The 61,675-nt window shown below is 31.2% G+C and overlaps 1 pseudogene; it reads left to right on the top strand.

Moving 5' to 3' along the window:
- The first annotated feature begins 4,176 nt into the window (after nt 1-4,176).
- On the top strand, nt 4,177-48,729 carry LOC110825737 (neutral/alkaline invertase 3, chloroplastic-like; annotated as a pseudogene).
- Nucleotides 48,730-61,675: the final 12,946 nt, after the last annotated feature.

Here is a 61,675-nt window from a genome sequence, read left to right as displayed (position 1 = left end):
CTAAAAAGTAATATTAATTTCTCGAATATGTGGTACAAGAGGTAGTAATACTCTTTTTCAGGTATTACTTGGATAAAACCGAAATGTATTACATCAAGATCCTGATAATATCAAGTAGGGAAACTCATGGGTCCTAAGGTAGTGCTTCATTACTAGTTACCTAATTTGGGATAAACAATGTTAAGGTTCAAGGGCGATTGAGGATAAGAAAACTTTTGGCTTCTAGAGCTATTTTGAGATACCTATGAGATTACAAGATAGCTTTGCCAAAAGGTTGTGTAGGGTTTTAAAATTGTTCTCGTGTTCTAGATCTATCTTAAGACAACTATGAGGTTTCGAACATGTATTAGGTCTTAATAATGCTCTAAAACTACGGTATTACATCTAAATCTTAAGGTTTTAGTCTTTTCTTTTTTTTCTTAATATTATGTTGCACTAAGGTACAAATTCTTTTTCCTAAAATTTAATTTAGTATAGATTTTGTTTTACTTATTTATATGGTAAATTTTTTACCAAGTATAAATTTTATGCTTCATGAATATTTCTCTAAGTTTACATTTATATTTGAGGATGTTTAAGCTTTCATTTTGCATTTTGTTTCCTTTCTTAGTTGGATCAAAAGTATAATAAGAATAATACATAACTTATCTAGAGATGAGCACGGACTTCTGAAAGATAGATAATTGTTCATGAACATCCTCAATTTTTGCTTCACTTACTTGAGCATGATGGTTTTTATTGTTAATGAATAATGATTTTATCTTAAAAGAAATAATGTTATATTGGATGCTATTGCATTGACTTCCATTATATAAGTTGATTCAGTATTAAAAACATGTACTACTAAATTTATAGTTCAATCAAATAATAAAATAGAACCTAATTTGAATGAATTATTTAATATTATAATAAATAATTGAATTGAATTATGTATATTTATTGTTAAAATATAGTATTTAATGACCAATTATGAGAACTAACATTTAGGGAATAATGAGAGGCGATTGATGGTGACTACAATGAAATGCAACCAACACAAAAATAAAAGCTTTTGTATCTTACAACAAAGTAGATCACATTTTCTTTAGGTTTTAAGACAAAAATGACCTATTTTATTTTTAATTTTTTTTCGGTACACCTTTTTGTTGATGCAAAAGTTAAACAACTTTTTTTTTTCAAGTAAAGAAATAGATAGGGTGGGCACGAAATGGACACATGAGTTCCTATATTTGTTACATATTACCTAGCAACATTTTAACTTTTATGATAGTCTGAATCAACCGCTAAAATTACATCGTCTATTGTCTAATTTCTAGCTGTAATAGGACCATTTTTAAATGTACCAAGTAAAAATTTTATACTTGATGAATATTTTTCTAAAGTTTGGGTTGTTACTGGAGGATGTTTAAGCTTTCATTCCGTATTTTATTTCTTTTCTTCTTAGTTAGATTTAAAAGTTTAATTGAATAGTACATAACATAGCTAGAAATGTTATAAGGACTATTGAAAGATATATATTTACTCATGAGCCTAAGTTTTGGGTTGACTTGGTTGAGCAAAACTGTTTTTACTGTTAATGGATGATGATTTTTTCTTTAAAAAAAGTAAATGTTGAAATGGATGTTATTGTATTGACTTATATTGTATAAACTAATACTGTATTAGAAAGAAATACAACTAATTTTGTAGGTCCTCAAATAACAAAGTAGAACTTAACCTGAATGCATTATTTAATCTCATACAAATGAATAAATAAAATGACATACATTTACTGTTTAAAATACAGTATTTGACGATTGATAAGGAGAATTGATGCTTTAATAAATAATGAGAGGTGATTGATGGCGACTACAATGAGATGTAACTAATACAAAGATAGAAGCTTTGATGTCTTATAGTAGAGGAGATCAAATTTTTTTTACATTTGAGTACACAAAGATGAACCATTTTATTTCCAGCTTCTTATGTATTTCTTTTTACTAATATAAAAGTTAAAGTATTTTTTTTTCGAGTAAAGAAATGGACAGGTTGTGCATGAAATGGACAAGTTGCTTCCTTTATTTGATGTATATTTAGTTAGCGACATTTTGACTTTTCATGACAACCTTTATCAGCTGCTAAAATTGGTTCATTTATTGTCTAATTTTTAGTTGGATTTAAAAGTAACTTTCATTCAACATTTTCTTTCTCTTCTTCTTAATTGGATGTAAATGTGTAATCAGATAGTATATAACATAGCCAGAGATCTAGTAAGGACTTCTGAAAGGTATATAGTTGTTCATACTTTTTCGTTCACTTGTTTAAGAAGAATGGTTTTTATCCATGAATTTTTTAAAAAAGGAAAAAGTAAATGTTGAAATGGATGTTATTGTATTAACTTACATTGTATAAACTAATACTGTACTAGAAAGAAATACAACTAATTTTTTAGGTCCTCAAATAACAAAGTAGAACTTAACCTGAATGAATTATTTAATCTCATACAAATAAATAAATAAAATGACGTATATTTACTATTTAAAATATAGTATTGGATGATCGATCAGGAGAATTGATGCTTTAATAAATAATGAGAGGTGATTGATGGCAACTACAATGAGATGCAACTAATACAGAGATAGAAGCTTTGATGTCTTATAGTATAGGAGATCCAATTTTCTTTATGTTTGAATACATAAAGATAAGCTATTTTATTTCCAGCTTCTTATGTATTTCTTTTTGTTGATAGAAAAGTTAAATAATTTTTTTCCAAATAAAGAAATGGACAAGTTGTGCATGAAATGAACAAGTTGCTTCCTTTATTTGATGCATATTTAGTTAGTGACATTTTGACTTTTAGTGACAACCTCTATCAGCTGCTAAAATTGTGTCATTTATTGTCTAATTTTTAGTTGTATTTAAAAGTAACTTTCATTCAACATTTTCTTTCTCTTCTTCTTAATTGGATGTAAATGTGTAATCATATAGTATATAACATAGCCAGAAAACTAGTAAGGACTTCTGAAAGATATGTAGTTGTTCACGAGTCATAGTTTTTTGTTCACTTATTTAAGAAGAATGGTTTTTATCAATGATTTTTTAAAAAAAGGAAAAAGCAAATGATGTATTGGATGTTATTGTACTGTCTCACATTGTTTGCTGAGAAACAGTGCTAAAAAGAAATACGACTAAATTTGTAGTTTTGTCAAATAACAAAGTATGGTTTAAATTAAAAAAAAAATTAATTTCATACAAATGAGCAAATCAAGTAACATAAATTTACTGTTTAAAATATAGTATTTAACGACTGATAAGGAAAATTGATACTTCAATGAATAATGAGAGGTGATGGGTGATAACTGCAATGACATGCAACTAACAAAGAGAGAGAGGTTTTGATGTCTTGCAATAAAGGAGATTGAATTTTCTTTAGATTTTAGAATATAAAGATAAACTATTTTATTTCTGGTTTCTTTTGTACTTCTTTTTGTCAATATAAAAGTTAATTTTTTTTTCAAATCAAGAAATGGACAGGTTGTGCATAAAATTGCTAAGTGGCTTCCTCTATTTGCCGCAAATTTACGTTGCGACATTTTAACTTTTTATGACAATATAAACTCGTTAGTAAAATTTTATCGTCTATTGTCTAATTTTTAGCAGTAATTAACTGTTCTCAATGGTGCCAATATAATGCCTTCTATTAGTTGAAGTAATTTATTAGGAGAAAAACCATCTTTGTTGTTTATACAATATTAAAATAGATTAAATTAAACTCTTCTTTTTTTAAAAAAATAGTTTTTCTCATAAAACTGTTGGCAAGATTAATCAAAACTCGGAACATAAAACTCAAAAATATACAGGTTCATTAATGCATACAATATTAATAACCTAAGTATTAATCACTAGAAATGACCTAGATTATTAGCAATCTGTTATAAATGCTAAACTCATTATAACTCTCCGCCACTTCGATGAGCAATGCAGATTAAAAAAAAGAAACAATCTCCCTCCTCTCAGCAAAACCATTTTTCTCTTCTCCAATCATTTCGAATAGGATGGAGCTCCTCGACATGATCCACTCGATATAATAAGATGTTTAATGCTTAATATCTTATCTATTTTTCACTTATCTATTTACCGATCATGTATATATATCAATATTGTTGATTGATTTGCATTCAATTTTTGTTAAAGAGTATGGTTGATCACTTTTTTGGAATAGCATCTGAAATGAAAGGAGTACCTGATTGCATTCCTAATTATTTCTCTGATATGCTTTCCACCTTCCTAGCTGAATTTGAAATCACCTTATCAGACATGGCTAAAGCTTTGTATGTGTACATAATATATATCTCGATATAGATTTAAGTAGTTATTAACAACGTTTGATTAGTTAATGGGTTTTAATTATTTAGTCTTCTTCTCTTAATTTGCAGGGACAAAGTATATGATGCAAATTTTCCTAACATTTATGAACTTTGTTTCAAGATCAAAGGAGCCTCCTCAAGGTATATAATTAATATTAATCATCACAACTCAAAACTCTTTAATTTGGAGTATTTATATGTGTTATTATTGATCTTATAATATGTATTTAATAATAAAAATTCTCAAGTACAATTTTTGTTTGTAAAAATTCATACATTTTAATAGTTAAATGATATATCATGAGATGTATAGTCTGATTTGAACTCATACTCTTATAGATAAGGATAAAAGTACATAGGCATCCACTCAATAGATAAATAATTAATAATTTAATTAACCAAACATCTATTAGCCGAATATATATATATATATGATTGGTATATGTGTGTACTTAATTAATTAATTAATTAGTTTAATAGTTGATGCATTTCTTCCTTTACAAGAGATCATAAGTTCGAGTTAGATTATACTTTCGTGTGTGTTATCATTTGAAAGTTACTTGTATTGAATTGCAAGTAGTGTATATTCTATAATTAATCTCGAGTGAAACTACACTTTTGTGTGTATTCTTATTTGAAGATTATTCGTATTGCGTTATGATTGATGTATATAACTTAATCAATAGATTTACACAATTTTTATTTTAAAAAATAATTAGCTTATTTTGGGATACTCATGGGTCCTTGTGTAGTGCTTCAGGACTGCTTACCTAATTTGGGATAAATAATGGTAAGGTTCAAGGGTAGTTGAGGATAAGAAAACTTTTGGCTTCTAGAGTTATTTTGAGATACCTATGAGGTTACAAGATAGCTTCGCCAAAAGGATATGTAGGGTTTTAAAATTGATCTCGTGTCCTAGACCTATCTTAAGACAACTATGAGGTTTCAAGCATGTATTAGGTCTTAATAATGCTTTAAAACTGCGGTGCTACATCTAAATCTTAAGGTTTTAGTTTTTTCTTTTTTTTTTTAATGTTACGTCGCACTAAGAGACAAATTTTTTGTCCTAAATTTAATCTAGTATAGATTTTATTTTACTGAGTTATATGGCAAATTTTATACCAAGTACAAATTTTATACTTTGTGAATATTTCTTTGAGTTTAGGTTTTTACTTGAGGATGTTTAAGCTTTCATTCTGCATTTTCTTTCCTTTCTTCTTAGTTGGATTCAAGAGTATTAGAACAATAATACATTGCTTAGTTAGAGATGAGTAAGGACTTCTGAAAGATAGATAGTTGTTCATGAACCTCCTTAGTTTTTGCTTTAGTTACTTGTGATGCTTTTTATTTTTAATGAATAATAATTTTTCCTTAAAAAAATCATAGTTGATTCAATACTAAAACAAATACTATTAAATTTATAGTTCAATCAAATAATAAAGTAGAACCTTATTTGAATGAATTATTTAATTTTATAATAAATAAGTGAATTGAATTATGTATACTTATTGTTTAAAATATAGTATTTGACGACCACTTATGAGAATTGACACTTTCGTGAATAAATATAGGCAATTGATGTTGACTACAATGAAATGCAACCAACATAAAGATAAAAGCTTTGGTATTTTGCAACAAAGTAAATCACATTTTCTTTAGGTTTTAAGGCAAAGTAGAACTATTTTTTTTAAATTTTTTTTGGTACTTCTTGTTGATACAATAGTTAAACAACTTTTTTTATCAAGTAAAGAAATAGATAGGGTGGGCACGAAATGGACACATGAGTTCCTTTATTTGTCACATATTACCTAGCAACATTTCAACTTTTGTGACAGTCTGAATCAACCACTAAAATTATATCATCTATAGTCTAATTTCTACCTATAATAGGACCCTTATTAAAGGTACCAGATACAAATTTTATGCTTGATGAATATTTTTCTAAAGTTTGGGTTGTTACTTGAGGATGTTTAAGCTTTCATTTCGTATTTTGTTTCTTTTCTTCTTAGTTAGATTTAAAAGTTTAATCGAATAATACATAACTTAGCAAGAAATGTAGTAAGGACTATTAAAAGATATATATTTATTCATAAGCCTAAGTTTTTTATTTTACTTGCTTGAGCAAAATTGTAACGCCCACTTTCTTCGTGGAGAAATGAGTGTTACTCCACACATATAGCTTGATAAATTTACACAGCAATAAACGAAAACCTAAGATTCTATCATCCCTGTATGGAATTACAAGACATGAGGCTTACAAGATTCTTCACATTACATCGTTATCATATAATTAACTGATTTTACAAAATTAAATCTGACTGTTACTAAAGATTTTTCAAAGTCTTTGTTCGACCTTGAACTTACTCTTGATCTAGACTAATCTGCATTAGGCAGTGTGAATTGGGGTGAGCTTCATAGACTCACTAAAGAAAAGGGGTAGTGCCCGTAACAAAGACATGTACACACTCAATCACCAAATTTTCTAAATCAGTTCATTTAGTAAACATTCATAATTTCTTATTCAATATCATAACTTAGGGCATAACAGTTCCACAAATAGCATAATTCGATATTCAGTATCGCAATTTAAGTAGTAAGCAGTTCAGTAGATATCAATTCAGTATTTTAGTATCGTAAACTTCACTCATGACTTCCTATTAGCTTATGTTTTATTAAAAATAGTTTCACTGCGCGATGTCATTTCTGTCGACATCAACAAAGCAGTAAGGATCCCCTCTACCACACGAATACGTTACAGTTCAGTTCACAGTTTGTACTAGACAATATACAATTTATAGTTTTTATCGCTTTTCCACGTCTGGCTGAAGCCATATCCACGGGTGGGGTTCACCACGGTCATATGCCAAAAAGCTACACACACACACCCCTCAGTGATACCGATTAAATAGATTTTTCCATCTTTTAAAAATTCTTATGTTATTTTTTTACTGATCAAATTAGCCACTAGATGACCTACTCAGACATGCACCTACTTATATATCTATATATTATGCATCAACAAGCCTATACAATAAGCACAATATGTACATTTTATATGCACATTTATCGACTCATATAATTATATATATAAACACGCACCAGATACAATATAAATATACTTGTATGTTCACACAAGGCATATATGTATTCCATAAGTAGACACATAAAAATTGTTCACTCATACGTACACTCGTTGCACAACCTATAATTATATATTTATATATATATGTGTCACACATATTTATAACTCGATAACTAGCATGCATAAAATCTGCATATACATACAAGTAACTATTAATACACAATTATACATCATACGCAACATTATGTAGGTTTCCAATCATATACAATTGTGCACTTACAAATATGATGAGTTCATAGAACTTGTAGTGGAAAACGTGAATAGTTCTTAAAGTCTGTAAACAAGACATCTCAATGGAAAATAAGGTTTCAAAAAAACATGGGGGCCTCTGAATGAGACTAACCCAATCCCTTACCTATAGTCGAATTGGATAAAAATGTCGGAATCCTTATTGACTCGAGTCTACGCTCTCCTCAAAATCTTTACTATCACTTGGTTAATTTCCTCCTTCACAAGTACAGAACATGCGTATTAAATGATGAGAAATTTTTAGAAACGAACCCAACAAAACTAGTTTTATATTGGGCACGCGATCTCGCTTGCCGGAGTCACTACGCGTTGCTGCCAGAGTGTCACCCACCGCCTCACATGCGGCCACCAGAACCGGCACGTGCCACCACAACCAATCATGAACTACTACATTTCGGTTAGAGATCACCACAGAACAATTCACGCATCTAACTCCAGCATAGATCTTATGGATCAGGTTGGGAACGCACCACAGATCGTGAAGTCGTAACTGAGTGTCACACAAGTCTCCTTCTCCCACCGCACACTGTTGCACTATTCATTTTTTGGCTTCCTATTTTCAGTGCAGATGGACCAGTCTCTCAGATCCAGCATATAGTTCTGTACAGCGGATGACCTTCTTTGCTGCACATTAGTCTTCTTCTTCGATTTATTTTCTCTCTCGACATACGGCTCTCTTTCTCCTCATGCACAGGATCTCTCCTCTCCATGGCTTGCTCTCTCACTATTTTTATAGTCAAAGAGAGGAGAGCCCCATACAGCTTCCTCCTCTTTCTTCGATGGAGGGAAGAAGCATACACGCCTCTTTTTCCTCTTCTTTTTCGGTGGCCCGAGACATACACGCCTCTGGTTGCCCTAATTTTATTTTTCTTTTTCTCTCACCAAAACAGTGTCATTTTGATGCTCTCAAAACGACGTCATTTCACATGCCTGTATTTTTCCTTCCTTCATGTCAAAATGGCGTCGTTTTTGGGGGTTCCCAAAATAACGTCATTTTGGCTCTTCCTAATTCTAAGAAGTAGGTGGGCTGGGGTTGTTTCTCTTGGGATAAGGTTTTACAAAAATGGCTTTTATTATTTATGGATCATGAAATTTTCTTGAAAAAAAAGTAAATGTTATAATCGTTGTTATTGTATGGACTTACAATACATTAACTAATACTGTACTATAAAGAAATACGTCTAATTTTGTAGGTCAATGAAATAACAAAGTAGAACTTAGCTTGAATGAATTATTTAATCTCATACAAATGAATGAATCAAATAATGTACATTTACTGTTAAAAATACAGTGTTTTGACAATTGATCAGGAGAACTGATGCATTAATAAAAAATAAGAAAAGATTAATGGCGACTGCAATGAGATGCAACTAATACAAAGATAGAAGCTTTGATGTCTTATAATAAAAGAGATCAAATTTTCTTTAGGTTTGAGTACATAATGATGAACTATTTTATCTCTAACTTCTTATGTATCTATTTTACCAATATAAAAGTTATATAATTTTTTTCCAAAGAAATGAATAGATTGTGCATGAAATGGACAAGTGGGTTCCTCTATTTGCTGTATATTTATTTACATAGCGACATTTTGACTTTTAGTGACAACCTCTATCACCCGTTAAATTTATGTCATTTATTGTTTAATTTTTAGTTGGATTTAAAAGCAACTTTCATTCCACATTTTGTTTCTCTTTTTCTTAGTTGGATCTAAAAGTGTAATTGGATAGTATATAACATAGCTAGAGATGTAGCAAAGACTTTTGAAAGATATATAGTTGTCCATGAGTCTCAATTTTTTGTTCACTTGCTTAAGCAGAATGGTTTTTATCCATGATTTTTTTTTAAAGGAAAAAGTGTATGTTGTATTGGATGTTATTGTAGTAACTTACATTGTTTACTGACTTATACAGTACTAGAAAGAAATACGGCTAAATTTGTACTTCAGTCAAATAATAAGATATGACTTAACTTGAATAAATAATTTAATCTCATACAAATGAGTGAATTATGTAATGTAAATTTACTTTTTAAAATACAATATTTAATGACTGATAAGGAAAACTAATACTTCAATGAATAACGAGAGGTGATAGTGATGATTTCAATGAGATGCAACTAACAGAGAAAGAGAAGTTTTAGGGTCTTAGGAGATTGACTTTTCTTTAGGTTTTAAAACATAAAGATAAACTATTTTATTTCTGATTTCTTTTGTACTTCTTTTTCTCAATATAAAAGTTAAATAATGTTTTTTTTTCAAATAAAGAAATGGACAGGTTGTGCATGATATTGATACATGGCTTCCTCTATTTGCTGTAAATTTACTTTATGGCATTTTGACTTTTAGTGACAATATAAATCTGCTGGTAAAATTTTATCATCTATTGTCTAATTTTTAGCAGCAATTAACCATTCTCAAAGGTGCCAATATAATGTTTTTTATCATTTGAAGTAATTTATTTGGATAAAACCCATTTTTTTCATTTACACAATATTATAATCATATTAAATTAAACTCTTATTTTTTTTAAAAGAAAATATTTTTTCTCATAAAACTGTTGCCAAGATTAATCCAAACTCGGAACACAAAATACAAAAATATGTAAGTTTATTAATGCTTAGAATATTGATAACCTAAATATCAACTACTGGAAATGAACTAAATTTTTAGCAATTTATTATAAATACTAAACTCATTATAACTCTCTGCCACTTCAGTGAGTATTACAAATTCAAAAAAAAAAAATCTCCAATCTCTCGACAAAACCATTTTTCTCTTCTCTAATCGTTTCAAATAGGGTGGATCGAAGCATGCAGCTCCTCGACAAGATCCACTAGATGCAACAAGAGGTTTAGTGCTTAACATCTTATCTATTTTTTTCATATTTGTTTACTAATCATGTATATATATCGATATTATTGATTGATTTGCGTTTGATTTTTTAAAGGGTATGGTAGATCACTTTTTTTGAATAGCATATGAAATGAAAGGAGTACTTGGTTGAGATCCTAATTATTTCTTTGATCTGCACTCCACCTTCGTAGTTGAATTTGAAATCACCTTATCAAACTTGACTAAAGCTTTGTATGTATAGATAATATATATCTGGATATAGATCTGAGTAGTTATTAACCACGTTTGAGTAGTTAATGGGTTTTGATTATTTGGTTTTCTTCTCTTAATTTGCAGAGACAAAGTATCTGATGCAGATTTTCCAAGAATTTATGAACTTTGCTTCAAGATTAAAAGAGCCTCCTTAAGATATATAATTAATACTAATCATCACAGCACAAAATTCTTTAATTTTGGGTATTTATATGTGTTATTATTGATCTTATAATATATATTTAATAATAAAAATTCTCAAGTACAAGTTTTGTTAGTAAAAATTTATATAGTTTAATCAATAAATTATATGTCATGAGATGTATAATCTAATTTGAATTTATACTCTTATACATAATGATAAAAGTACATAGATATGCACCCAATAGATAAGTAATTAATAATTTAATTAACCAATTATCTATTAGTAGGATATATATATGTGTGTTTGGTATATGTGTATACTTAATTAATTATTTAATTAGTTGAACAGTTGATGCATGTCTTTTTTTACAAAAGATCATGAGTTCGAGTTAGATTGTACTTTTGTGTGTCATCATTTGAAAGTTACTTGTATTGTACTACAATTAATGTATATCACCTAATTAATCTCGAGTCAAACTACACTTTTGTGTGTATTCTTACTTGGAGATTATTTATATTGCGTTATGATTCATGTATAACACTTAATCAATAGACTTACACAATTTTTACTTTAAAAAAAATTAGTTGATATTAATTGCAGCCTTGGTGCTTGTCAAATGACACTGAAATGTGAGGAATTCATCAAGGCATCTAATGAAAAGAGTAAGGAAGGTTAAGCTTTCATACATAATTGACATAATAAATCAATTAGCAGTCTTTATATATTCATGTAGTAAATAAATTTCATACTTATTTTTTATTTTAGATATTATTAATATATTTTTTATTGATTTTTTTTTTTTGAAATTTTTTTTTTCAACAAAGGTGTATAGTGGCAGTGGATGCAATCAAAAATGACTTCTTACTTATGAAGGAAAAAATAAACATCCTTCTTAATGGAATATTTTATTTTACATACCTTGCAAAATTTTATTTTCATATATATTGAAAATTTGTTCTGCCGGTTCATAATCATAGTTATTAACAATTATAATGAATTATAACAATATGGTAGTAGTTAAAATTTTTGTGTTTTATTTAATATTTACGAGTTTAAGTTTCATTGAAGATGTAAAGTTTATATTTTAATAAAAAATAAAATTCTTTTTTTAAAATACTAAATATTGTAGATTTTGATTTTAAAATCTTTATTATAATAATAATAATTATTATTATTATTCACTGAATGGGGTATGTATGGTGATATAGTTGAATGCTAGCACCAACCATCGCAAGTACAAACGCACTCCTTTAAATTAAGGTATTCTTGCTTCTTACAACTTAATTAATTTGCTTCTTATTTTTTTTAATTCCTTAATCTTTTAATTTGAATAGTTCTAGTAAATAGAGAATATTACTCTCGAGTATTTTTCTATTATAACAAATACAGTTTATTTTTAACTAATTCAGTTCAATTTTAAATTAATGAAGAATAAAATAAGATTTATATTTAATTACTGTAATTTAACTAAAGTAATAATCATCCTTTATATAATTTATAAAAGTTAACTTCAATATTTAATTTTTCACTATTAGTATTTTATCTATTTTCATCTCTTTCAATAACAATATTATAAAGTACTTATATTTTCTTTTGTTGAGCAGATTGGGTGGATGAAAGCTTCTAAAAATCAATACCAATAAATTCTTTGCAGGTTGCAATAAGTATTTCTTTTTCATGGAAAACATATTTAAACTCTAACTTTTTTTTATGTTGATGGTGATGTCGTGATTAAATTGAGTTAAATCTAAACGTGCCTATTATCTTCAACATTTCTCACTACATTCCTTCTAATACAGGCCTTGGTCTTACCACAATGGTGGTTCTTGGCCAACTCTGCTATGGTAGGTTAGTTTGTTATTCTTAAATATTCTCTCTGCTACTAATGTTTTGTTCATTGCTCTAAAGAACCCTTTGTAGAAGTTATATTTAGGTATAAGTTTCTTGAGTTGTCTTGCCTGAATCTAATAAGATATGGCACCTTGTTGATGTTTTATAAAATAATATAAGATTCCAAAGCTACTTTCACACAAGGATAGGCAACTTCAATTTGTGGCTCAACTTACCTATCTAAACAACTTAAATGTATAATGGTGATAATAACAATGGTTTATTTTTCATTTTATTTGGGGGTTAAAGCTTTTGAGCATTGATTCGAGTATCATAGGATCTTAATATAAAGATGATATGTTGATTTAGGATTAACATTAGCTCGAATCATCTTTTTGGATTGGAGATTAAACAAATTGTTTCCTGTTTACAGACTTTATATCATATACATAGTCCTATAGGAGTGAAAGGCATTCTTTTAAAGAGTTCACTGTAAATCGAGAATACTCTTACATTATTTTAACTCTATTATTCGATTATGATATTTTTTGTATCTTATAGATCACTTTAGATTGGTTATGGTATTTTTCTATCTCATGAATCATCCCCATGCCATCTAAATTAATGCTTGGAAATAGAATTTTTTAACACATTTCCTCGATTGATTCCAGATTAGTTGAAAAAATTCAACTAGTATGTAAGGCATTTTCTGAGAGAGTGATTAGAGAGTGATGATAAGATATTTCTTGCAAACTCAAATTTTTCTTCATTACATATTTTTACCGTTACTACAGACTTGTAAGTTTTTAGTTCTTAGCATCAGCTCATAAAGGAAACTAAACATATAGCATTCAATAACTTTTGCTTCATCTGGTTCTAGCATTAGCCACAATCCTTCTCTCAAACTGTACCACGAAAAATATCAAAAAAAATATGTATATATATATTTTCAACAACAATAGAAATTAACCTCATATATATGTATATATTTTTAATTTGTAAATGAAGAAATTACATAGAAATTTTAGGTTGTGGGTCAAATTACACTACTCATTGAAAAAATTATATTGTAAAAATAGATATTGTATAGTATAGTATTAGAAGTTAAAATATTTGTATATGCATCTCCTTGTCTCATTTACTTTAATTTCTAAACAAGCTTCATCCTTTTCTTAAGAAATTTAATTGCTACATTTCTCCCATGTTTTATAAATTAACAATATATCACAATTTTAATATTTAAACTCTCTTATTTATGTTTTTTGAGAACTAAATTCTAATTGATCTTGCTATATATGAAGGATTATGAAATAAATTTCATTCAATGAATTCAAGCTAAAAATATAAGTGGTTCAAAAATAAAATTAATGAATATATAACTAATTCAACATGTAAAGGATTATTAGTAATTACACAAAAATTAAAAATAGAATCAAGTGAACAACATAGATTTAATATTGCTTAATGTAAGTACACTTATATACTTTTAGACATATTTAATTTAGATTGTACTTTTATGTTTTCTTGTTTTATAGGTTAAAGAGGTAATTTCATAGAAAGTCAAATATGTGATTTGAGTTAGTTCATGGTCTGAAACTGAGGAATCATTGGAAGAATATGACTTCTCATAATGAATCTATTTTATAATTACTACCTAATTGTGCGTTATGCATTAGGAAAAAAAAGAGAACTTACCTCTATAATGCCTCCAGTCTAACTCTTGTTTTCCTATTTCATTTCCTTATGTTTTTCCTCCTCTTTCTCCCAATTATTTTCTTACTATTCTTATATTTCTACATCACCTAAAATTTATCGCATCGTAACACAATAACAAATGTGAGGATAAGATTATGAAGAAATTATATTGTGGTGAAGAAAATAATATAGCTAATTTTTTAGAAAAAAAAGTATCTTATTGTTTTCTATCTAAATATTGCATCATAAATATAAATCATAGCATTAAAGAAAGAATAAAAGAAAAGCCAAAAGCATAAAGAATGAAAAAAAATAGAAGTGTCATAATCTACTTTTAAACTTATGTAATTAAATATTTTAGAGTTTTAACATTATTTTTCATTCTAAAGTATGTAATCTTCAAAATAATTATTACAAGATTATACTTAAAAATTTCTAAATATAAAGAATTTAATACTTACTAGAAGTCAAAATTTAGAAATTTCTTTCTACATTAGTCTTTAAAATTTTAAAATTAAAGAGATAAAAATCTTATTTTCATTATTTTGAACTTATGTAATTAAATATTTTAGAGTTTTAATATTATTTTCATTATGTTATCTAAAAAAAAACTATTATAAGATTAGATTTAAAGAATATCTAAATTTAGAGAATTGAATGCTTATTAGAAGTCAAAGTTTAGAGATTTCTTTTCTTCATTAGTCTTTAAAATTTAAAATTTTGATTACTAAAGAAATTAAAGAGATAAAAATATACTTTTAAAAAAGTAGATATATAAATATATAATTATATTTAAGAAGATGTTATTAATTTCTACCTTAATTATAAAAAGTAAAAATATTGATTATGCCTCAATTATAAAAAACTATTTTGTAATCTCTATTTATTTTAGGGATTTTGTTGCCATCCTCAATGGTTCTGATGGTTATTCCTTCACTTTAAAAGAGGACATTGGGCTATAGGAGAAGAGGGAGAGAGAAAATTCGCAGCTAGGCTAAACTAAGAGGAAGTTTTTGTGTGATTTCTTCAATTAGATTAATCAGCTAGTGGTGGAATCGGGAGTGGAACTAGGGAGGAATTCGCCAATCATATTAATGTCGTCATTGAGATCAAAGGTAAGTGAAATTTGACTCTCACCATTAAGTAGAATTTATCTCCTAAATTCTTTGAGATATTTTTGGGAAGAAATGAGTTGATCCGGGAAAAGGAAAATTTTCTTGAAATCATATTAAAACCAAGAGTAAAAACAAAAAAAATGGAGACTGAGATATAAGGATACATAGAAGATCAGACAAAATGATGGAATTATTGTGCGGACAGCTATGAGGAGAGGACAGAGGAGATACGCTAGAAACATAGGAGGAAAATTGAAAGGATGGGAACAGGAGAGGGATAGGAAATAAAAAAAGAGAGAAATAGTGGTCTGAATCTGATGTCTGTTTGCAAATTATTATTCTTTTATCTTTTGTATTTAATTCTCTTGATGTCTATTTGGGAAATAGTGGTATTGGTGAGTAGAGACAGGGAAACGAACTTCTAAAGGATTAAAAATAAATAAATATAAAATTTTGGGAGGTAAATCTAGATGAGCATAAACAATATTCTCTGTGAGGGTGAAAGTGATGTTGTTTGAAAGTAGGAATAGGATGAACAACAGAACAAACAAACTCTGGGAGACGATCTTGGTGAGGAGAGGCAGTGTTCTCTATGATGCACGTGTAGGAAAGGATGAACTACACAAACTTTAATTAGATGTTTTCTTGATTTTAGATAGATGTAATGGTTAACCCTCACAGCCAAGGGATGTGAACTCTACACTTCGACGTACTTATTTTTAATTGGAGATAGAAGTTTATTGTATTTTTCGTACTGGGAATATAAGTTCTTATGGCACCCCGACTCCCTATGGAGGTATGGGTTGTTACAGCTCTTATCCAATCATTTCAAATAGGAGGATCAAAGCACACAACTCCTCTACATGATCCACTCGATGGAACAAGAGGTTTAGTGCTTAACAATTGATCTATTTTTCTCTTATTTGTTTACTGATCATATATATATATCAATGTCATTGATTGATTTACATTTAATTTTTTTTAAAAGGATATCATAGATCACTTTCTTATAGCAATGTATGAAATGAAAGGAGATTCTAGTTGCGGTCCTAATCATTTCTATACTTGCTTTCCACCTTCGTGGCTGAATCTGAAATCACCTTATCAGACATGGATAAAGCTTTGTATGTGTATGTAATATATATCTTGATATACAATTGACATGATAAATCAATTAACAGTTTTTATATATTCATGTAGTAAATGAATTTTATTCTTATTTTTTATTGTAGATATTATTAATATATCTCTTTGCTGAGTTTTTTATTTTAATTTCTTTTTTTGAATAAAAAGTGCATGGAAGAGTTAGATGCAAACACGAATTCTCATTAGTAAAGGAAAAAATGAAAATCCTTCTTAAGATAATATTTTATTTTATATATACTGTAAAATTTTATTTTCATGGCTATCTTTTTTCTTTTGGACTTTGTGAAAATTTTAACTGAATTTAAATTTGCGTACTTATACAACATGAGTTTTACTTCATTGAAAATCTGTTTTGTCCGCTGCATAATTATAGGCATTGATAGTTATAAGGAATTATAACAATATGATAGTAGTTAAAACTCTTATGTTCTATTCAAAATTTATAAGTTTAACATTAATTAAAAATGTAGAACATTTTATACTGTATAAATCTGTAAATTTAAATTCAATTAAAATTTTTACGAAATCTATAAGAGAAAAATATATATATGAAAATAAATTTTATAAAATATATAAAATAAAATATTACCTCCAGAAGGTTTTTTATTTTTTCCTTCATTACTGAGAATTCATATGTTTGGTTGCATTCATTGCCTATGCCACCTTTTTAAAAAAAATTAAATTTTTTTAAAAAAAATTCAGTAATGAAATATATAAATAATATATAAAATAAAAAAAAGTATGAAATTCATTTACTAATTGATTTAATTTACAACATCATCAATTATATATGAAAGTTTACCCTTCCTTACTCATTTCATCAGATGCCTTAACACGTGTATATATATATATAAACATATAATTCATATATATGATTGTGTACGAGCAATCATATGTGGTACCAATAAGTATGAAATTCATTTGTGATTGGTTGTTGTGTTTACTCACTAAGTTTTGTCTCAATGATGATCTTAACTTCCTCCATCAAAGGCAGCCAAATAAACACTTCAACGAAACTGATGCTCCATACATACATACAACAACATTAATTATCTATATCTATAAAAATATATTATATGATTATTAAATCGTTAATTTATTATCATGATATTCAGCGCAATTAATATCGTGATATACATACACATACATATATATTGATAAACTGAGAAGGTTATATATATATATATGTAGACACACACACATTATATATTAATATAATTCCCAATTATAAGTATCTTCTTTGAAGTTTCTAACCTTTCCCCTTTGCACCTTTATTGATTCTATCATATTTATTCATAAATATATATATATGTATATATAGATACCATATTCATTTTCATCTTTATTAATTGATAAAATCTTCTTTTCATATTTTAATATGGTCCCAAAATGTTAAAGTATAAGAGCCAAATTCAAATATGAATGAATTTTGTTTACAAGGTCATGAACCTATTTATATATATTATATGCTTTTACTAATCCAAGTAATATTACAAGAAATAATTATACTTTAATAGTATATTAAACATATTCTTAAATATATTAAATAGATTGAAGTATTAAAATTATCAACAAACTATTCGAATAACTTATCAAACTCAATTTCATATATTTTGAACTTATTTAAATTTATTCGTTTATTTATTTTTTAAAAATATTTGTGACCTTCTCCTTTTTGCATAGGTTTTATGCATTTAATCTAGTATAGATTTTGTTTTACTTAGTTATACGGAAAAATTTTTACCAAATACAAATTTTATACTTGACGGATATTTCTCTGAGTTTAGGTTATTACTTGAGGATGTTTAAGCTTTCATTTTGCATTTTGTTTCCTTTCTTAGTTGGATTCAAAAGTATAATAAGAATAATACATGGCTTAGTTAGAGACGAGTAAGGAAAGATAGATAATGATTCATGAACCTCAGTTTTTGCTTCACTTACTTGAGCATGATTGTTTTGGTCATTTACTTGAGCATGATGTTTTTTGTTGTTAATTAATAATGATTTTATCTTTAAAAAAATAATGTTATATTGGATGCTATTGTTTTGACTTCCATTATATAAGTTGATTCAGAATTAAAAACATATACTATTAAATTTATAGTTCAATCAAATAATAAAATAAAATCTAATTTGAATGAATTATTTAATATTATAATAAATAAGTGAATCAAATTATGTATATTTATTGTTTAAAATATAGTATTTGATGACCAATTGTGAGAACTTACACTATAGTGAATAATGAGTGGCGATTAATGGTGACAACAATGAAATGCAACCAACACATAAATAAAAGCTTTGGTATCTTGTAAAAAAGTAGATAACATTTTCTTTAGGTTTTAAGACAAAGATAAACTATTTTATTTTTAATTCTTTTTGGTATTCTTTTTTATTGATACAAAAGTTAAACAACTTTTTTTTTTTCAAGTAAAGAAATAGATAGGGTGGGCATGAAATGGACACATGAGTTCCTCTATTTATTGCATATTACCTAGAAACATTTCAAATTTTGTAATAGTCTGAATAAATTGCTAAAATTATACCATCTATTGTCTAATTTTTAGCTATAATAGGACCATTTTTAAAGGTACCAGGTACAAATTTTATACTTGATGAATATTTTTATAAAGTTTGGGTTGTTACTTGAGGATGTTTAAGCTTTCATTCCACATTTTGTTTCTTTTCTTCTTAGTTAGATTTAAAAGTTTAATCGAATAGTATATAACTTAGCTAGAAATGTAGTATGGACTATTGAAAGATATATATTTATTCATGAGCCTAAGTTTTTTGTTGACTTACTTGAGAAAAATGGTTTTTACGATTAATGGATGATGACTTTTTTTTTAAAGTAAATGTTGTAATGAATGTTATTGTATTAACTTACATTGTATAAACTAATACCATATTAGTAAGAAATATGACTAATTTTGTAGGTCAATGAAATAACAAAGTAGAACTTAACTTGAACGAATTATTTAATCTCATACAAATGAATAAATAAAATGACATCATTTACTGTTTAAAATACAGTATTTGACAATTGATGAGTAGAACTGATGATTTAATAAATAATGAGAGGTGATTGATGGGGACTGCAATGAGCATTACAGATTCGAAAAAAAACAATCTCCTTTCTCTCGACAAAACCATTTTTCTCTTCTCTAATCTTTTCGAATAGGATGGATCGAAGCACGCAACTCCTTGATGTGATCCACTCAATGGATTGAGAGATTTAGTGCTTAACATCTTATCTATTGTTTTCTTATATGTTTACCGATCATGTATATATATCGATATCGTTGATTGATTTGCATTCAATTTTTGTTAAAGAGTATGGCAGATTACTTTTTTGGAATAGCATATGAAATGAAAGGAGTACCTGATCTTATTTAATATTTACTCTCTAGCTTTTGGTCATTTGTTGTTCTCAGTATACCACACTACTACGCAGTCCATTCACGACTCCATATTCAACTCTTTTCATACCAATTCATCATTATTACTATTCAATTATCACCCTTATTTGTTGAATTGGACACTTAATGATATGGGTCACCTAAAAATTCTTCAGTTCATCTAGGACTAATAAATGTGAAAAATCACTGTTGAACTCATACCAGAATTAATTCCACGACCTCATAAATGGCCACACGCAACCACACACACACCACTAGTGAACAGGTTGTAATTTATTTATTTTGACAGTACATTAATTTCAATTATGCCATTTTATCATTTCCCTTTCTACATTCTCTTCTAGTTTGCTTCAAACTTCATCTATTGGGTCCTCTCTTCCCCTTCTCTTTTATTTCCCTAGCACCACGGTATGTTATTTATCTTTTAATCCTATTATTCTCCATATTTCCCTTATTTCCACCCCTTTGTAGGCCCTTAATCACATCAACTACTTATTGATATATGTGTATTCGATCTCATTGTGTTTCCTTATGAGGTCTACTAGTTGATTTTCACCGATCTGCATAACACAAGTTAGATCTATCCGTAAATCCCTAAGCTTAACTCAAATTGGAACTAATACCTGCTATACATGAATTAATTACTATCAACATGGTCCTTACCGCAAGACTTCTTTTCTCCCTTACCTAATTGATGATCCGCATTCTCATCCACCATTTACCTTAGACTTCCCTACTAAGTTACTGCGCAGGAATATTCTTCACCATCACATCGAAATCATACTAGATGCACATACATAACTCGCTAGAAATCTCTATCCACGATATAGAAAATTTATAATAATCATTTCTAATTTGGGTTTCAAGAGTGAATTGATCTTACCTTCCATTGGATGATTAGACCATCTTTTAGCTTAGCCTTCATGGAAATCACCCTCCTATTTCTTCTTCTGTCAGCCTTGCGGCTGTGTTAACCTCTCTCCTTCTCTTCCTCTCTACCACTCCCTCTTACTGTCAGCAGCCTCCCTCTCTCTTTGGGTTTCTTCTTTTTATTTTTATTTTGATGTCTTTCCTATTTATAGCAATCCATATTAAATCAGGCTCATCGAATTGGGAAAATAAATCCTTACCGTTAAATTAGAATGGTGTCGTCTTAAGGTTTATTAATATGATATCTTTGTTTTTTGCTTCTAGTTATTGTTGTTGTTGTTGTTATAGTTATTATTATTATTATTATTTTAAAGTAGATGAGCTGGGTTGCTTACCTGGGCCTAGGTGTTACAATATCACCTAATTAATCTTGAGTTAAACTATACTTTTGTGTGTATACTTACTTGGAGATTATTTCTATTGCATTATGATTGATGCATAACACTTAATCAATAGATTTATCCCATTTTTATTTAAAAAAATAATTAGCTGATATCAATATTTAATTTATCACTATTAGTATTTTATCTATTTTCATCGCTTTCAATAACAATATTATAAAGTAATTATGTTTTCTTTTATTGGGCAGATGGGGTGGATGAAAGCTTCTAAAAATCAATAACGATAAATTCTCTGTAGGTTGTAATAAGTATTCCTTTTTCATGGAAAACAAATTTGAACTCTAACTTTTTTTTATGTTGGTGGTGATGTCGTGATTATATTGAGTTAAATCTAAACATGCCTATTATGTTTTTAGGCAAAAGAAACATTTCATGATTATTAGGTTCCTTTAGTTGAGGGAACTACAATAGGTCAAAATCTCGACCTAATTTTTTATTTTTTGATTTGAAACTCAAACTTATTTTGTAGAGATAGTTACAAACTAAAGGGCATTATTTCAAAAAATTGTAAATTTTGTTGCTGTTGGTTGGGATGAATCATTGATATTTAATAGTTTCATGTAAAAATATCTTGGTGAGAAAAGATAGAAGAATTTACCTCAAATACTTACTTTCTATACAAATAGGAATTGATGTTTAAGGATACATTATAAGGATTGAGGTGTGCACTAGGTCAATCAGATAAGGTGAGTATAGGAAAGAGCTTTTTGACATGTTAATTGCATGATACAATAAACTTAGCTGTAGATCATAGATTTTATTAATTTGCACAACTAGAAAAGTAAAAGTTACAAATCTTTAAAGAAAATTTGAGAAAAAGTGAAAGTGAAAGTGAAAGAAAAGAGATAAAAGGGAGAGCAATAGAGAAATGTAGCAATAAGATAGGATAGGGTAGAGGAGATAACTATTTATAAGGTAAACATAGGATGATATAATTGAAAAAGAGAAAATATCCATTAACATTCATTAACATGGGAACATGCATTTTAAGCACCAAAAATGCCCCCATTAAAGTTTGTGACAATTGTTCATTTATCACAACTAAGCACACACTATAATGAAGTTTTTAAGAATTTTCATAAATTATCATAAACATGGTGTTTGAATGGTTAAGATTCTCACATTTTTATTGAAGAAAACAAGTCTGAATCTTATAAAATATAAAACTTTTCACTTTTTATATTTAATTATATGGATTAATAAACGTGTGCCATAGTCTACAAAGCCCGCCAACAGGTTTCAAAACTACCTAACCATTGTATCTGATACAAAAGTCGGTGGGAGTGAGTGAATTTATACTCAAAAGCGGCTCTGTCAATGGCTACTTTCATTGGATGTTCTCCCTCCCTAAGGTGGTGCACAACCAACAAGTAGTTGTTCAAAGTCCATGGCCCTCTGTTGAGCACTCTCTGGATATCCACTTCGCAGAAAAAGCTTTATAAGTAATGGCTGGAACTGAGATCTACCATATTTACTCCCCCTATCGGCCTCCACAGATCTACCAATGTATTTTTCATCGGTTCAAACTTTCCAACCACTTCTGTTAAGAATCTACCCACTAAATAGAGGTCATACGACTCTTGCTGTTTAGGGACAAGTCCAGTTAAGTCTCAGCCCCCATCTTCCTCCTCTGCAATCGACAACAACACCATGTCATCCACCATATCCATCGGTCACCCCTTACATGCCAATCGATGGACTATTGATAGAAACAACAATAGCTTGTCTATGGTGCAAAAAGATCTCACTGTTAGAAACAACACCTCTTGCAACCAAACAAAGTAAATGGAGAAGAGGGTCATCCAACACTGACTTGGTATTAGACCAAGTCAATACCTATTTACATTCTATTTATATTTGTAAGTTTCAAAACCCAACCCTCTCAATAAATAGGGGAAATAATTAACTTTATTATCTAGAATGAAGGAATCATCAGGGTAGATTCATTTTTTGTTTGTATAGTTATTTGAATAGCCATATGTTCTCGTCAATTGTTTATTTCAAGCAAGGAAAAATTTCCTTTATGGTTCATTTGAAATGGTAATGGACATTTGGTATTTAGTTTTTGATTTTTTGGAGATTGCAACTTTTGTAGGGAAAGAGTGGTAGTGAGGAATAATTCTACACATTGTGTAATAGGAGCTTTTTACAGCAACTATGCTGGAAGTGATTATAAAACTAAATCAATTTGGGAAACAATAGTGGAAGTTTGAAAATAAAGCTAGGATTAAGTACTTGACTAGCTTGAGTTAAATTGATATCATATCTTGGTGCTTCTTAGGTGAGTTTCTAGCAGGTGTAATAAGTAAATGATTCCAGTCTAGTCGATTTAAAAAAATGTTCAATTATTGGAATTGTTACATATTTTATTTTTTGTTTCTTTCGAATGGTGCAACTCCCTAGAATGATGGACATTGTATAGTTTATAGCTTATATTTTTCGAGATAGTTCATAGCTTACATGTTTGACACCATGGAGATCTGGTTTGTGAATTAAATATGTTTATAACATGTTGATGGAAACAGCAGATTATGATCTGACTCACTAACCCATATGAATCGACTATTATTTAAATTTATAAGTTTGTAACTAAGTGATCTTATTTATTTACCTCTTTTCTTGTGGTATCTCCAGTTAATTCTTATTTTTTTTCTTACAGCCACTATTTTATTCTACCTTACTTTGTGCACGTGAAATGCTTGCTATAGGACATGGATCAGTTGATCTTATTTGGGCACTGAATTATCGCCTATTTGCTATTTCATTCCACATTAGGGAGTATTATTTGATTGATTTGCAAAACCTAAATGAGATTTGTCATTACAAGACTGAGGAGTACTCATATGATGCAGTTAATAAATTCAACATTTACCTTAATCAAATTTCTCCTTGATTGGTGGAATGGATGCCTAATAAAGGAGGTTATCTAATTGGAAACTTACAAGAAACACATACGAATTTCTAATTTTTTTCTCTAGGAAACATGTGATCTGTTGTAAGCAGTCTACCACATGCCATACTAGATCTTATTGAAGTGAAATGGGCAGATTTTCTAGTGGACATGCCATTCAAGATATGTTATCTCGCTCTTGAAGGTCAGGAGTGGCAAATAATCACTGGTAGTGATCCTAAGAACACATAAGATATCTAATCTCATATTTTTTTATGATCTATTTCTTCCTATCTTCAACATTTCTCATGACATTTCCTTTTGATGTAGGCCTTGGTCTTACCACAATGGTGGTTCTTGGCCAACTCTGCTATAGTAGGTTAGCTTGTTATGCTTAAATGTTCTCTCTGCTGCTAATGTTTTGTTCTTGGCCAACCCTTTGTAGAAGTTATATTTAGGTATAAGTTTCCTAACTTGTCATGCCTGAATCCAATAGGATATGGCACCTTTTTTATGTTTTATAAAGTAAAGCAATAATGAAAGAATGTTGGCAATGCGGCTTAAGATTTTTAAAATGAACTTTTTGTAGCTTACTATTCCAGCCATAAAGATGAAAAGACTAGACATTGTTGTAAGAACTGTTGAAGTTGCTGAAAGATGCATATCAACAGACAAGTAGCCTTAATACTATGACATAAAAAGAGGAAGGTTCATCGGGAAACAAGCATGGTTATTCCAGACATGGTCAATTGCTGGATACCTTGTGGCTAAGCTTCTACTTGCAGACCTAAGTACAACTAAAATTCTAATAATTGAAGAGGATTCTAAGCTTGTCAATGCATTCTCTTGCATGATAAGTGTTAACCCTAAGAGAAAGTGTGGTCGGAAGAACTCCTAAAAGACTTATATAATATAAAATTATGAAGTTGCTTTCACATAAGGATGGGTAACTTCAATTTATGGCTCAACTTACCTATATGAACAACTTAAATGTATAAAGGTAATGATAACAGTAGTTTATTTTTCATTATTGGGGGTTTAAAGATTTTGAGCAATAATTAAGGTATCATAAGATCTTAATGTAAAGATGATATGTTGATTTAAGATTAGCATTATCTTGAAACATCTTCCTATATTGGAGATTAAACAAATTGTTTCCTATTTACAGACTTTATATCATAAACATAGTACTATAGGAGTGAAAGGCATTCTTTTAAAGAGTTCACTATAAACAGAGAATACATTTACATTATTTTAACTCCATTGTTCGATTATGACATTTTCTGTATCTTGTAAATCATTTTGGATTGGTTATGGTATTTTTCTGTCTCATAAATCATCACCATGCCTTTTAAATTAATGCTTGACAATTGAACTTTTTAATAAATTTCCTCGGTTAATTCCAGATCAGTTGAAAAAATTCAACTGGTATGTAAAGCATTGTTTGAGAGAGTGATTAGAGAGTGATGATAAGATATTTCTTGCAAACTTATATTTTTATTCATTACATATTTTTGCATTACTACAGACTTGTAAGTTTTTAGTTCTTATCATAAGCTCATAAAGGAAACAAAATGTATAGCGTTCAACAACTTTTGCTTCACTGGTTCTAGCATTAGCCACAATACTTCTCTCAAACTGTACCACAAAAAATATCGAAAACAAAAAAAATGAATATATTTCCAACAACAATAGAAATTAACCTCATATATGTATATATTTTCAATTTGTAAATGAAGAAATTACATAGAAATTTTTAGGTTGTGGGTCAAATTACACTACTCATTGAGAAACTATATTGTAAAAATAGATATAATATAGTATGGTATTAGAATTAAAATATTTGTATATGTATCTGATTGTCCCATATGCTTTAATTTCTAAACAAGCTTTATCATTTTCTTAAGAAATTTAATTGCTACATTTCTCCCATAATTTATAATTCAACAATATATCACAATTTTAATATTTAAACTTTCTTATTTATGTTTTTTGAGAACTGAATTCTAATTGATCTTCCTATATATGAAGGATTATGAAATAAAATTTCATTCAATGAATTCAAGCTAAAAATATAAATGGTTCAAAAATAAAATTAATGAATATATTCAACATGTAAAGGATTACTAGTAATTACACAAAAAGTGAAAATTGAATCTAATGAACAAGATAGATTTAATACAGCTTAATGTAAGTACACGTATATACTTTTGGACATATTTAATTTATATTGCATTTTTATGTTTTTCTGTTATTTAAGGTAAAGAGGTAATTTCATAGAAAGTCAAATATATGATTTGAGTTAGTTCGTGACTTGAAACTTAAAAATCGTTGAAAGAATATGACCTCTTATAACATATCTACTTTATAATTACTACCTAATTGTACGTTATGCATTAGGGAAATAAAAGAGAACTTACCTCTATAATGCGTCCAGTCTAACTCGTGTTTTCCTATTTCATTTCCTTATGTTTTTCCTCCTCTTTCTTCCAATTATTTTCTAACTCTTCTTATATTTCTACATCACCTAAAATTGACCGCATCGTAACGCAATAACAAATGTGAGGATAAGATTATAAAGAAATTATATTGTGGTGAAGAAAATAATATAGCTAATTTTTTATAAAAAAAAGTGTCTTATTGTTTTCTATCTAAATATTGCTTCATAAATACAAATCATAGCATTAAAGAAAGAATGAGATAAAAGCCAAAAGCATCAAGAAAGAAAAAAAAATAGAAGTGTCATAATCTACTTTTAAACTTATGTAATCAAATATTTTATAGTTTTAACATTATTTTTCATTCTAACGTATGTAATCTTTAAAAAAATTATTACAATAATATACTTAAAAAATATCTAAATATAGAGAATTGAGTGCTTACTAGGAGTCAAAATTTATAGACTTCTTTCTACATTAGTTTTTAAAATTTAAAAATCAAAGAGATTGAAATCTTATTTTCATTATTTTGAACTTATATAATCAAATAATTTAGAGTTTTAAGATTATTTTCATTATGTTATCTATTAAAAACTATTATAAGATTAGACTTAAAGAATATCTAAATTTAGAGAATTGAATGTTATCACAAGTAAATTTAGAGATTTCTTTTCTTCATTAGTCTTTAAAATTTAAAAATTTGATTGCTACTTAAGCAATTAAAGAGATAAAAATCTTCTTTTCAAAAAGTAAATGTATAAATATATAATTATATTTAAGAAGATGTTGTTACTTTCTATCTTAATTATTAGAAGTAAAAATATTTATTATGCCTAGATTATCAAAAGCTATTTTGTAATCTCTATTTTATTTAGGGATTTCATTTCCATCGTCAACGGTTCTGATGGTTCTTCCTTCACTTTAAAATAGGACGTCGAGCTAGGGTAAGCCAAGAGGAAGTTTTTGTGTGATCTCTTCAATCAGATTAATTAGCTAGCGGTGGAATCAGGAGCGAAACAAGGGAGGAATCCATCAATTAGATTAACATCGTCACTAAGAACAAAGGTAAGTGAAATTTGACTCTCTCTGGTTGAGTAGATTTTTTCTTCTAAATTTTTTGAGATATTTTTGGGAAGAAATGAGTTGATATGGGAATAGGGACATTTTCTGGAAATCAGATTAGAACCAAGAGTAAAAAAAAAAAATGGAGAGTGAGATTTGAGGATAAACAAGAGATCAGACAAAATGATTGAATTATAGTGTGGACAACTGTGAGGAGAGAACATAGGAGATATGCTAGAAACATAGGAGGAAAATTGAAAGGATGAGAACGGAATAGGGATATGAAATAAAAAAAAAGGAGGGAAATAGTGGTCTGAAGGGCCCATAGGGATGTCCCACTATGCGTGAACTATTATTCAACATTGTCAACTAACCAGCTGTCTCTATACCCCGTCCAGTACGAGTGCCAAAAATACAATCCCTCAATACCCCATCCGATATGAGGCGACGTTCATGGTAGAGTTTTCTATGTACCTAGTTCGTCCACAATCTCCTAGGATATCCAATAAGGCTACCATTCATTCATTCACTTAACCAATCAATTTTTCGTTTACATTTAATTTTTAATTTCACAATTTAACCGTAAATCAATGCAAGACAAATAATACATGCATAAAGGAAACACAACTGAATCATTTTACCAATTCCAGTATATTATCATGCATTTAAAGCTGTAAAATTAAACAATAAGTTAAATAGGACAAACAATTATAAATAACCAGTTTTGACTCCATTAGTAATCTGTAATTAATTCTCGAAGTTTTCTAAATTACGTAAAATATCTTATTATTGATAATTAAACTTCAATTTCATAACAGAAAATAAGGTGAGGGATTCTTACCCGAATTGGCAGCGCTTTGCCTCGACCTGGCAATTTGTTGCCAGTTTTGGCTGGTTTTGGCAAGTTTTATACCCATCCCTACTAAAAAACACGTTAGGGGGTCTCGGTTGGCCAAAAAAAGTAAAAAAAACAAAAACTTACTAGCGATGGGATTTTCTAGTGCAGTGGCTTCGCCGGCTCATCTTCGCAGCTAGGTGTTTTTCTTCGATCAACCTGTAGAAAACAAAATAGTGAACACAATGGTGAAAAAACTGCATGAAACGAGAAACGGGAAGGGGCTCATCAGAGATGATTTTGGGTTTTGCCTACGGCGACGACACTGGATTTTACCTGCGGTTTTCGGCTCATCCACCATTTCTTTTGCTCCGATTTAGCCATGGGGGTGTTCAGAATCAAATTTTGAGCAGATTAGAGAATTGTTTACTATTTTTTGGCGATCGGATGTGGCTCTGGCACGGCGGTGGTAGGCGGTTAGCTCCCTTCTCCGGCGACTAGTTATTCTTCTCTTGTGGGAGACTGGCGACTAGGGTTTGGGTTCAGTGTGATGCGAGATATTTATACCCATCTTCCTAAATCTAAGTCGTTCATCGTATTTGATTTTAATCGTCCGATCGTATTTAAAGAGGAAATAAATCTTGACCATTCATCACGATTTGATGTCAACCATACGATCACGTTTAAAGAGAGAACAAATCTGGACCATTCATTACGTTTAATCGTGACCATCCTATCGCACCTGAGGAGGGAATGGATCCGGACTGTCCAAGTGTGCGAGAACACGTCTTGGTCGTCTGATTGCAGGCACGCGGATTGCCAGTGTGGCCTCCTGCGTGGCACTGAGTCAGTATGCCTTGCCATGCAGCACACTCCAGTTCATTCGTGCTGCTGACTGGGCAATTCTACATGATGTAACTTTTTTAATTACATTTTGACCCCCAATTTTTTATTTTTCTTTCAAAAATACCATTCAAACTCAAATTTTCATCCCTTTTTTTCAAAATTATTTTCAATTTCATCGTCAACCAATTTTTTCCTAATTTTACATTAAACAAAAAGTTATAAATTTGAAAATTATATTTTTATACATTTTTTTAAACTTTAAAATTAATCCCGGGCCAAATTTTAGGCCCGAGTATTATATTTACTCACTGAGTTCTATCCCGAAGACGATATTCACATCCTCCGTCAAAGCAGCCAAATAAATGCTTCAACGAAGTTGTTGCCTGGTATGTATGTACAACACATTAATTATCTGTATCTATAAAAATATATTACATAATTATACGAATTATTAATTTATTATTATGATATTCAGTGCAATTAGTATCATCATATATGCACATAGATTATCTATACACACACGCACACACGCATATATATATATATATATTGATAAATTTAGAAGATTATATATATATATATATATGTAGACACACACACATTATATAGTTATATAATTCCCAATTACAAGTATCTCTTTGAAGTTTCTAACCTTTCCCCTTTGCACCTTCTTGATTCTATCATATTTCTGCATAAATATATATATATGTATATATAGATACCATCTTCATTTTCATCTTTATTAATTAATAAAATCTTCTTTTCATATTTTAATATGGTCCCAAACTGTTGAAGTATAAGAGCCAAATTTAGATATGAACGAATTTGGTTTACAAGTTCACGAACCTTTTTATTTATTAATAAATGAAATATATTATATATTTTTACTAATTAGGATAATATTACAAGAGATAATTATATTTAAATAGTATATTAAACATATTCTTAAAGATATTAATTAGAATAAAGTATTAAAATTTTCAACAAGCTATTCATAACTTATCAAACTCAATTTTATATATTTCAAAGTCATTTAAATTTATTCATTTATTTATTCTTTAAAAATATTTGTGGCCTTCCCTTTTTTGCAGAGGTCTTATGCATTTGAAGTCATAGTGGCCATAGAATACTTACACATAATGGGGATAGTTTACCATGATTTGAAGCCCGAAAATATGTTATTAAGATTCGACGGCCACATTTCGTTGACTGACTTCGATCTTTCAAGAAAAGACGATAATTCCACATCAACGATCCATATAATTTATGATCAAAATGCATCATCAATCACAAAAACAAGTTGTTATCTTGAAGATCAACCCAAATTTTCTAATTTATCATGCATTCTACCCAATTATATCACACCTGCAGTAGCCTCCTGCTTACACAATGGGCTTAATTCCCCACTTTTGAGATGTATAAAATCACCATTTATTCCTTCTCCTATATCTTGTAAGGAGTTTATTGCATTTGATAGTACTATAGAGAGTTCAATAGAGTATTTGTAGGAAGTAAAAAATTTATTCTTTAATTTACATGATATATGCTTTTTTCATGTATATCAAATTTTAATAACTGAACAGAAGTGAGATTTAAGTGATTTGTACATTGGGGCAAGAAATTTTAATGAAATTCATGTTGAAAGGTTCAATATTTATAAAAATATATAATTAAGGATTTACTGGATCATTTTATCTAACAAATGATATAGCATTTTCTCAAAGGTACCCATACGATGCCTTTTATCTGTTGAAGTAATTTATTTGGAGAAAAAATAAATAGAAAAAGAGTCAACACATCACACGGCTGTGGAAATCATCATAGAGTCAATCAATGTCCAATCAATGTCTTTTGTTGGGACCCACGAGTACTTAGCACCAGAAATTGTGTTTGGTGAAAGGCATAGAAACACAGGTGATTGGTGGACACTAGGGATATTCATATTTGAAATGTTATATGGGATGACCCCGTGTAAAGGAGCTGACTAGGAGTTGCCTCTAGCGAATATTGTGGCTCGAGCACTTGAGTTTCCCAAAGAAACTATGGTTTTACCACGTAGGATGCCCGGTTGCAACCCCACGAATAAGGACGCGTTGCGTGGCAACGGACACTGACGCAGTGCCACGTGGGCGATCTGCGTGCCCATGATCAGATGGCCCAGATCTGTTCTCGCACGCACAAATAGCCCAGATGCGTTCCCTCCCCAAATGCGATCGGATGGTCATATTTGAACTCGATCAGACGGCTCATATTAGATCGCGATGAACAGCCTAGATTAGATCGCGATAAACGGTCCAGATTCACTCCCTATTTAATCGCGATCGGACGGTCCAGATCAAATGTGATGGACAGTCTAGATTAAATGTGGACGGATATAAATAACCTCCATCCATACCAAACCCTAACCCTAGCCGCTAGACCCCCTTGTTGAAGAAGAAGACCCAGCAGCCGGGAAGGAGACCACCGCCACCCGCCGCTCTGCTGGAGCCCTTTCCGACTGCCAAAAGAGGTAAATATTTTTCTCTTTGCTCAGAATTCAATTTTAAACACACCCATGGCCAGATCAGAGCAAAAGGACTGGGCGATTTGCCAAAAAATGTGGCAAAGCTTGGCGGCGCCGCTGCGGAAAATTCCACACAATGCCTCCAATGTGGCCCTTCTCGATTCCCATTCAGTGTAATATTTCCACCATTGTGATCATCGTTTCTTTCTCTTCAGGTTAACCAGAGTAAAACACCCAACTACAACGTGAGTCAGAGGAGCCACCACACCGGAGAGCCCCGCCGCCGGTGAGTTTTGATTTTTTTGCCAACCGAGGCCCCTTAACATGTTTTCTCGTAGGAATTGATGCGAAATCGATCAAATCTAGCCGAAAATAGCCAACCTGAGGAAGACCCATTGTCGGAGCTGCCGTACTGGAAATTTAAAATTTTCCAAAATGGGCCCTGACACTGATTTAGGGTTTGTTTGGGACATTTATAGGTACTTATAAAACGTTTTAATTCCCGAAGAAAAATTCATGGAATCCAGGGACCGCCCAGTGAGCGCAGTCAATAGTTTAGCCTTTCAGGCATTAAATTGAGTAAGAATCCCTCTCCCTGTTCTTAATTATAGAATTGAAGTTTAATTAACAATAAATACGGTATTTTGTACAATTTAAAAAATATTTATGATTAATTACGGATTAATTAGACTATTCTCTGTTGATTGCTATTGATTATTTTTACAGTTTAAATGCATGATAGTGCCTTATTGATTTATTTTATAGCTTTGAATGCATGTATTGTTGTGTTACGTGTTTACGGTTGAATTGAGAAAATGGAGGTTAAAGGTAAACGGAAAACTTGTGTAATTAAGTGACTGGATGAAACGGCAGCCTTACTGGACATCCTGGGAGATGGTGGATGGACCGGGTACACAGGGAACCCTACCGTGAACATGTCTCATATGGAGACGGGGTATGGAGACTTGGTAACTTGGTGCTCATACCGAACAGGGTATGAGAACGACCCGCTTCACTCTCATACCGGATGGGGTATTGAGGTTTAGTAATTTGCCACTCATACCAGACAGGGTATGGGGACAGCCCATAATTGAGAATGTTAAAGAAAAATGTTCACGCGTAGCGGGAACATCCCTATGAACCCCCATGGATACTAACAGGCTGGTGGAAAAAGGAGTAATTGTTGTTTGATGATTTGAATATGAAAGAATAATATGTAACACCTAAATAAAAATAAAAATTTTATTTATTTATTTTTATTTTTATTTATTTATTTAATTTAATTTAATTTAATTCAATGAAAATAAAAATAATAATAATGATAAAATTTGGGTAAAAATATTATTTGGATTTAATTGAAATTGATTTTGGGAAAAAGGGGTGAAAATTTGGATTCTGATGGTGTTTTTGAAAAGAAAATCAGAAACCGGGGGTCAAAACGCAATTTTAAAAAGTTGTGCCACGTCAGCAGCCACGTCAGCGGCCCGGTCAGCAACCCCGGCCAATCAGAATGCGTCGCGTGGCAAGGCAACGCTGACCAGGGAACGGGCCACGTGGGCGATCCGCGTGAGCGCGATCGGACGGCCCAGATCCATTCCCGCGCACACGGACGGCCTAGATCAAACATGCAGACGGACGGCCCAGATTCACGCGCACAGACGGCCCAGATTGCATCGTGATGAATGGCCCAAATTTAATCACAATCAAATCGCGATCGAACGGCCCAGATTTAATCTTGATGGACGGTCGAGATTAAAAGGCAAAAGGTATAAATAACCCCACCCACACCTGACCAAAGAAACCCTAGCCGCCAGTGCTCGTCGAAGAAGAAGAACCAGACGCCGGAGGAGCCGGCCACTGCCACCCACTGCCGTACCGGGGAAGTTTTCGACCGCCGATCGAGGTAAATTTTCTCCCCCTTGCTCATTTTTCGACGTTGAGTTCGCCTATGGCCAAACCGGAGCCAAACCACCTGCCAAACGGCCAGAAAACCCAGCCGAAACCCAGCGGCGCCGTCGCGCCCCTCCTCAATTTTTTCCTCTGATGAGGCCCTTCCCGACCTCCGTTTGATGCAAATTTTATACAACTGTGATCACTGTTCTTTTCTCTACAGGTTGATCAGAGCCAAACATCAAAACGCGACTCACGTCGGAGGAGCCGCCGCACCCGAGAGCACTGCCGCCGGTAAGTTTTGGTTTTTCATGATTTTTTGGTCCACCGAGGGCCCTAGGTCTAATTTGAGATTTTTTGGGACACGTGCAGGTACCAGTAATGCGTTTCAGTTCCCCAAAAAAAATTCAGGAAAAATTAGGGACAGCCTGTAGGTGCACTGTAGGGCCGTATTCAGACCCCGAAACAAGTAAGGACCCCTCACCCTATTTTCTATCACGGTATTAAAGCTAAATAAATAATTAAACTGTACTGTGTGACTTTATAGATGTATAATTGATTAAGGTTGCCAATGGAGCCCGAGTCTGATACTGTGTTGGTCTGTTATTGTTTGTTTCAATTTCCAGTATTAAATGCAGCATGATGTTTGATGTAATTATATTATGGCCTCGTATGCATGAATCATGGTTTCCTTATTATGGTTGGTATTATGCTTAACCCGATACTGTGTTGTCTTGGTTGGTGTCCATTACTGGTTTATATGTTGTGTGTGTTTGGATGATTGAAACCAAGAAAAAGGGCAAAAATGTTATGTAAATTGATAAATGGATAATGTGGTCAGCCTGACTAGATATCCTGGGAGATGGTGGACAGACCGGGTCCGTGGGGAACCCTACTGGGAACGTGGTCTCTCATACCGGACAAGGTATGGAGACGGCCCGTTTCATCCTCATACCGGACGGGGTATTGAGGTTTATGGTTTTGGCGCCCATATCGGACGGGGTATGGGGACGGCCATGGAATCAGATTATAAATGTTAAGGGTTCATAGGTAGCGGGACTCCTATGGATCCCCATGGATACTAGTAGGCTGGTAAATGAGGAAAATGTTTTGTTTAATGATTGAAATGCAAAGGCGTGGTAAGTATTCTGTTATACAGTTCATATGATTTTATGATGATGATAATGTTATTATTTTCATAAGTTGTTTTTATGAATCTCACCGAGGTAAGTGGACAGTAAAGGTTTTTATGTTAATAAACGAGTTTATTATAAATTATGCTCCATTGGTCTTCTTTATGTTTTCTACCCACCTTTACCTCCGTGGCGGTGAGATAGTGTGATGTCTTTACTGGGCTGGTGTAGCTCATTCCTTATTTAATCATTTCAGATCAGGAAGACATTGTTCCCGAGCCCGTTCCGCAGGAAGACGGTGAAGGGGACGCCTAAAGACTCCGTAGTTATATTTATAGTCCTTATTTCGAGTATCTCTTTTAGTTAGTTTGTTCTTTTATATTTTGAGCACGTTTTTAGTTTTTGTGTAAGGGATGTTAATCAAAATTTTTATTACGCTTCCGCATTTGACATTTTTAATACACATATTTCATTCTAAATTTCTGAGGTCGTTACATAATATGTGCTTTGTTGCCAAGTATATACGGAATCATGATATATATAATGTTATTATTTTCTCTAGGCTATTTTCTATAAATCTTACTACGGTAAGTGGACGGTAAATAGTTTTATTATTTATAAATAAATTTGCTTAATTTAGTGCTCCATTAGTTATTTTTTGATTTTTTTTTCTACCAACCTTCATTTCTGCATTCAATTTTTTTCAAAGGGTACGGTAGATCACTTTTTTGGAATAGCATATGAAATGAAAGGAATACTTGGTTGCACTCCTAATTATTTCTCTGATCTGCTCTCCACCTTCGTTATTGCACCTAAAATCACCTTATCAGACATGACTAAAGCTTTGTATGTGTACATAATATATATCTCGATATATATCTGAGTAGTTATTAACCACGTTTGACTAGTTAATGGGTTTTAATTATTTGTTCTTCTTCTCTTAATTTGCAGAGACAAAGTATCTGATGCAGATTTTTCTAGAATTTGTGAACTTTGCTTCAAGATTAAAGGAGCCTCCTCAAGGTATATAAGTAATACTAATCATCACAGCTCAAAACTCTTTAATTTGGAGTATTTATGTGTGATATTATTGATCTTATAATATGTATTTAATAATAAAAATTCTCAATTACAAGTTTTGCTAGTAAAAATTCATACAGTTTAATCGTTAAATGATATGTCATGAGATGTATAATCTGATTTGAATTCATACTCTTATAGATAAGGATAAAAGTACATAGATATCCACCCAATAGATAAATAATTAATAATTTAATTAATCAAATATCTATTAGCATGATATATATATATATATGTTTGGTATACGTATATATGTAATTAATTACTTAATTAGTTAAATAGTTGATACATTTCTTCTTTTACAAGAGATCATAAGTTCGAGTTAGATTGTATTTTCATGTGTGTCATCATTTAAAGCTACTTGTATTGTACTGCAATTAGTGTACATCGCCAAATTAATCTCGAGTCAAACTGCACTTTTGTGTGTATTCTTACTTGGAGATTATTGCGTTATGATTGATGTATAACACTTAATCAATAAATCTACACAATTTTTATTTTAAAAAATAATTAGCTGATATTAATTGCAGCCTTGGTGCTTGTCGAATGGCACTGAAATGTGAAGAATTCATCAAGGCATCTGATGAAAAGAGTAAGGAAGGGTAAGTTTACAGATATAATTGACGTCATAAATCAATTGGCAGTCTTTATATATTCATGTAGTAAATGAATTTCATACTCATTTTTTATTTTATATAATACTAATATATCTCTTCATTGAGTTTTTTTTTATTTTTTTTAAATTTCTTTTTTTAAAAAACAAAGATGCATAGCGGCATTGGATGTAATAAAAATTGACTTCTTACTTATGAAGGAAACAATAAACATCCTTTTTGAGGTAATATTTTATTTTACATATTTTGCAAAATTTTGTTTTCATATATATCTTTTTCTCTTAAGGATTTCATAAAATTTTAACTGAATTTAAATTTGCTGACTTATAAAATATGAGTTTTACTTAATTGAAAATCTATTTTTTCGGCTGATAATTATAACTATTAACAATTATAATAAATTATAACAATTTGGTAGCAGTTAAAATTTTTATGTTTAATATTTACGAGTTTAAATTTTACTGAAAATGTAAAGTTTATATTTGAATAAAAAGCAAAACAATTTTTTTAAAATATTAAACATTGTAGATTTTGATTTTAAAATCTCTATTATTATTATTATTATTATTATTATTATTATTATTATTCATTGAATGGGGTATGTATGGTGATGCAGTTGGAAGCAAGTACCACCCCTCGCAAGCGCAAATGCACTCCTTTAAATTAAGGTATCCTTGCTTCTTATAATGTATTTAATTCGATTTTTATTTATTTTTAATAATTCTTTAATCTTTTAATTCGACTAGTTCTTGTAAATGGAGAATATTACTCTCAAATACTTTGCTATTATAACAAATACAGTTTCTGTTTAACTAAGTCAATTCGATTTTAAATAAATGAAAAATAAAATAAGATTTATATTTTCTTTAATTACTGAAACTTAACTAAAGTAATCATTGTCTTTTATTTAATTTATAAAAGTTAACTTCAATACCCATACATTGTTTTAATTCTATTGTTCAATTATGACAATTTTTGTATCTCGTAAATTATTTTGGAGTGTTTATGATATTTTTCTGTCTCATAAATCATTACCGTGTCATGTGAATTAATGCTTAACAATAGAAATTTTTAATGTATTTTCTCAGTTGATTCAAGATCAGTTGAAAAAATTCAACTGGTATGTAACGTACTGTATGAGAGAGTGATGACAAGGTACTTCTTGCAAACTCATATTTTTACATTACTACAACTTATAAATTTTTAGTTCTTAATATCAGCTCATAAAGAAAACTAAAGCTTTATTACAAACTTCCAAGTTTTTGAGATCTGCTCATGAAAGAAACTAAAGCTCAGCTCATAGAGAAAACTAAATATATAGCATTCGACAACTTTTGCTTCATCTGTGTCTAGCATTAGCCACAATCCTTCTCTCAAACTGTACCACAGAAAATATCAAAAATAAAAAAATAAATATGTTTCCAACAACAATAGAAATTAATCTCATATATATGTACATATATTTAATTTGTAAATGAAGAAATTACATAAAAATTTTTAGGTTGGGGTTCAAATTACACTAGTCATTGAGAAACTATATTGTAAAAATAAATATATCATATAATAGCTTAAAAGATTATTAATGAAAATGTGAATGATATTGATATTACCCATTGTAGAAAATACCATCAACAATTATTAATTACCTCATGAAGAACGCTCAATATTTCTTGCAAGATTGAGAATTCATGTTTGAGTGCTTCCAATTGCATGATACACCTATAGAAAAAACACAAGTGTCTCGAGATGAATTTTTGAACCAAAGTTAATTTGATCATCAATATTTGAGTAAATGAAACTTCAATATATATATATATATATGTTGGTGCGTATATTTGTATATTAATATGCAGATGAAAAAAAAAGACAGAAAAATAAATGTTTGCTTACTGTTGATTAGATTTTTCTTCAACAGGCTTAAGGAATTCCCGACAAATCTGTGCCATGCTACAAGCACCAATGCTGGAGTACCGCAGTAACCATGATTATATATATACACACATACAATAATATTTATTACGATCTATACGTTAATATCATTTATGTAGTTCATCCGGGGTTGTATAATTAATTACCACAACGATGCCCCTTTGATCTTGAAGATAAATTGGCCAAGCTCATGAAAATCCACCTCTGATTTTTTCCTACAGTTAAATTAAGAGGAAACAAGCATTATATATACTTACATGTATGTGTATACACGGACTTACGTATATATACATCCACGTAATACATGAACGATTAAACAAAAAGATAAAGGAATCATCAGATTTTAACTTCATGTTAGAACTTTAAATTCGATCTCTTACTTAATATAAGACTAATATACAATGGATTCTACGAAAAATACTTAAGTATTAAAAGCTATAGGAATAATAAAGAGATATGCAATATTATATCTATATATATCTACGCACATACAATTTTGTTGTCATATTTCTTGAAGTAACTCGAGAATCGTTCATGAAAGTAGGAAGCAGGTGGAAAAAATAGAAAGGTCCACATTCTTGAATCTCTTTCATTTGATAAGCCATTGCAAGCTGCTCGTCCACCATTCCCTGCACCTCACCATTACAAATATTAACTAGACATGCATGCATCAAAACCATCGTATATATATGTATCATACAGTAGCATATGAGAGAAAAAGAGAGAGAGAGTACCTCCTGTTCCATTTCCTGTATACTCCTCAAGATCTGGGTTTTGAGACCGTATCAGGGATTGATGAGCAGAAGAGTTTAGTGAATTGGTAATGGAGAGTGATGGAGAAGACATTGTGTATAGGTGTATGTATTTATACACTGAAGGAAATGGCGGTTACATACAGTGGAGTAACTGATTGTGAGTTGTTCACCATTTTCCTTCACAAGGAAACAAAACTGCAGTCTCCTATGCATATAACTCTTTGTTCTCTCATCTGTAAACCACTCATCATTCATAAACGTTTTCTATGTCATGTGTTGAGCGTTTCTTCTTTTTTAAATTTTTTTATTTATGGCATTTTCTGTTTAGGGTTAATTCATTCTTGGGAGCATTAATATATATATATAACAGATATACACCATTTTATGATAGGATGTCTAGACCATATTAGTATAGTATAGTATAGTATTAAAAGCTAAATTAATTTGTACATGTATCTAATTGTCAGATTTGCTTTAATTTCCATGCAATTTTCTTGGATTTCTTTTTTTCATTAGTCTTTAAAATTTAAAGTTTTGATTATTACTTAAGCAATTAAAGAGATAAAAATCTTGCTTTCAAAAAGTAAATATATAAATATATTTAAGAAGATGTTATTAATTTCTACCTTAATTATTAAAAGTAAAAATATTGATTATGCCTCAATTATCAAAAAAAAATTTTGCAACCTCTATTTAATTTAGGGGTTTTGTTGCCATCCTCCGCGATTCTAATGGTTCCTCCTTCACTTTAAAAGAGGACGTCGGGCTGCAGGGGAAGAAGGAGAGGAAGAAAATTCGCAGCGAGGGTAAACTGAAAGGAAGATTTTGTGTGATTTCTTGAATCAGATTAATCAGCTAGTGGTGTAATCAGGAGCAAAACAAGGGAGGAATCCATCAGTTAGATTAACACTGTCACTCAAAACAAAGGTAAGTGAAATTTGACTCTCACCACTTGAGTAGAATTTATCTTCTAAATTTTTTGAGATATTTTTGGAAAGAAATGAGTTGATCTGGGAATAGAGACATTTTCTTGAAATCATATTAGAACCAGGAGTAAAAATAAAAAAAAATGGAGAGTGAGATATGAGGATAAACAGAAGATCAGATGAAATGATGGAATTATCATATGGATAGCTATGAGGAGAGGACAGACGAGATATGCTAGAAACATAGGAGGAAAATTGAAAGGATGAGAACGAGAGAGGGATAGGAAATAAAAAAAAAGAGGGAAATAGTTGTCTAAATCTGATGTCTATTTGAAAATTATTATTTTGTTATCTTTTGTATTTAGTTCTCTTGATACATAGTTTAATTAGATGTTTTCTTGATTGTAGATACATGTAATGGTTAACCCTCACTGGAGTTGGATGTAAACACTACGCTTGGACGTACTTATTTTTATTTGGAGATAGAAGTTTATTGTATTTTTCCTGTTGGGAATATAAGTTCTTACGGCACCCCGACTCCCTATGGAGGTATGGGTTGATATAGCTCTTATGAATCATTTACAATAGGAGGATCGATGCACACAGCTACTCCACATGATCCACTTGATGGAACAAAAGGTTTAGCTCTTAAAATCTGATATGTTTTTCTCCTATTTGTCTACCGATCATGTATATATATCGATGTCGTTGATTTATTTGCATTCGATTTTTGTTAAAGGATATGGTAGATCACTTTCTTGTAGAAGCATATGAAATGAAAGGAGATTCTTGTTGCGATCCTAATTATTTCTATGACCTGCTTTCCATCTTCGTGGCTGAATCTGAAATCACCTTATCAGACATGGGTAAAGCTTTGTATGTGTGCATAATATATATCTTGATATAGATTTGAGTAGTTATTAACCATATTTGATTAATTGATGGGTTTTAGTTATTTATTCTTCTTCTCTTAATTTGTAGGGACAAAGTATCTGATATAGATTTTCTTAAAATTTGTGCACTTTGCATCAACATTAAAGGAGCCTCCTCAAGGTATATAAGTAATACTAATCATCATAGCTCAAAACTCTTTAATTTAGAGTATTTATGTGTGTTATTATTGATCTTATAATATATATTTAATAATAAAACTTCTCAACTATAATTTTTGCAAGTAAAATTTTATACATTTTAATAGTTAAATGATATGTCATCAGATATATAGTCTGATTTGAACTCATACTCTTATAAATGAGGATAAAAGTACTTAAATATCTACCCAAAAGATAAATAATTATTAATTTAATTAACTATATATGTGTATACTTAATTAATTAAATAATTAGTTTAATAGTTGATGTGTTTCTTCTTTTACAAGAGATTAAATGTTCGAATTAGATTGTATTTTTATATGTGTCATCATTTGAAAGATATTTGTATTTTATTGTAACTAGTGTATATCACTTGACTAATCTCGGGTCAAACTGTTTTTTTATGTATATTGTTACTTAGAGATTATTTGTATTGTGTTATAATTGATGCATATCGCTTAATTAATAGATTTATCGAATTTTTATTTTTAATAAAATAATTAGCTGATATTAATTGTAGTCTTCACGCTTGTCAAATGGCATTGAAATGTGAGAAATTTGTCAAGGCATTTGATAAAAAGAGTAAGGAAGGGTAAGCTTTTATGTACAATTGACGTCATAAATCAATTAATAGTCTTTATATATTCATGTAGTAAATGAATTTTATACTTATTTTTTATTGCAGATATTACTAATATATCTCTTCACTGAGTTTTTTTATTTTTTTAATTTTTTTTTGAATAAAAAAGTGCATGAAGCATTTGATGCAATCAAAAATGAATTCTCATTAGTGATGGAAAAAATGAAAATTCTTCTTAAGGTAATATTTTATTTTCATGTGTATCTTTTTTCTTTTGGACTTCGTGAAAATTTTAACTAAAGTTAAAGCTGCATAATTATAGCTATTAATAATTATAATGAATTATAACAATATGATAGTAGTTAAAACTCTTATATTCTATTTAAAATTTATGAGTTTAAATTTTATTAAAAATATGGAATATTTTATACTGTATAAGTCTATAAATTTAAATTCAATTAAAATTTTTACGAAATCTATAAGAGAAAAAGATATATATGAAAATAAATTTTATAAAACATATAAAATAGAATATTTCCTCAAGAAGGATTTTTTTTTTTTTCATTATTGAGAATTCATGTTTGGTTGCATCCATTTCCTATACACCTTTTTTTTAAAAAAAATAAATTTTTTTAGAAAAAACTCAGTAAAAAAATATATTAAAAATATTTACAATAAAAAATAAGTATGAAATTCATTTACTATATTCACTAATTGATTTGATTTTTGATGTCATCAATTATGTATGAAAGTTTATCCTTCTTTACCCTTTTCATGAGATGCCTTGACACGTCTATATATATATATATACATATAATTAATATATATCATGGTGCATGAACAATCATATGTGGCACCAATAAGTATGAAATTCATTTGTGATCGGTGGTCATATTTACTCACTGAGTTCTGTCTTGGTGGTGATCTTCACGTCCTCTGTCAAAGGCAGCCGGATAAACACTTCAACGAAACTGCTGCCCGGTACGTACGTATAACAACATTAATTATTTATATCTATAAAAATATATTATATGATCATACGAATCATTAATTTATTATTATGGTATTCAACCGGATAAACACTTCAACGAAACTGCTGCCCGGTACGTACGTATAACAACATTAATTATTTATATCTATAAAAATATATTATATGATCATACGAATCATTAATTTATTATTATGGTATTCAACGTAACTAGTATTGTGATATACGTACATACATTATCTCTATACACACGCACACACACATATATATTGATAAATTGAGAAGGTTATATATATATAGACACACACACATTACATATTTATATAATTCCCAATTATAAGTATCTTCTTTGAAGTTTCTAATCTTTTCCCTTTGCACCTTCTTGATTCTATCATATTTATGCATTTATATATGTGTATACATAAATACCATCTTCATTTTCATCTTTATTAATTAATAAAATCTTCTTTTCGTATTTTAATATGGTCTCAAAACGTTAAAGTATAAGAACTAAATTCAAATATGAAGGAATTTGGTTTACAAGTTAATGAACCTATTTACATATTAATAAATTAAATATAATATATATTTTTACTAATCTAGGTAATATTATAAGAGATAATTATATTTTAATAGTATATTAATCATATTTTTTAATATATTGAATAGAATAAAGTATTAAAATTTTCAACAAGCTATCCGCATAACTTATCAAACTCAATTTTAAATATTTTGAACTTACTTAAATTTGTTCATTTATTTTTTTTAAAGATTTATGACCTTCTCTTTTTTACATAGGTTTTATGCATCTGAAGTCACAGTAACCATAGAATACGTACACATGATGGGGGTAATTTACCATGATTTGAAGCCCAAAAATGAGTTATTAAGATTCGGTGGCCACATTTCGTTAACTGACTTTGATCTCTCAAAAAAATATGATAATTCCACATCAACGATCCACATAATTTCTGATCAAAATGCATCATCAATCACAAAAACAAGTTGTTATCCTGGTGATCAACCCAACTTTTCTAATTCGTCATGCATTCTACCCAATTATATAACACTTGTAGTAGCCTCCTGCTTACACCCTAGTCAACACAAATAGAAAAAAAAGTCAACACATCACACAATTATGAAAATCATCACAGAGCTAATCAATGTCTAATCAATGTCTTTTATTGGGAGCCATGAGTACTTAGCACCAGAAATTGTGTCTAGTGAAGGGCATGGAAACACAATTGATTGGAGGACATTAGGGATATTCATATTTAAAATGTTATATGGGACAACGCCGTGTAAGGGAGTTGACTAGGACTTGGCCTTGATGAATATTGTGGCTCAAGCACCTAATTTTTCCAAAGAAACCATGGTTTCGAAGCCAGCAAAGGATTTGATCACACAATTATTAACCAAGGACACCACCAAGCAAATGAGGTCCATAATGGGTGCAATAACAATCAAACAGCACCAATTTTTTGATGGAGTTAATTGGGCACTTTTGAGATGTATAAAATCACCATTTGTTCTTTCTCCTATATCTTGTAAGGAGTTTGTTGTATTTGATAGTACTATAGAGAGTTCAATAGAGTATTACTAGGAAGCAAGAAATTTATTCTTTAATTTACATTATTTTCGTTTTTTTATGTACATCAAATTTTAATAACTAAACAAAAGTGAAATTTAAGTAATTTGTACATTGGGGCAAGAAATTTTAATGAAATTCATGTTGAAAGTTCAATATTTATAAAAATATATAATTAAGGATTTACTGGATCATTTTGTCTAACAAATGATAAAGCATTTTCAATTGTTCTCAATTAATGTCTTTACTTAACCATCTAAAAGTAATATTAATTTCTCTAATATGTGGTATAAGAGGCAGTAATACTCTTTTTAAGGTATTGCTTGGATAAAACCGAAATGTATTACATCAAGGTTCTGATAATATCAAGCAGGGAAACTCATGGGTCCTTGTGTAGTGCTTCATTATTACTTAACTAATGTGGGGTAAACAATGCTAAGGTTCAAGGTTAGTTAAGGATAAGGAAACTTTTGGCTTCTAGAGCTATTTTGAGATACCTATGAGGTTACAAGATAGCTTTGCCAAAAGGTTGTGTAGGATTTTAAAATTGTTCTCACGTTCTATACTATCTTAAGACAAGTATGAGGTTTCAAGCATGTATTAGGTCTTATTAAAGCTCTAAAACTGCAGTGTTACATCTAAATCTTATGGATTTAGTCTTTTCTTTTTTTTTCTTAATGTTATGTTGCACTAAGATACAAATTTTTTTTCCTAAAATTTAATTTAGTATAGATTTTATTTTACTTAGACATATGGTAAATTTTGTACCAAGTATAAATTTTATACTTCATGAATATTTCTTTGAGTTTAGGTTTATACTTGAGAATGTTTAATATTTCACTTTGTATCTTGTTTCTTTTCTTAATTGGATTAAAAATTATAATAAGAATAATACATAGCTTAGCTAGAGATGAGTAAGCATTTCTGAAAGATAGATAATTATTCATGAACCTCCTCTGTTTTTGCTTCACTTACTTGAGCATGATTGTTTTGGTCATTTACTTGAGCATGATGGTTTTTATTGTTAAGGAACTAAATTGAATAATGGGGAAAACACACTGAGTGTTATGGAATTCAAGGATGCTAAACAATTGAAACAATAAAAGAAGAGTTTAACATCTAATGGTACAGCTAGACCAAGTACTACTAACTTTCAAAAAGGCCATTATAGATTCTATTGAGGATGAAGTATGGGACCTATTGCGTGATTCTGTTGTTTATTATTGTACAATAAAAGAAGAGTTTAACATTTAATGGTACAGCTAGACCAAGTACTACTAACTTTCAAAAGGCCATTGTAGATTCTATTGAGGATGAAGTATGGGACCTATTGCGTGATTCTGTGGTTTATTATTGTGGGAGTCCTATTGGAACTATTACCACAAATGTCCCACCAGTTCCAATGTGTTGAATTATGACTAGGCCTTTATCCGTGACTTTATACCTTATAGAATTGCCTTTCTTTTGAATGGAATATATGACATTGTTCAGAATTTGATCCTTCATGCCCTTCAGTTGCAGGTAATGTGAAATTTTATGAGCAGGATTACATTCGCTTTCTATTCTAGAAATTAATCATTTGCATCTAGTAGTTTGGACTAAATCACTTTTTTGCTTGTTTCTATAAATTAAGAAGTGCAACAGATACATATGATATGCATCTTTCTTTTTGTTGTTCATATTTCAGTTGGGTTTTTCCAAGAAATCCCTCTATTGATTAGGCACTTTTTGATTATGAAAAAATATCGTATAAAAGAAATGTATTGTCTCAAATAAACGTCCATCTAATTTCTCATAAGTAGTCCACAAAGTAAAACCTCTGTCAATGAGTTCACTTTCAAATCTGGCTATCAAGATAATTCCATAAATTGCTTAGTAACTGGTTTTTATGTGTGGTCGAATGTACACAAGACAACATGTGCCTTTTCTATAATATTTTTGCAGGACTATGATTATGTTAATGAATCTTCTTGATATGTAACCATATTGTGAATAAAATTGACTACTTGTTTTATACTTGTGAGAATATGACTGTTGGTACCTACGAAACCCAACAACGATGTAATTTAGAAAATGCTTTGAGTACTAGGTAAATCTGCATATGAACGATCCCTGGTGGGCCCATGACCATCTGATAATTTATAACCTAGCCTCTTGATTACCTCATACATAATTGATGCGTATTTTGTTTTTGACTTTCTTTGTAGAGCTGGGAAAAAATGATGGACTGTTACGACCCTTGTCTAGGGTTGATGTCAGCTGTTTCATGGTGCGAACTGTTCCCTTAGATGGTGATGATTCTACTACAAAAGAAGCATTGGATCCTAACTTTAGAGAGGCAGCAATTTGTTGTGTTGCACCAATTGATTCTGGTATGCGGCAAACTTTATATCATGCCAAAATATGACACATGCATTGTGTTTGTTTATCATGATGAGTTTTTACTTTTTTGTTTCTTTTTTTGTAATTCCTTTTACCTCTACTTTTTTTGTAGGTTTATGGTGGATTATTTTATTGCGTGCATATAGAAAGTGCTCTGGTGATCTATCTATTCAGGAGAGAGTTGATGTGCAAACTTGAATTAAAATGATATTAAAGCTTTGTCTTGCTTACATTACTGGTGACTGATGGTTCTTGCACGATTGGAATTCATGGTCATCCTGTCGAAATCAAGGTTATTAGTTCTCCTGATATTAAAATAATATTTTTTAATTTAGAATATGGAATTATTATGTGTAATGAAGGAATCATCAGGGCAGATTCATTTTTTTGTTCTAACAGTTGTTTGAATAGCCATATGTGCTCATCAACTGTCTATTTCAAGTAAGGGAAAGATTGCCTTTATGCTTCATTTGAAATGGTAATGGACATTTGGTATTCAGTTTTTGAATTTTTAGAGCTTGCAACTTTTGTAGCAAAAGAGTGGTGTACAGAATAATTCTGCACATGGTGTAATAGGGGCTTATTGCAGCAACTATGCTGGAAGTGAAATTATAAAATTAAATCAATTTGGGAAACGATAACGGAAGTTTGAAAATAAAGCTTGGATTAAGTACTTGACAAGCTTGAGTTAAATTGATATCATATCTTGGTGCTTGTCAAGTGAGTTTCTAATAGGTGTAACAAGTATATGATTCTAGTCCAGTCAATTCAAAAAATGTTTAACTATTAAAATTGTTACTCATTGTATTTTTAGTTGCTTATGAATGGTGCAACTCCCCAAACTGATGGAGATTGTATAGTTTATAGCTTATATTTTTCGAGATAGTTCATAGCTTATATGTTTAACACCATGGAGATCTGGTTTGTGCATTAAGTATGTTTGTAACATGTTGATGGAAATAGTAGATTATGATATGACTCAGTAACCTACATGAATAAGTTATTATTTAAATTTATAAGTTGGTAACTAAGAGACCTTATTTGTTTACCTTCTTTTCTTATGGCATCTCCAGTTAATCCTTATTTTTCTTTCTTGCAGGCACTATTTTATTCTGCTTTACTCTGTGCATGTGCAATGCTTGCTCCAGAAGATGGATTAGCTGATCTTATCCGAGCACTGAATAATCGCGTACTTGCTCTTTTATTCCACATTAGGGAGTATTATTAAATTGATTTGCGAAAAATGAATGATATTTATCATTACAAGGCTGAGGAGTACTCAAATGATGCAGTTAATAAGTTCAACATTTACCCATATCAAATTTCTCCTTGATTGGTGGAATGGATCCTTAATAAAGGAGGTTATCTAATTGGAAAATTACAAACAACACATGGACTTTCAATTTTTTTCTCTAGGAAACATGTGGTCTGTTGTAAGCAATCTAGCAACAGTTGATTAGTCACATGCCATACTTGATCTTATTAAAGCAAAATGGGTAGATTTAGTAGCAGACATGCCATTCAAGATATGTTATCCTGCTCTTGAAGGTCAGAAGTGGCAAATAATCACTGGTAGTGATCCTAAGAACACGTAAGATATCTACTTTTATATTATTTATTTATGATATATTTCTTCATTATCTGCAACATTTCTCACTACATTTCCTTTTGATGCGGGCCTTGGTCTTATGACAATGGTGGTTCTTGGCCAACTCTGCTATGGCAGGTTAGTTTGTTATGCTTAAATATTCTCTTTGTTGATAATGTTTTGCTCATTGCTCTGAAGAACCCTTTGTATAAGTTATATTTGGTAGAAGTTGTTAAAGATATCCATCCGAAATCATCTCCAGATCACCCTCATCTGCTATTTCCTCTCCAGCATACTCGTCTACTGCCTCCTCCAGATTGTCTATCTCCTCAAGACTTCATCTTTATCTCAAAAACTCTAGCATATTTATCTTGTCTATTCTGCACATATCTCATCCTATTTTTCTAGCTTCATTATCATTCAACAATGTATTATTTAAACAACAACATATCTTCAACGTGAACATAATTTTTTGCTTTATTTATTGGTTCATAACATGGTATCAGAGCCATCATAGAACAAAGAAAAACAATGGCTTCTTTCAATCAAATCTCTCTCATCTATGCTTCCTCAAACAGTAATCCCATAACCACGCACCATTCCTTCTCTATCAAATTAAATCCCAAAAATTATCTAGCATGGAAAACTCAATTCATGTCTATCTTAAAATTTTAAAATCTCAAAGGCTTTGTTGATGGCAGTGAATCGACATTGACCGAATTGCTAGTGATTGGTTAACCTCCCACCACCACTGCCAATCTTGCGTATCTCACATGGTTTCAGAAAGATCAAATGCTCCTTCCATGGCTTCTATCTTCCGTATCAGAGGAAATTTTTCCATACATTATTGGTCTCACTTCCTCATTCTCTATCTGGAATGCCTTAGCAACTGCATTTGGCTCTATATCTCAGAACCGCCAACTTCAATTACATATTGAGCTGTAGGACCTAAAGTGGAATGACCTATTAATTTCACAGTTTCTCTACAAAGCTAAGGCCTTAGCTGATGAACTTGAATCCACTGGTCTTCAACTTTTTTCTACAGAGTTTAACTCGATTATTTATCGCAATATAGGTCAAGAATTTCATCGAATAATCACTGCACATAATATAAAACTGAACCAATATCATTCCATGAGCTTCATGGGCAGCTACTTGCTCACAAAATTCTAATATAAAGCACTCAGGATGCACCGATTGCTAATATTGTTCACACCACCAGCTCTTACAAAGTTGACAAAGAACCATCTCAATCATCCTTCAATACAACAAGTCTGCTCAATCCAAATGTAGGGGACCATGCCAGATTTGCAACTACCTAAATTACACCGCTAATATATGTCGAAAAAGGTATCATCCATGCATCCTGCTCAGGCACAAGCCCATTACACTTACGGTAATCCTGGATTAATCTCAAGCATTCCCCATCACAATCCCCAACCATACCAAGGTGCTCAGTATCTGTCATGGAATCCAGACACAACAGCCTCTCACCATATAACTCCGGACATTGCTTCCCTCCGTATTACCAACAATTATATGGTGATGATCAGCTCAAAGTTGGTAATGGCCAAGGTATGCAAATCACTCACTCTAGTTTAGCTACTTATTACTTTTTTTCCTATACCTTTTACCTCAAAAAATGTTCTCTATGTGCCCAAAATTACACAACCTATACTGTTAATTCACAAATTTACACATGATAATAATTATTTTTTTGAGTTTTCACCCTCTTGTTTTCTTGTTAAGGATTAAGTAACCAAGAAAACTCTTCTCCACAGACCCAGTAATAGTGGTATCTATGAACTGCAACCACCAAGGAAGCAAACACATGCTAGCACCACTTCCACCTTCATTTATTAGCACTCCCGGCTTGGTCATCCTCATCACAATATTGTCTCCTCCATTCTCAAGTCTCACAAGTTGCCCAGTTCTCGCTTCTTCAATTCCAACTCTTGTCAGTCTTGCCCTTTAGGAAAATATCTCGTTTAACTTTACATTCTATTATCCACAAGAGCCTTGTGCCGTTTGAGTTAATCCACTCCGATGTATGGGGTCCACCACCATCTCTTTCAAGCCAAGGTCGTCATAGGTATTTGTCATTTTCCTTGATGATTACACATTATACGTGGGTGTACTTTTTAAAAAATAAAAGTGAGTTTTTATCAAAATTTCTTGAGTTCAATGCCGATGTTGAACGTCAATTCAGTTCCAAAATTCAATAACTACAGTCAAACTTTGGGGGTGAATATCAAAAAGTAAATCAATTCTATAAAATAAAGGGAATCACTCATCATTTAGCTTATCCTCATGCATGAATAAAAAGGTTTATCAGAAAGAAAAATTCGTCATATTACTGATATTGGTCTCACCCTCCTTGGTCATTCAAATGTTCCTTTTTGGTTCTAGCAATTTGCATTTGAGACTGCAGTCTCCTTAATAAACATACTACCTACTAATGTGTTAGACGATTCCAGCCCATTCACCAAGCTTTTTGGTTCTGCTCCTCTTTACCAAAACTTAAAAATCTTTAAGTGTCTCATCTTTTCTCTCTTCAGACCATATAATCATCATAAGTTTTCATATAGGTCCAGTCCTTGTGGTTACTTAGACAATTCCACCTCCCATTCTAGTTTCCATTGTTTTGATCCTCCATCCGATCCTTTATATATATGTCACCATGTTAAATTTAATGAATTAATCTTTCCATTCAAAATCTCTTCATCCTTTATTCCTTCCACCTCCCTAGGTGCTATAAATGCTTCCTCTCCTTGGTTAACAGTTCACACACATAACTCCCTTGCACTTACCACCCATATGTCTCCATTCCCTCTGACCTCTGCCCCAAACATTCCTCACCAACTAGACATCCACTCCCCGATTCATTCCTCCACCTCACTAACTACCATGCCTCTCATCCCCCTTATAGTTGATCTAACCCAATACAATTTAAATACAAATCCCCCTACATCTCCCCAGCACCCCCCACCCCATGACACTTCGCCCTTCTACCATGACTCGTAAACATATCGCCTACCTTGCCAAACACTCTCCTAAACTAAATTATCTTTAGATTGAGCCTCCAACTTATAAATAGGCCTCTCATTACATAGAATGAAAAGTTGCCATGAAGTCTAAGTTTGATGTATTGCAGTCTATCAACACTTGGTCACTGGTACCCAGACTCGCCAACAAATATATCATTGGAAGGAAATGGGGTTTCGCATTAAAAGAAAATCTGATGGCAGTATTGATTGCTACAAGGCTTGGTTGGTCGCCCAAGGCTTCTCCCAACAATATAGCCTTGACTACAAGGACACATTCAGTCCTGTTGTACAAGCTTCCACCATCAGAGTTCTGTTATCTCTTGCCTTTGCTCTCAAATGGGACATTCAACAACTGAATGTCTCAAATTTCTTTCTCCATGGTATCTTAGAAGATGAAATTTATATCCAGCAACCTTTGGGTTTTAAGACTACTACTCATCCTTTTTATGTTTGTAAATTACAGAAGTCACTCTATGATTTGAAGCAAGCCCCACGGGCATGGTTTACCAGGCTGAGTTATTTATTAATCTCGGTTGGCTTTTATGTCTCCAAGGCTGATATGTCATTGTTCATCTATCATCATAGCACTAATAAACTCTTTCTCCTAGCATATGTTAATGACTTAGTTATCACCGACAACAATTCTAATCTCATTTTTTGAATCATTACATCCTTCAAGTCTGAATTTCCTGTACGCGATCTTGGACGACTATATTACTTATTAGGTATTGAAGTTAACTATAAGCATAATGGCCTACTCCTCACTCAAACAAAATATATACATGATCTCCTCTTAAGAACAGACCTTGAACATGAAAAACCATGTCCAACACTAATGACTGGTTCTCTTATATTATCTTAATCTAAGGGTACTATACTTTTGGATGGCTCTATGTATCGTCAGGTAGATGGGGCCCTGTAGTATGCAACCATCACCGGGCCAGAAATTAGCTACTCAATTAATAAATTATGCTAGTTTATGCATTCTCCAACATATATACACTGGAAAGCCATTAAATGAGTCTTGCGATATCTCAAGTACACAGCCTCCCTTGGTTTACTTCACTCTCGTGAAACATCCCTTGATTTCCACTACTTCAATGACAGTGATTGGGGTGGGTGCCTGGATGATTGATGTTCTACCTGTGGATATGCAATTTATCTTGGAAAAAATCTTATATCTTGTGTTACAAAGAAACAACCGATAATAACTCGTCCTTCCACTGAAAGCAAATATAAAACTATTATTAATGCCACTTCTGAGCTCCTGTGGCTTCAGAGTCTGATGCGTGAACTTGGATTTCCTTCCCCTAATAAATCAACCTTATGTTGTTACATTATTGGTGTTATATACAAATCCTATTCTTTATGCACTAACTACATTGAACTTGAATACCATTTTGTCTAAGAACAGGTAGCAAACGACAATCTTCTTATTCATTTTCTGACAACTAAAGATCAAATCGCAGATGTTTTCACCAAGCCTCTCCTTCGGGATCATTTTTTATTCATTAGAGATAAACTTTGCCTATAATCTTGGAAGGATGGGCTTGCTTGGGGGTGTTAAAGATATCGATATGAAATCATCTCCAAATCACCCTCATATGTTATTCCCTCTCCAGCACACTCATCTGCTACCTCCTCCAAATTGTCTATCTCCTCAAGACTTCATCTTTATCTCAATAACTTCAGCACATTTATCTTGCCCATTCTGCACATATCTCATCCTGCTTTCTAGCTTTATTATCATTCAACAATGTATTATTTAAACAACAGCATGTCTTCAATGAAGACATAAATTTCTGCTTTATTTATGTGTTCATAACAGAAGTTTCCTGAGTTGTCATGCTTGAATCCAATAGGTTATGGCACCTTGTTGATGTTTTATAAAATAAAGCAATAATGAAATAACGTTGGCAGTGCGGTTTAGGATTTTAAAAATGGACTTTTTATAGCTTACTATTGCAGCTATAAAGAGGAAAAGACCATAAATTGCTTCAAGAGTTGTTTAAGTTGCTGAATGATGCATATTAAGAGACAGGTGGCCTTAATACTATGACATGAAAAGAGGAAGGTTCATTAGGAAGCAAGCACGGTTATTCTAGACATGGTTAATTTCCTGATACCTTATGGCTAGGCTTCTACTTGCAAACCCAAGTGCAACAAAAATTCTGATAACTGAAGAGGATTCTGAGCTTCTCAATGCCTTCTCTTGCATGATAAATGCTAACCCATAGAGAAAGCATGGTTGAAAGAACTCCTAAAAGACTTACATAATGTAAAATTCTGAAGCTGCTTTCACACAAGGATAAGTAACTTAAATTTATGGCTCAACTTACCTATCTGAACAACTTAAATGTATAATGGTGATGATAACAATGGTTTATTTTTAATTTTATTTAGGGGTTAAAGCTTTTAAGAAGTGATTCAAGTATCACAAGATCTTAATGTAAAGATGATATGTTTATTTAAGATTAGCATTAGCTTGAAACATCTTCCTGGATTGGAGATTAAACAAATTGATTCCTATTTACAGACTTTAGATCACATACATAGTACCATAGGAATGAAAGGCATTCTTTTAAATAGTTCACTATAAATCGAGAATACCTTTACATTATTTTAACTCCATTCTTTGATTATGACAATTTCTGTATCTTGTAAATCATTTTGGATTGGTTATGGTATTTTTCTGTCTCATAAATCATCACCATGCCATCTAAATTAATGTTCGACAATAGAACTTTTTAATACATTTCCTCGGTTAATTCCAAATCAGTTGAAAAAATTCAATTTGTATGTAAAGCATTGTCTAAGAGAGTGATTAGAGAGTGATGATAAGATATTTCTTGCAAACTCATATTTTTATTCATTACATATTTTTGCATTACTACAGACTTGTAAGTTTTTAGTTCTTAGCATCAGCTCATAAAGGAAACTAAATATATAGCATTCAACAACTTTTGCTTTATCTAGTTTTAGCATTAGCAATAATCCTTCTCTCAAACTGTACCACAAAAAATATCAAAAATAAAAATATTTCCAACAACAATAGAAATTAACCTCATATATATGTATACATTTTTAATTTGTAAATGAAGAAATTACATAGAAATATTTAGGTTGTGGGTTAAACTACACTACTCATTGAGAAACTATATTGTAAAAATAGATACAGTATAGTATAGTATCAGAAAATAAAAGATTTGTATATGTATTTAATTGTCCCATTTGCTTTAATTTCTAAACAAGCTTCATCATTTTCTTAAGAAATTTAATTGCTACATTTCTCCAATATTTTATAATTTAACAATATATCACAATTTTAATATTTAAACTCTCTTATTTATGTTTTTTGAGAACTGAATTCTAATTGATCTTCCTATATATGAAGGATTATGAAATAAAATTTCATTCAATGAATTCAAGCAAAAAATATAAGTGGTTCAAAAATAAAATTAATGAATATGTACCTAATTCAACATGTAAAGGATTACTAATAATTATACAAAAAGTAAATATTGAATCAAATGAACAAGATAGATTTAATGCCGCTTAATGTAAGTACACGTATATACTTTTGGACGTATTTAATTTAATTTGTACTTTTATGTTTTTCTATTATTTAGGGTAAAGTGGTAATTTCATTGAAAGTCAAATATGTGATATGAGTTAGTTCACAATCTGAAAATTAGGAATCATTGAAAGAATATGACTCCATGCAATAAAGCTACTTTATAATTACTACCTAATTGTGTGTTATGCATTAGGAAAAAAAAAGAGAACATACCTCTATAATGCCTCCAGTTAATTCTTGTTTTCCTATTTCATTTCCTTATGTTTTTCCTCTTCTTTCTCCTAATTATTTTCTAACTCTTCTTATATTTCTAGATCACCTAAAATTGATCACATCATAACACAATAACAAATGTGAGGATAAGAATATGAAGAAATTATATTATGGTGAAAAAATTAATAGAGCTAATTTTATAAAAAAAAAATATCTTATTGTTTTGTATCTAAATATTGCATCATAAATTTAAATCATAGCATTAAAGAAGGATTGAAAGAAAAGCCAAAAGCATCAAGAAAGAAAAAGAAATAAAAGTGTCATAATCTATTTTTAAACTTATGTAATCAAATATTTTAGAGCTTTAACATTATTTTTCATTCTAAGGTATGTAATCTTTAAAAGAATTATTAGAAGATTATACTTAAAAAATATCTAAATATAGAGAATTCAATACTTACTAAGAGTCAAAATTTAGAGATTTCTTTCTACCTTAGTCTTTAAAATTTAAACATTAAATAGATAGAAATCTTATTTTCATTATTTTGAACTTATGTAATCAAATATTTTAGAGTTTTAACCTTATTTCATTATGTTATCTATAAAAAATTATTGTAAGATTAGACGTAAAGAATAATTAAATTTAGAGAATTGAATGCTTATTAGAACTCAAAGTTTAGAGTTTTCTTTTCTTCATTAGTCTTTAAAATTTAAAAATTTGATTACTACTTAAGCAATTAAAGAGATAAAAATCTTCTTTTCAAAAAGTAAATATATAAATATATAATTATATTTAAGAAGATATTATTAGTTCCTACCTTAATTATTGAACGTAAAAATATTGATTATGCCTCAATTGTCAAAAAATATTTTGTAATCTCTATTTAATTTAGGGATTTTATTGTCATTCTCAACAGTTTTAATGGTTCCTCCTTCACTTTAAAAGAGGACATCGGGCTACAAGGGAAGAGGGAGGGGAAGAAAATTTGCAGCTAAGGTAAACCAAGAGGAAGTTTTTGTGTGATTTCTTCAATCAAATTAATCAGCTAGCATTGGAATCGGTAGCGAAATAAGGGAGGAATCCGTCAATTAGATTAACGTTGTCTCTGAGAACAAAGACAAGTGAAATTTGACTCTCACCGCTTGACTATAATTTATCTTCTAATTTCTTCGAGATATTTTTGGGAAGAAATGAGTTAATATAGAAATAGGGACATTTTCTTGAAATCAGATTGCAGGCACGCGGATTGCCAGTGTGGCCTCCTGCGTGGCAGTGAGTCAGTATGCCTTGCCTTGCAGCACACTCCAGTTCATTAGTGCTGCTAACTGGGCAATTCTACATGATGTAATTTTTTTAATTACGTTTTGACCCCTAATTTTTTATTTTTCTTTCAAAAATATCATTCAAACTCAAATTTTCATCCCTTTTTCCCAAAATTATTTTCAATTTCATCGTCAACCAATTTTTTCCTAATTTTACATTAAACAAAAAGTTATAAATTTGAAAATTATATTTTTATACATTTTTTTAAACTTTAAAATTAATCCCGGACCAAATTTTAGGCCCGAGTATTATATTTACTCACTGAGTTCTATCCCGACGACGATATTCACGTCCTCCGTCAAAGGCAGCCAAATAAATGCTTCAACGAAGTTGTTGCCCGATATGTACGTACAACAACATTAATTATCTGTATCTATAAAAATATATTACATAATTATACGAATTATTAATTTATTATTATGATATTCAGTGCAATTAGTATCATCATATATGCACATAGATTATCTATACACACACGCACACACGCGTGCAGAACGGAAATAAAAACTAAAAACGTACTCAAAATATGAAAGAATAAGCTAATTAAAAGAGATACTCGAAATAAAAACTATAAATAGAGCTATAAGGTCTTTAGGCGTCTAACTCGCCGTCTTCCTGCAGAACGGACTCGGGAACTACGTCTTCCTGATCTGAAATGGTTAAGTAAGGAATGAGCTACACTATCCCAGTAAAGATATCACACTATCTCACTGCCACAGAAGTAAAGGTTGGCAGAAAATAAAAACGACCAATGGGGCATAATTTATAACAATCTCATTTATTAACATAAAAACCTTTACTGTCCACTTATCTCGGTGAGATTCATGAAAATAACCTATAAAAACAAAATCACGATAATCATCATAAAATCATATACAGTTTGTAATAAAACACATGTCCTACTTTGCTTAATAATCAAACAATAAATTTCCTCTTTTACCAGCCTACTAGTATCCATGGGGATCCATAGGGGGTCATCGCTGCAGGTGAACCATTAACATTAATAACCTGATTCCAGGGCTGTCCCCATACCCCGTCCGGTATGGGCGCCAAAACACATAAGGTCTCCATACCCCGTCCGGTATAAGAGACCACGTTCCCAGTAGGGTTCCCTATGGACCCAGTCCGTCCACCATCTCTCAGGATATCTAGTCAGGCTGTCCACATTATCTATTTATCAATTCACATAACCTTTTTGCCCTTTTTCTTGGTCTCAATCATTCAATCATACACAACATGTAAACTAGTGATTGACACCAAACAAGACAACACAGTATCAGGTTAATCAGAATACCAACCATAATAAAAGAAAACATGATTTATCCATACGAGACCATAAAATAAATACATCAAACATCATACTGTATTTAATACTGAAAAATAGATCAAACAACAACTGACCAACAATGTATCAGATTCAGGCTCCATTGGCAACCTCAATCAATTATACATCTATAAAGTCACAAAATACCGTTTAATTATTTATTAAGCTTTAATGCCATGATAGGAGGTAGGATGAGAGATCCTTACTTGCTTCGAGGTCTGAAATCGCCTCTACGGTGCGCCTACGGGCTATCCCTAAATTTCTTGAATTTTTTCCGGGAAACTGAAACGCACTACCGGTACCTGCACGTGTCCCAAAAAATCCCAAATCAGACCTAGGGCCTCTTTTGGCCAAAATTGGAATTCCGACACGGCGGCTCCGCCATGCTCCGGCGACAGCGCTACAGTCTGCGGCGGCGATCTGCCTCGGGTTGGCAGTTTTCGGCCGAATTCGGCCAAACTTGCATTGGTCCCTGTGATAAAAAAACCCTAGGGCCCTCGGTGGGCCAAAAAATTATGAAAAATCGAAACTTACCGGTGGCGGTGCTCTCGGGTGCGGCGGCTTCTCCAGCGTGAGTCGCGTTTTGATGTTTTGCTTCGGTCAACCTATAGAGAAAAGAACGGTGATCACAGTAGTATAAAAATTGCATCGGCGCAGCGGCGCTGCGGGACTTCAGCAGGGTTTTCCAGCCGATTGGCCGGTGGTTTGGCTATAGGCGGATTCAGCATCGAAAAACGAGACAGGGGAAGAAAATTTACCTCGACTAGCGGTCGAAAAATTCCCCGATGCGGCGGTGAGTGGCGGCGGTCGGCTCCTCCAGCGTCTGGTTCTTCTTCTCCGACGAGGCACTGGCGGCTAGGGTTTTGTTGTCGGGTGTGGGTGGGGTTATTTATACCCTTCTCCTTTTAATCTCAACCGTCCATCAAGATTAAATCTGGACTGTCCGATTGCGATTTATTTGGGATTAAATATGGACCGTCCATCGCGATGCGATCTGGGCCGTCCATGCGTGCGGGAACGGATCTGGACCGTCCTATCGCGCGTACGCGGATCGCCCACGTGGCCCGTCTCGTGTCAGCGTTTCCTTGCCACGCAGAGTGTCCTGGTTGGCCGGGGCTGCTGACGTGGCACAACTTTTTCAAATTGTGTTTTGACTCCCGGTTTCCGATTTTCTTTTCAAAAACACCCCCAGAATCCAAATTTTCACCCCTTTTTCCCAAAATCAATTTCACTTAAATCCAAAAAATAATTTTACCCTATTTTCTCATTATTGTTATTTTTATTTTCATTAAATTAAATTAAATTAAATTAAAATCTTATAAATTAAATATATAAAAAATTCAAATACAAAAATAAAAATAATAATTTGGGTGTTACATATTACTTAAGCAATTAAAGAGATAAAAATCTTGTTTTCAAAAAGTAAATATATAAATATATTTAAGAAGATTTTATTAATTTCTACCTTAATTATTAAAAGTAAAAATATTGATTATGCCTCAATTATCAAAAAAAATTTTTGCAACCTCGATTTAATTTAGGGGTTTCGTTGCCATCCTCTACGATTCTGATGGTTCCTCCTTCATTTTAAAAGAGAACGTCGGTTACAGGGGAAGAGGGAGAGGAAGAAAATTCGCAGCGAGGGTGAACTGAAAGGAAGATTTTGTGTGATTTCTTCAATCAGATTAATCAGCTAGTGGTGGAATCAGGAGCAAAACAAAGGAGGAATCCATCAGTTAGATTAACACTGTCACTCAGAACAAAGGTAAGTGAAATTTGACTCTCACCACTTGAGTAGAATTTATCTTCTAAATTCTTTGAGATATTTTTTGGAAAGAAATGAGTTGATATGGGAATAGGGACATTTTCTTGAAATCATATTAGAACCAAGAGTAAAAATAAAAAAAAATGGAGAGTGAGATATGAGGATAAACAGATCAGATGAAATGATGGAATTATCATGTGGATAGCTATGAGGAGAGGACAGACGAGATACACTAGAAACATAGGAGGAAAATTGAAAGGATGAGAATGGGAGAGGGATAGGAAATAAAAAAAAAATAGGGAAATAGTTGTCTAGATCTGATGTCTGTTTGAAAATTATTATTTTGTTATCTTTTGTATTTAGTTCTCTTGATATCTATTTGGAAAATGGTGGTATTAGTGAGTAAAGACAGGGAAATGAACTGGAAAGGGATTAAAAACAAAATAAATATAAATTTCTTGGAGGCAAATCTAGGTGAGTAGAGACAGTGTTCTTTGTGAGGGTGAAAGTGATGTTGTTTGGAAGTAGGAATGGGATTAAAAACGGAACAAACATACTCTAGGAGCTCATCTAGGTGAGCAAAGACAGTGTTCTCTGTGATGCACGTGTAGGAAAGGAAGAATTACACACAGTTTAATTAGATGTTTTCTTGATTGTAGATACATGCAATGGTTAACCCTCACTGGAATTGGATGTGAACACTACGCTTGGACGTACTTATTTTTATTTGGAGATAGAAGTTTATTGTATTTTTCATGTTGGGAATATAAGTTCTTACGGCACCCCGACTCCCTATGGAGTTATGGGTTGATATAGCTCTTATGAATAATTTAAAATAGGAGGATCGATGCACACAGCTACTCGACATGATCCACTTGATGGAAAGTCAAACAGACCACCCTACCTGTTCCAATTACTTGGAAACAGTTCCTGCCGGCCTTTCATGCAGAATACCTTCCAAAGCATCTCCGACATCTGAAGGAGATGGAGTTTGTACAGTTGGTTCAGGGGAACATGACTATATCAGAATATGCTCGTAAGTTCCTAGAGTTGGGCCGATATTCCCCTGAGACATTGTTGGATGAAGGCAAGAAGGCTAGAAGGTTCGAGTGAGGTCTCCGTCCAGAGATCAGACAGCAATTGTTTATGCTTGAGTTCAGTACTTATTTGGCTGTTCTGGCCAAGGCACAGTTAGTAGAGAGGAGCCTTCGTACCTTTTCTCAAGCAGCAGGGAACCTCAGCTCCACCCCGCAGACCAGCACCTACTGCACCTGTTCAACAGAACAAGAGTCCCAAACCGATGATTCATGCTTCCCCTCAGGCTCTAGTGGCAGGACGGGGTAAGATCTGTCAGCATTGTGGCAGGGATCATGGGGACCGACCCTACTATCGCCTCAACAACACTTTTCGCATATGTGGTAGTGCCCAACATTATATGAGGGAGTGCTCGAGGAATCAGAATCAGGCTAGACCACCTATCTAGGGTAGGGCTTACAATCTCAACCAGCAGGATGTAGAAGCCAACCCAGACATGGTACAGGGTATGTACACTATCTGTAACTATCTTGCTTATATTTTGATTTATACTGGTGCATTGCATTCATTTGTTTTATCTATTTTTGCATCAAAATTTAATGTATTACCTGATAAACTTGATTCTGTGTTGTTTGTGTCTACTGTTGGGAGTATGACACTATTGGGAGAAGCTGTATACAGAGCCTGTGTCATAGATATAATAGATAGGAAATTGAGTGTGGATCTAATAGAATTAGACATGGAGGAC

This window comes from Carica papaya, chromosome 9 (assembly GCF_054855325.1).
Source record: "Carica papaya isolate Zhongbai chromosome 9, ASM5485532v1, whole genome shotgun sequence".
Taxonomy (NCBI): domain Eukaryota; kingdom Viridiplantae; phylum Streptophyta; class Magnoliopsida; order Brassicales; family Caricaceae; genus Carica; species Carica papaya.
Note: the sequence above shows the minus strand (reverse complement) of the source record. Positions and strands in the feature narration are given on the sequence as shown.